This window comes from Pipra filicauda, unplaced genomic scaffold, assembly GCF_003945595.2.
Source record: "Pipra filicauda isolate LSUMZ 115617 unplaced genomic scaffold, ASM394559v2 scaffold28_size6257848_pilon, whole genome shotgun sequence".
NCBI lineage: Eukaryota > Metazoa > Chordata > Aves > Passeriformes > Pipridae > Pipra > Pipra filicauda.
This window is the reverse complement of record NW_024104409.1, coordinates 2,957,959-3,030,047: the sequence shown is the minus strand read 5'-3', so window position 1 is coordinate 3,030,047 and position 72,089 is coordinate 2,957,959. Positions and strand designations below refer to the sequence as shown.

Genomic DNA, 72,089 nt, shown 5'->3' with positions numbered 1-72,089 from the left:
TAAATGAGAGAAATGCATCATTTGAAAATGTACTACATAGGCAATTATTAGGTGAACTGGAGGAAGGGATTAGCAGAAGAAATGTTATAGAGAACTGGCTAAAGATAAGTCATAAATGGAGCTAGTATTCAAAGTCAAGACATCATAAGGGAGGCAGTCTCTCTGATGTGGCTAGTGATTTAAATATTTCTTGCCAATGCAGAGAGAAATCAGAGCATCTGAACAAAATGAGACGTGATTCAAAGTTCAAATAACAAAAGTTTCTGCTTTTGGAGAAGGAGAGAGCTTTTCTGAAAAAAATGACTGAAAGGCCAGCTGACTAGAAGCCAACTACAGTGGAGTAGCCATGAGAAAGAAAACTGTAGTCTTGAGAATATCAGTATATCCAACAAAAATAGGAAAGCAAGTATGCCATTTCAGAAGACATTTGTGAAATTTTACATGCAACATCTCAATTAGGTACAACTAGGATTTTTTTTGTTTTTGGGGTTTTTTTTTAGCTTAGTTACAGCAGGTTAGGTTCGTTTGTTCAGCTAGTGATGGTTTTGCTTACCCCAGTTTTATTCACGTGACTCAGATTCTCTCCTTTACACACACATACCAGTATATACTGTCAGCATTGCTACCTTTTTCCTTCCTCTGCTTTCTACATGATTTTTTGTGCCAGATAGCAACTGTGACTTGGTTGGGAAGTGGACAAACACATCATATTTGTAACTGCAATGAAAGTTATTTTAAAAGCTTCCCTGCCTCTCCTACTCACTGCATTACAGGGGGAGTGCAGATTACAATGCATCTGAGGCATGCTAGTGACAGTGGGCTGGGCTGGTTTCCACTCAGACTTTTGTCCTTCTACTGTTCTTTTGCTTGCCCATTGTATCCTGACACAACACTGCAGGAAAAAACATCCACCTCGGCTGGCTTTGCAGACTGTTTGACTTGATGATATGTTTATCATAGATTAAGATTAGTGTGTGAATTTCTGTTAGCTATTCCTGAATAACTTTGTAGGAAAAACCCAAAGGATGTTTTTTTGAACCTTAAATTGAGACTCTTGAGGTCAGACCAGAAATAGCTAAGGAATCACTACAGATAAAAATTAATGGCTGACACAAATTTTGGTGCCAAGGTAAATCACAGCAGATTTATCTGCAGGTTTTTCTGGTATGCCAGGCTTCTTAAAACAAAAAGCATTAGAATAGAAGACAAGAGCAAAACTCAGCAAAATTTAGTTACAAGAAACACAGAGCCCACCTGAGAAACAGAGGACAGTCTCTTGGAAGCAGCGATGAGCTCTCATTGCAAGTGTATGGGAAGGAGAGTTAAAAAAGTAGTTCTTGCTTACATAAACAGGTGAGTGATGAATAAGAAACATGGTTCACCATTGTAAAAGTATATCTGGTGCTGGTAGTCACAACTTCAGCATTGATTTCATTAGGGAAGAGACAATAAAGAAAAGCAATAAAAAATTATTCAAGGGCTGGGAAAAATGTCAGATTGAAAGTTTATCAAAGAAAGGACTGGGAAGCGACTGTACTAGAGCATGCAACTAAACAAAGTCAGTAGAAAATGCTTCTATCTAGTTGCAACATGGGATGTGAAGAAACATCTAAGAGAAATGTTCTGAGGTTCCTGACCCCAGTGCCAATGTATATGGGTGAATTGGTGTATATGGTGCACAGGTGGCCCAACTATATAATGTAATGGTTCCTCTTAATCCTAAACTCTGTGAATCTTTGAATTGCAGAGAAAAGACCTTTCTCCGTTCAGGGCTCCTATCCCTCACTGGAAGACAGAGCAAAAGTCCTCTGGAAGACTTTCCACTGGCTTCAGGGGCCACAGGCAAAGGCCACAACACTAGCGGTGATACACTTCTCTTTAGAGAAGCATCAAATAACAGTAGTGGCCTGAGAAATATCTGTGCTTCCAGGTATGTGAAATTAAGATTTTGAAAGATAGATCAGTGCTGTCTTTCCAACAACAAAGACTTGGAAAACCTCACCCCACTTTTGGCAACCCTTACATATCCTGAGTGGCATGCTGGGACTCTGCTGGCAAGACTGTGAGCATCTCTGAGAGCATTAGCTCTTCACATTAAGTTTCTAGCACGCAGCTTAGGACCAATCTCTTCTATACATTAACTTTGATTTGCAATTTTGGGGTATTTTTGCCAAGGCTTAGCTCACTGCATTGCCATATCCTCAGGTAAAACCATGTGAGTTGTGCTACTCAGCTGGGGAGATGTGCTTCTCCTCTCGGCCCTTGTACAAAGCCCGAAGGTCAAAGCAGTTAGAGCTCCTCACTGGGACTGACTAGCTAATTATCAACTTCAATTTCATGCACTGTTTTTATCCATTTAGCTTCTAACAAAAGACTTTGATGCTGTATTTAACAGAAAAATTCCAGTTCATGCTCACTCGCTTTACAAATCTCATTTGCCATGAGAGAAGAGGTGCATTTTTTTTCAGGAGGCTGAGAGACCTCTCTATGTTGAGCTGTTACATTCAGTGTAAGGTGCTATAGCAGCAAGAGTACATTGCATCTTTCACCATCAGGGCTTTAGAACAGCCGGGTTCGACTTATATATGTGACACAGAAAAAGATGAGGATGAGGAAAGACCCAGGTGCAGATTTCTCTGTCCAAGCCCTACACTGCAGTGGGACACGAGCAGTGCGTGAAGGGGCACAGTTCCTGCTGTCTTCAGTGGTGGGAGATATCAGTGGAGGTTACCTTCTGGAGGTCTCTCACTCTCCTCCGCAGCCACTGGGGTTTTAAATGACATGCCAAATTTAGTCAATTGAACTAGGTATTAAAATTGGTGAATCATGTAAGGACAAGAATAGCAGTTGGAGTCTAGTGCATCCCCGCCCCATAAATTACCCTAGAATTTCAACAGACTTGCTTCTTGGAAGAGTGTCTTCCTAGGACCATGTATAGGACAGCACAGGGTTAAAAGTGTTTAATCCTAAATGCATCGATGCCTTGTTCCCTGGGTGCACCAAGGGGAGGAAACTTATTCCCTGCGGCACTTTTGTGGATGTGGCCAAGAAATATTATGGATAACCTCTGTCTGACAGTGATCACCAACCAGGCTTGTGACCCTGATTTTCCTCAATTACGTCATCAGGATGATTATTTTTCCCCCATTCTGCCTGAAGACACACTTCGGTTCCAATCTGTCCCAGCTGAAACAGCTCAGTTTGATCTGGCAAAGAACAGCCAGATTGAATGTTTGACTCTGATACTGAGTATCTGAATGAACCCTTTCTTTATGTCTGCAAGCATAATACAGCCTCCTAAATATCATGTTCCTCTACCTTCGCAGCACTGCAGAAAAAGCCCTTGCCAACAACATCATCAGCTGATAGTGGGAAAATCTCCTTGTGATTTCATAAAATCAATATGAGGGGGCAGAGAGTCTCCTGCTGTTCTCGGGAGAAGTTCCTTGGGTGCTAGTGCATCTGGAGGCTGAGATGTCCAAATGTTGGTGTGGGGTGGACCTAGGCTTTGGAGGGGCTTGGAGCCGGGTTGATTCTGCACATATGGCAGAATATCTTCTCTCTGGTGGGTGGTTCCTTACTGGGGGTTTTTCCCAAGGAAACTTCAAATAGAAAACATTGAGGGTTTGGCCCTATTTTGTCCCTTCTTGCAATAAAAAAGGGCCAAGTAGCATAGAGAGATAACTATCAAGCCCTCTGTGCTTTCTTATTTTTTTAACTAAACCACCAGACTTTGGAGGCTTTAGCAAATCCTTCTATTTCAGCATCATTTCAAAGCAAGAGTCCTATGACTTACCTGTGAGCTAAATGCTCAGAAGTGCAATTTTGTTTCCCTTAAAATTCAGACTAAACAGTTTCAAGCCTTCAGAGAATTTACTTCAGCCTTGTCAGGTTCTGAATTAATCATTAAAAAAAAAAGGTAAATAATCTTTACTAAAATGACTGCCCATCCTGGAGAAGTGTTTACTAGGGGCAACTAAAAGCAGAGGCATAATTGCCTTTGGGTAGTACCTCCTCAACAACTCATAGAGTGCCTTTCCCCTCCTGACTGAGTAACACTATTTGAAAGTCTACTGCATTCTCATTTTTCTGTGTATACTACTGGGGAATAAAGGACAAAGGAGAGACAAAATGCAATGAACTGCTCCTGAAGATGGCTAGAAAAGTGCAGTCAAGCTGTCGCAGCCCCCCGCCCATCCAGACCAGCAGCAAGGGTTAACGAAATCAGAGTCGACCACAACACTCCTCTGGAGTGGAGTGCCTATGTGCTGCCATTCAGCAGCTGTGCCCCATGAAGGAAAGGTATGAAGCTTTAACTGCAACAAGAAAACCTTCTCTACAAAGAAAATGCAGAAGCAAAAAGGTGAGAGCCTAAACTCTGACACCAATGACTTCAAGCCATGTCTCAATAAGGCCGGCAGAATGTCTGGCCAGTATGCTGTTCAGAGGTGATATCAAGTATTGATTTATTTCCAAGAAACCTTAATTAGATTGTTCAAAGTCTTGAAAAAGAAAGGTCTTGAAGTTATCAGCAATTTGACACCAGGCAATAGATAACAAAACCCATCAGTGATTTTGAACTGTTCTAATACACTTTCTTGATATGTTTCTCAAAAAGGGAAAAAAAACCAAACCAAACAACCAAAAAACAGAAGACAATCATCACCAGACACGCTCTTTTAATCTAACTAACCAGCACAGCACGCTGGCAGCAACTTGTTCCATTACCTCCTCACATTGTTGATGAGTTATGCTTCACTTAGCTGAACAGATCAGCAGATAACCTCTACTTCCAGAGCATCCTTTGGATTTATTTTTTTTTTGTGTTTTGAATTAGTGAAGCAAATCAAATTTTCTGTAACAGGCCTAGACTCCATTACTGAAGGAGGACTTTCTGTTCAGATTAACAAGGGTGCATTGTGTCACTGCCTGCTGTAAGGTGCAGAAATGCCCAATTTATCAGAATATTAAATGCAAGAGCTTGTTGTGGTTTCTCTCTAGCTTACAGAATGTACATTCGCAGTTCTGCAGCTGAACTCCCTTCATCAAACACCTCATTACGTTGGCAAAGGGAAGGGAAATAGCAACTTAAATACTTCAGTAATATACTGGTTATACATTAACCCGTGAGTCTGTAGCTGTAGGTCTCAGGCAAGCACCACAGCATATCTGTTGTTTAATAGAAAATCAAACCAGAAAAAAATATATTCCTGTTGAGTTTGAGATGTCTCTCCTTACAGAAATGAGTGTGAGGGAGAAGGAATGATGTTGGTAAGAAATTCAATCTATTTCTATATTGGGGTACCCAAGAGCATTTCTGAGGTGTGTGCTCCCACTCTGTGCTGAAATGAGACACAGGCATATGCTACCCACCCCCTTCAGGGTTTGGTGTCCCCAGTGGGTGTGTGGGCTGGACAAAAGCTCTGACAGTTTGAAAAGTCTCTTATCTGCACTTCCAAAGGAATACGATCCCACAGTATCCCCCATGCTATTCCACTGGCCAATTTAAACAGAGTTTGAGAAATCATGATTTTCTTTCTGGATGAATAAAATCTTTCAGAGTGACCTTGTAGAGTTGCTTGTGGATGGTCTATCTTATATAAATTAGTGTGGGTAAATTTTATCTACTTAGCAAGTATGTTTGAAGTCAAAAAAACATTAGAAATTACAGACGGATACTTCAGTAAAAGGAAGCACCTATGTATATAGGAGCAATCTTTGGGATCTTGCAAACCAGCATGCCATCCCTTGTGAGATTGCCCAAGAAGAGAGAACTAAATTGCAAAATATCACTGTGCAGTGGGGATAATGCATAATCCCTTTAGCACAGGGTGACTAGGAACAGGATACAGGTCTGCTGAGGCTTCAGAACTGATATTTTATCTGTAAAGCCCCCTACCTCAAAGGAATCATTACACAGAAATTCTGCACCTCTCAAAACAGAAAATGCTCCCAAATTCATCTGGAAAGCCATTGCTGTTAACATTTTAGCTGTGACAAACAGGGAATGGTTGCCAGCAATCAGATGAGCAGCTGCCCCACCAGATGAAAAAGCTGGATAGAGTGGCAAACTCTGATTTTGTGGCTCATATGCTGTAGTGCTCTGCTGTGTTCAGGACTTGTATACCTGCCACATGCATAGGACATAATAGTGCAGTGTGCTGTTGTGTGCAAACTCAGAGCTATTATGCAAGACTTACTTTTCCAGAGAACTGTAAACTCCAGTGAACTGTATATCTTTGTCTGTTGTTGTTTATGTGCCTATTGATTTATCTATCCATCCGTCCACCCAAAAGTACTCAAATGTGGTACAAATATTTCCGTGTTCCTATTTCCATTCCCCCACGAGAATGAAATTCATTCTGGCATTTCACAAAACTCTTTGTCAGTATCTATAAAGTTAAAAACTTAATTATGCAGAACAGGTAGTTATTTGCACGTGGCACTCTATCTACTGATTATGAAGATGGCCAAAAATTGCCAGCAACTTCCTTTAGGGGTAAAAATTATAACAATTCCACTGGAAAAAAATCACTGCATTTCAAAATGTGTCTTCATTTGTATGTACTGCTAATCACCCATTTAACCAAAGGAGGAAGCTACTGCAGCAAACCATATGGGGCTTTGAACAACAGAAAGGAAAAGAGTCTTCTTGTTACAGAAATGGTGGGAATAGGTATAGTTCAAGCCCTTTGTTGCTTCTAGTCTGCCCTATAGCAGATTCTATAGGGATGCAAGGAGCAGAGGGGATCCTCAAAGATACCCAAATCTCACTTTAAGCCTCTTTGAAGTTCCTTCCCAGGGTAGAAACATTTGAGCATCCCAGCAAGTCCTGTCTTTGCCAGTGAGCTTTGAAGACCTGACTTTGAGGGTGCTTAACGCAGGTTGGTACTCATGTATAACTCTCACTGAAATGGGACTAAACAGGAGTTAGTGAGGTGATAAGTGAACCGCTGGTGTCAGTTCCTTATTTTCACTAACTCAAAAAGGTATGGGGACATAAAATTAAGGCACTATCAATTGCAAATCATGTGAGATCAGCATTGAAACTAAGGCAGGCAGACCTAATTGTGCATCATTCAAAGAGAGTGGGCAAAAAAATGTTCTTGATATTTGCAGATATTACATGCTCATACACTTGCATAAAAATTGTCTTAAAGGATATGCAATTATTTTAATAATGTCCCTAAGCTGGATCTGGGCAGGTGCAAGTGGCAAGTTGTATTTCTGCAAGTGCTTCAGATCTTTCAAAATAATACATTGTCAGAATTTGTGATTATCCTGAGAACATTAACTCAGGTGGCAACCTGGTAGATCAAGCCTGAGTAGAATAAAATCTAGTGATGTGAAGGTCAAACAAAGCGGTTAGCAATTTCTACTTGAAGAAAGCAGCCTGTGGAAAGACAGAGGTGTGGGGGTTTTGTTGTTGGTTTGGTTTGGTTTGATTTGGTTTGGTGTGGGGTTTTTTTGTGGTGGTTAAATTACATTTAATCCTTAGCTGGGCTTAATCTGTGTGTGTGGTTTTCCTCAAGAGCAGTTTGTATTATGTAGACTTGACTTCTTTCTTTCTTGTACCTCGTGTGCTTTCCATTTGTACCTATCCTGGGCAGAGTTACAAGATTATGCAAGTAGCAGCACAACTTTTCTTCACTCAACTGGTCTAACTGCAAATGACTGCATGAAATTAAAAGTCAGAAGAGTAAGACCATACATCACATTTTGTTCCCAGTCTTAAAGCTCTGAAGAATAAATAAAAATTATGTTTTCTAAAACCATGGCTCTTATCTCAATGGCCCAAGATTAATTTCTGTGTTCTCTTCCTTCCTCCCCTACAGCTTTTTGGGCTCAACTGCCTGAAATGTTTCTTATCTCTCTTCCTAAAATGGGCCATATCTCCTTCCTGCCTCCTCTTTCTCACAAACATTTGCACAGCCATTCCTCTCCATAGCAGAAAGCCCCAGAGGGGTCTCCTCTCATGATGATTGGCAGAAGAATCAAGTTGTTACATTTCTGGTTTGAATTTACTGCTGACCCTGTTTTGACAATCTCTTGAGGTTCTCTGAGAGAACGATCCACGTGCTATGAGGGGAAGCCCTGAGACAGTGACCAGCCTGTCTGTAGGGAAGTGGTCACCTCACCAATTGTCTGCAATTGTGCTTTGGCATTTAATGAAAGTGTGCATCAGATCACTGCACACAGGAAGTGCAGGCATGGCATGGCATGGCTGCCTAAAATCTTTTTGGAAAGGCAATCGTGGCAGGCCTGAGAGAAATGTTGCCTCCCACCTTGATCTTGCCAGTTCTTTACACACAGTGAGAGCTGCTTCCATTGCAGACCTGGGAGAGCCGCAAGATGGAAAGACATACAAGACTTCTCTGAAGTCAGCTACGTGTGGATTGTATTGCAATACAAAAATCTGGGAGTTGTGCTGGGTGCTGCAGCATGCATACTAAGGAAGCCCGCTTGTAAACACTCATAACACCACTGTGTCCAGAGCAGAAAGGAACATGTGCACTGAAACCCTTTATGCCGTGGAAAGGAAAGGAACATAAACAACAGGCTCAGGGCTTGCTTTTGTACAGTTTAGAAGCAGACTTCCTGAATGATAAAGAAAACTGCTGTGGAGTTTACGGTTTGGTTCTGACCTACTCATACCTCCAGGTTCCCAGGAACTTCAGCGGTAGTTTGCAGAAAGGACCAGATCCTCTGCCACCGCCCAGGTGGTCATATTGGCATTATGTTAATTAACACATTCGACATTGAGACATTTTTCAATTATCTCTTCTGCCTATGATATAAATACTAAGTCAGAAGTGGAAAGTCACAAAATTAGCTAGGTGGATCCCTTCATTTGAGTATGACCTGTGAATCCCACTCCTGTGAGAAAACACAATATTCTGTAGATGACTGAGAAATAAGGTTATATCAAGTAGTTTTTGTTAAAATCCTTTTAAACTACTGTTAAGATTTGAAACTGAGAAGTCCATTTATATTCATTTCATTTCACCCACTGCTGATTTTATTTATGCTGCAATACTTTCAAATAAAATTTAACCAGCATGCAAACAATAGATGCGCAGATGTTAGGTAGGTGGAAGGATAATCTATGACCCAGAGCAAGCCGTAAGCCAGCTCTATCAGTTATAAACAATGTTCTGTGTGTTACAAATCTTTGCCACTTTAAACTCTAGTTAACATGTATGATGATTTAGCCCATAAACCAATTCCACCCTGAGACAAATGCATTTCCTTGGTTAAAGGGTTTCTTAAGGGAATATTTAATGTGTTGTATAGCGGTAAAATTCTTTTACTTAGCAAATAATTCCAGATACCCAAAACTGTGTCAAAGCAAGGTTGTACTGGCAATCCCATATCTGCTTCATAGAAACCATATTTCTCTGTTTTTAACTAGATTTTTAGAAAGTAATAATAAAATATTGGAAATGTGCATAAAATAAAAATAGTCAAGCCCTTCTTGGAAAAAAGAAAAAGACTCTGTAGGTAGCTGGACATATTTTCAGGTATGTGGATGCGTGCCATTTTTTCACAGGAACCAGGGAATGGAACATTGGAAGGGATCTCAAGACATTTTCTGGATTAGGTATTCCTAGACTGTGTGACACTTATCACAGGGGCTATACAAAATCATTTCTAGGATGTTCATGAAGGCAGCTCACCAATTTCTTGTGATAACCTATTTATGAAGACAGTTGCAAAAAGCACAGTAGAGCTTTCTCGGTGGTGAGAAATCAGAGAGAATGGCACTGGAATCTAACTTTCAATTGGGTGATAAGAGAAGGATAAAAGGCTAGAGGCAACTATCTTCCTCATGACACTATTGTGACACTAGCAAACTCTCCCAAAAATTTCTTCGGAGAGATTTTTTTAAGAACTATTCTCTAACCAGTTCTTAGAAAAGCCAGTCAAGGTAACTGCTGCATTACTTTAACCTTTTTCTTTGCAGTACCTTTCCTGATGATGCCTTTTTCCTTAGGGCTTCATGTAGAAAAGTGTGAGGAAGGAGATTCAAACAGTTTTCTCCACCAGCTGCTCTTGGATTTCATCAATTTCTGTGAGCCACAGAGTGCGGTTGGTTTGGTCTCTGTGCAATGACAGAAATTGAGGTCTCCTGTTCAGCCCAACTCATGGTTGTCTCCTGCTCGCTCTCCTCTTTGCCCCAGGTTCCTGTGGGCTCTGCTTCCATCCTGTCAGTATAGGATTCAATGCCTATATTTCTCAGGACTGGAAAACTGGCTCGGGTCAGTGTGTTCCTCAGAGACCCCTCAATTTACATCTGTGCATAACGATATTTAAATACTTTCATGTGAAACAGCATCTCTGTTCAGTGGTTCTGCTTGCAGAGCAGGTACCAGACAGCGTGACAAGCTTTGTGAAGTCTTTGCCATCGATGTGCAACAACAGCAGCAACCTCAGGCCTTAGAGGGTGTTTTGGGAAACTTCTGGCATGTTACCTTTGGTCTCAGAAAGCTGTGAGCTGTGATATATGTCCATATGCAGAGACAGGACCAACCACCATAAAGACAGACACATCAAGAGATCAAGTTGGTCAAACCAGATAAATTTTTTCTTAACCACCGTCTCTTCCTCATTCTATTCTTCTTGCATTTACAAACTTCTGATTTCCTTTTCTGTTACGTTAGTAATCATCTATATCTATATTTACTTTAGGAACCAAGTAGTGCCTTTTTCTTCCTTTAAAGAAAACTGGATTGATATTCAAGCCTAACTGAGGGATTTTTCCTGAATTTATTTTCTTTCAGTGACTTTTAAATATAAGCCTCTGTCCTACTTCCTACTTTGTATCCCCTTTTCATTCTCCAATTCTGATGTTTCCAGTAATTTCTAATTTTTTGCCCTCTTAACATTTCGTGTTGAATTTATGCACACTGAACTGCATTCCACTGGCAATCCAGCCACATTTCTTAACTACTTTTTGCAGACTGTGTGATATTAATTTATGAGCCATAAACTGAAAACTGTAACACTACCATCTTCTCTCTGTTTTGCTAACAGCAAAATTTGACTCATTTGCACTTAGATTGTGTGTATTACAAAACAGCATGGGAGCAGAGCTTGTCAGAAAATGCTTGGGGAATCCAGTAATCATATGGAATGGTCTTATTTAAAAAAAAAAAAAAAAAAAAGCTGTTTCTCATCAGTTTTGGTGCTGTGAAGGTCCTACCCAATTTACACTGTGCACCCATTATTTTATTCAGACCCGCACATTTTCAAAAAGCCCTATTCACAGAAATCCAGAGATGGGAATGCAGAGGTTAGTGCTGGTGATCCTTGGGATGGAGAGAGGTCAGCGGCAGATCTCTCCATGAGTCAGCCTGCTGGAAATGATGGCCAAGCTATTGCCTTGTCCTTCCCATGACACAGCAATCTTGGAGGCAGAAAAGCCAGCATCACTCACAAGCCTGTGTTCACTGTGCCCATCCTCAAGTGGCTGGTGGAGATGAGATTGCTAAGCTCAGCAGCTGTCTGCTTTTTATCTGCCAAGTGGAAATGGACCCAATTGCTTTTGTGCAGGCAGGCTTTACCTTGACTGTGTCCCTTTAAATCACAGCATGTGCAATTCAGTAAGAACAAAGTATAAGTACAATGAAAGCTGGGAGCTCCTTTCAATATGGAAATGTTTCCCCAAGTGACTCAAATTAAATTTCATAAGAAGAAATCCATAGTTCCATGAAATTTATAGATGCATTATAAAAAAGAAGTATATTGCAGTCTACTTGATTTACTGTTGATTCTTTGGGCAGCACTCAGCAGAGTAAAGGAGGAATGTGATTTGGAAATGCACCGGAGGGGATTCAGCAGTATGCTGGCAGCATCAAGTTTCACCCAATTTGAGGGGACTTTCACTCTGCTTGGATACTGTAACTAACTGGGTTTACTATCGAATTACATTTTGCTGGCTCTCCTGTAAATCTGAGAACTAATGAAAATAAATGCAAATATAGTGACTTTTGCCTCATTTGTGCTCCCATTAAGCCTTCAGCTATTCTGACATAATTTGTTTCTCTTTTACTGTCTCTGTTTTTTAAGGGTTGTGCATGAAGACCAAAGCTTCTGTTCTGCAGGAGGACACACAGAGAAACAGTCCATTGGGGAGTAATCCGAAAAGCGCCATGAGTTGGATTTGAAATTAAGCCTTTTGTCTGTGACCAGTTACTGCGTCTTCGCACGCACGTAGGTGAAGCTGACCTTAGGTGTTAGGTCTAAAGAAAGGCTGTGGAAGGTTTGGGGGTATCTGAGCCCTTTGTCAACACCTTGCATTTGAAACCAGGACACCCCCACCTTGGAGTTACAATAGGTTTGCATGTCCTGTGTGCTGGGCACAGCATGGGATGCTGGCACCAGCAGGTTACATAGTAGGTGTTGCTGCCCCATATAGCATAAACTGGATAAGTGGGAGTCTGGGTGACTCTTCCTGCCTACTCTGGTGGATGCATTCAGGAAGAAAAAAAAAAACAACAACAAAAACCCCTTTTCTCCTTCCCATGAATAACTCACCTTCCATCAGGTACCAGGAGAGAGCCAAAGGAGTCTGACTCTAGTGGTCACACACAAACAGGCTTGCTTAATGTAATGTGCAAAAAACTTGCAAAAACAAACCCTGAAGCCTGTGGCAGAGGTATCGGTAAGCAGACACTTGAAAAGGCTGAGTGCTTGTTAATATTTAACAAGCAAGTCCTCATCTGACTCAGTGGCGTTGTGCTTTGTTTATCTAATCCCTAAATTCTCCAAGGGAAAAAACCCTCTCTTTATTAGCCTATGACAAATAAGTAAAGAGGAGGACCTGGAAGAATCTCACTGGATTTTCTGTTTAATAGTAAAGCAGCCTGTGTTGCACAGTCTTCCCTTTATGAGATGAAGCAATATTTTAGACTGATTTAAGCAAATCTTCTTCCCTCAAACAGGATGGTAAAAGAGGTAATATTTGCCTACCCTGAAGTTTGCAAATGGATTTCAGAACTGTCTTCAAATTACCTTTTCTGCCAGACTCATTTGTGGTGGAACTTAGGAACAAGTGAGAAGGCAATGTTTTGAGCCAGACTTAGTTTAATTTTAGACAGAGACTCATAGTTCAAATCTAAGGCCAAACTATGCCTTAAGGGAATATAGCTGTTGGAAATGTGTAGCTTTTCTAGCTACTTTTCAATAACCAGACTTCTAGTCTGTGGAAAATATAGGTTTATCCATTCTCCTGAAAATAATATTTATGGAATTTTATAGATTTGTTCTACCAATTTAAGCATCTGGGTAAAGGTACTCTCAGTGTAGGATGACACCAAATCCTAGCTGACCAAGGAAGTTCTTTCAAGCTGAGTTAGACAATGAGTCTCAACCAAGTCTACTGGAGTAGGGTTCAAAGTGTCTTATTTGGGGCCCAGGTTTTAGGATTTATTTGAAGTCTCGTTTTCATGGCCCAGCTCAGGCAGAGTGAGCATCACAGCTGATCATAGCTCTGTTTCATAAAGCCCATGTCAAAAGTGGGACCACAAATGGTCTTGCTTGGAAGCAGTCTGTACTGTGGGACACATTCCCCTTTGAAGCAGGATGGAACATGGATTCTCCCTCCTGTCAGAGGGACAATCCTCCATTCCTGATATCTGTTCTTATGAGGTTTATAAGAGCTGTTGTACTTAGTGAAGCCAGGAGTGCTATTTTTGGACTATGGTACCTGTAATTTGGCCATATTGATCATCATAACTGGTCTACTCTGGCCTCCAATCAAGAGGTCTGGAGACACACTAATGCTGCTGATGCTTTTGAGAACGCACACAGGATCACTCTCGAGGAGAAAAGACAACGCAGAAAGAATCGTGCCTTGCAGAATATACCACCTAAGGAGTCTTTCTGCTGTGCCTTTTGCAGTCGGACATGCCTATCTCGTATTGGCCTTTTCAGCCACCAGTGCACTTGTAACAAACGTGGGTAGAGCCCTTCCCAAATCTTCGTTCGTGAAGCCTAGCCATGATGATGATGATGATGATGATGATGACCTAAAATTCTGCTATGTTTCTTTAATACAGAACAGTCATTTCCTTTAAAAGTCCATGCATGGTTTTACAGTCTCACTGCCTATCCATACTTCAGCTAATGGTTTTGTTTTTTTCTTTGTATTCTGACTTTCATCTTTCTTGGTTGCCATGGTGATAGCAATACAAACATCTCCAAAGGATGAGCTGCTTCCCTTGGAAGAAGAATGGCTTACTGTACACATCAGGACTGCAGAAATGTTTAATGAAATTTTGACCACATGGTAAGCTAGTTTGGTGGATCATAAAGCAGAAATCACCATCTGGGTCTAAGGTCATGTCAGTTACATTGACATTTTATTTTATTCTCTTCCATTCTGAAGACTACATTTTGTTTCTTGTTCAGGCCAACAGGGTTATAAGTTACAAAGATTATCTGGCAATCTAAAGAGCTATTTATAGATTAAATAGAATATTTACTGCCAAAAGAAGTTTCTTCTCAGATTCAGATCTAGATCAGCTTGATTATATTCTTTAAGAAACATATTTCAGCCCTATATCCTCCTGTTCATGGTGTTTTTTATGTAAGAGATTGAACAAAACATCTCATCCCCTCCACAGAGGACAAAGAGTTGTCAGCACACACCACAAATGCAATTCTACATCTGATGAAACTGGGGGAAACTGCAAATAACTTGATCAAAGTGTATATAGGAAATGAGTGCCAGAACCCAAAATGGTCCCCTGCATGGCATCTGGTCCTGTGCTCAGACTGCATGAACACAACTCTCTTTAGCAAATGTGTCATACAGAGTGTTGGTCTCCAAAGCAGCTTTAATATGACTAACAAAGAGCTTGCAATGTTCCTGACTGGGAATAGCATCCCAGTAGCGGATGTATGGTACAAGATGGTACGTAGCAATCTTCCCACCACCGAGTGTCTGCAAGGTTAAAAAATCTCAAACTGTTCTTCAGGGTGGAAGGGAATTCTTGGAGTATAGTTGAACCTGGAAAAGAACAAAACAGTTTATTGCAAAAAAATATTCAGTTTGGAGTCAGAAGAAAAATCCTTGCCACACAAAGACAGGTGGTCTCACCCACTGTAGTCTAGAGATGAACCCAGGGTGGTATTTCTTCTCTTTTTCAACGTGCAGAGATTTAAAGCGATATGCCTTCAAATACCTCTAGCTTCAGTCTCATCTCCTCCCATTCCTGCCCTGTATTCTGGAACTGTAACTGGTGACAAAGACTCGAAAGGAAAACAGAGAGAACAATATTATGCGCATTTGGAAAATGTAGGAATAAATGTTGTTCCCTTAGGGAATCACTTGAGTGACACAATGGAAAAAAGCTCCAGGGGTGTGTTCCTGCACTATCTGCCTCCACCCTCAGTGCAAAGGCCCCTGGGCTTCCAATGGAATTAAGTCTACACTTCACGTTGCACAAGTGGTACAGGTCTTGAAGAGATCTTTCTTAACCATGAATACGTCCCATATCAGCTGTTGCTGTTTAGCAGGAGAGAATTAAGCTTGTCTTGTGCCAAATTTGGCAGCAAATATTCTTCATCTATCTTTGCCGTTATGATTTATAATTTTATAATTTTATAGTAAATTTAATATTATTGAAGATCATATCAAAGATAGAAAACATTTTTGGACATATGTGCATGCAACCATAAACTGTATAGCATTAATATATTTACTGTCTGTATTACTTTGAGGCAAATATATAGGGTAAAAATGAACATGCTATTCAAAGGTTTAAGATGTTTTTAAAATAACTCAGTTTTGCATTGAAGTACTTTCAAATTTCCTTATGTATTTGTGAAAATGACAGTTAGAAGGTGGCTTTTTTAATTTACTTGGCAAAAAATTTTAATAGCAGCAGCTGTCCAAACATGCTGCAAGACACCCTTACACAAATATACAACACCTACTGAGGCAACTAAACTTTTGAATTGGTATTTTATTTACAAGCAAACGCAGTTACTCTTGTGCTCCCATCACATACTGCCTTTTGCAGATGGTTGTGAATTTTTCTGTTTGAAAGAGTTTGGGGAGTTTCTAAGGGGGAAAATGTCAAGACTGAAGTAGAAAAGGGAAAAACTGATGTTCCAGTGCTCGACACAGCCATTTTGAATTACTGTGACTTCACTGCTTTTCAAAGATCCACTAATACAGAGTGCATGGCAGTTCAGGACGGAGAAGTTACTCTGATTTTGTATGCATGTACGTGTTTGAGAGCTGTATTACAGCAGTATAGCTGGTCACTGTTCCCAGTTTAACCACACCCAAGGCCACCTTCACCATCAATCTCTGCCCATTGCTCCTCATCAGTTCTCAAACCCAGAAAGGAGTACTCCATCTCCCTGGGCATCACAGTGGCGAAGTAGTGAGAGAGCCCTGCATGGGAGGTCCTGCTGCATGCTTATTCCTCATACAGACCACATTTTTTCTTTTTCTGGCCAGGTCTCCTTTGCATAACCACTAATTTCAGGGAGGTAAGCAGGTGCCAAGCCGTTGTCACCCTGTCTTTGATGGGTTCCTCTTTGATGGACTCCTTACCCTTAGCTTTCCCAATGGAGAACACAAGGTACTGGCAGGTTGAGGATAACTAACTCCAATGTTATCTAGATCTGTTTATGAGTTTTGCATCTTTATGAGCCTTTCAGGACAAAAAGGATCTTTATTTAATCAGTGCTTGAAAAAATCTTGTGAGGTACTGGATGTAAATGAGTTGTCAGGTATATTCTGCTCTTCACACTGCTGCTGGGACATATTGAAGCAAGTCAGACCATCATCATCTCAGGACTACTGGAGTACCCAGGCGGTCTAGAAAGGGCTCCAGACTGTTCTGAGAAATTGGCTCTGAGAATAAGCTAGTTTTAACAGATACAGCTGATTAAAATATTCACGTATTCACATTTCTGTCTCTTACACAAATGCTGGATTCAGTAGAATCTCTTTCAGGTCTTAAAACTTCATCTCAGTAAGATGCACAAACCTCATAGGGACACTTTGTACCTGGTGGGGTAAGCAGGTGCATGAGTAACACCAGCCATACTGCAAATAAGCACCATGCAAAAGTCCCTGCTGCTACTCTGGTGCTGTTATTGGATCCTTTAATTCTTATGATGTCTTTACTATCCAGTCATACCATGCATCTTCTTTACTTTTTATCTGTACCACACAAACTCTTTGCTATCCAGCCATATCATGTAATATCTCTGCTGATCTAGTCCAGGCTCTTGATAACTGCTGTACTCAGGAATCTTACAAAGCTGAGAAGAGCTGCAGACAAGTCTGAGAGCCAAGTAGCTCCCCTTAGAGTTTTATGGATCTACTGGATGGAAAGGGACAGAGTGATTCTCTCCTTTCACAGATAAAACCCCTGGGCTTCCATGGTGTGACCCTTTGGCAGCAGTGCTCTGGTGCTCCCCCTCTCATACAACAGCACTTGTGTCTCCCAGCTGGAAATACTCTGTCTCTCACAGCCCCTTGTACAATGGTGTGGGGAATCACTCAAAGTCTCTTTCTATGAGGACTGCTGTTGGAGAGCTACTCCTGTGCAGGCAAAAAGAGGGCCCATGGTCAGGCATCTCCCAGGAAAAACATGGAGTGACATGAGGCTGTAAAGAGACTCTGGTTCTTGTAAAATTATAATAAGGAAATAATAATTTCTGGAGGTGCTTCATCAAATCAGCAAAACCACATCCAACTATTCCAATAACCACTAGGAATATAACTCCTTTAGGAATGACGGGAAAAAAATAACTTAAACAGGGAAAGGGGGGAGCAGAAATGCTTCAAGAAAAAACAGGGAGAACAAAGCAGTAAACTCTGGAAAGAGAAGATGCAACAAGTAAGCCAGAGTCATACAAACACCAGTTTTAATCCATTGCTGAGAAACTGAGAATGCATCTGGTCTAACTCTCCGTAGACATGAGTGGTGGGTTTCCCAGAAGGAACGAAAGTTCAGTATGAAGCAGTAATAGGTTTAAGAGTAAATTTTCAGATGGAATTAAAATCAAGGCACTGAATTGTCTCCCAAAAAGTCATTTTGACCTCACCCTACTATATTTCTCACACTGTCACCTTATGTTTTTCTTATGTGAAAGTAAGAGCTGGCTGAAGACCATCAAGTAGTCAAATTGGTGGCATCTGAGCATAGACTAAATGTAAGTATTCACCTACTTTTCTTATCCATGGAGCTGAAACTCAACACTTTCAAGGAAATAAAAAGATTTATAGATTAGACATCCATGTATATTCCCACTCAGGTAGCCCAGTGTTCCCTCTCAGCCATGTATCAGCTCAGACACCTCAGAGAATGGCATAGAGGTAACCACAGAGGTAAGTGCATTAAAATGATTATAGTCATGATAAACTTAACAATTTAAACAGTTGTGTAAGTCTGGCCTAATCCTAATAAAATTCTCCCAAGTCTGGTAACCTAAAAATCGAAAGATTTAAAAAAATGACAACCCCCCCCCAAACCAAAACCAAACCAAACCAAAACCAACCAACAAACAAACAAACAAACAAAAAAACCCACAAAAAATAAACAAAAAACCAAACAAAAACCCCCAAACAAACAAAAAATAAAAACAAAACAAAAAACCACCTACTCAAAATTAGTTCTGCCTTAAAGACAGGAGAATTTGTGCTTTGCAGCTAGATCTAAATTCTGCCTCTCCAGGAGACAGAGCTTTTGTGTCACAAGTTCATTGTTATATTTTTAGACCCAGACACTGAAAGGTGGGGCCTGAATATAAACCTCATTGTACTTTGGTAGCAAACAGGAAACAAATGATACCTCATGGAGTTCAAGTTCAACTCAAGTTCCCGGGAAGGCTGGGGTCTGTTGGTTCATTTGTTTGTTTTGGTTTTCCCAGACACTACAGTTTTCTCATTACCTTCTTTCACAGGAAGTTTTTAGTAGCTCTTCATGTGGCTATTGTGGTGGTCATAATGTAGAGAGTTTTAAAGGCTTCAGGTAACTTTCTGGAAGAGCATCAAGGGTGGGTTAAATAACCACTCTGCTAATTTAGCTTGAGTCTTCTGCCACTGCAAGACCAAAGTTGTCCTTTGTGGGTCAAGATGTCGATATCCACAGCTGCACTTTGCTTTTGAGAAAGGTATTTGCACACTTGTCCTCACTTGCTGTTATAATAAGGCAGAGTTGTATGGTACAGAGACAAAAAAAAGAGATATTATGCAAGGTCTGGATCTGGAGCCTGTGTGCTGGACTGGCTCCTCCCAATCACATACTGGCGGTACAAGCTTCTGGCTATCTAAGGAGCTCTGTTTATGAAGGAATAGTGTGTTTTCCTGTGCTCTTATGAACCCACCAGGATCTGTCCTCTTTCCACCTCCCAGCTCCATTTATATACTTCTTATGTCTGAGCATCCAAGAGGACCATCAGCTTCCCATGTGTGAAAAACTGTGTTATAATGAGGTGTTGATATGTTTGGAGTGCTACCTGCTATGATAATAGAAATTATTAACAGTGATAGATCATTTTCCACACCCACCAGATAATAGCCTCTCTCCTGGGACAGCTGACAATCTAATTGTGGCAGAAAGAAGGGAGGCCTGAAGCACATTTCATTAGTAGTTATTGACTGAGCTAGTCTGTCTTGTCCTTCAGGAAAAAAAATAAATTACAAGAAACACCTGACAGGAAAAAGGAAAAGCCTGTGCAGTACTTTTTAAAAATCAGCACAGACATAATTAAGGATAACAATGTAGCAGCGAGTCAGTGCAACTGAACGGCATTCTCTTGTTCCACTGTGCACGACAACATATTTTCCCCAAGAGACATTTTTTAAGGTGCAAAAGTTCACCTGCTGTCTGGTAATTCACTTTGAGCTGGGACTGTGATCACTTAATGGATTCTTCTGGTGCTGGCTGCTATGGTAACTGCTGCATCACACTCTCCATAGGCTTGTTTTCGGAGGAGAGTGTAAACTGTGAGAGCAAATCTCAGATGGGTTTGTTACTGAAATCAAAATCCCAGGGCAGATTTGCAAGTCTACACACAGTCTTGGCCCACTGTGCTCTCCTTTTATGGGCATGTTTGCTCATTTGGCTTAATTTTAAATCCAGTCCTTCAGCATTGTGTGCTCAAAAACACTTCTCAGAATTGAAGCCTTTTGGGTTTGGTCTGGGTTGGAAGCACGTGTGAGATGTGTTTAAAAAAAAAAAAAAAGGCACAGAGAAAATCCTAAAAGATGAGATAAATAGAGCAGAGATTGGGTTAAAACATACAGTCCATCTGGCCTGGTTAGAAGCAAAGCCCTCTCCAAAAACAAGCAAAGACATATCCTCAGGAGCTGGGAAAGAGAGCTACCAAATCTTAACCAAATGTAATCAAAGCAGGGGTGAATAGACAAACAGTCTGGAGGAATGATTCAGAGACCTGGGAGTAGTGATTTCTGATCCATCTCCTTCATACAAGCCATACCATGAAAGGTGGCATTTGCCAGCCCCTGTGGGATCTGTTTGTAGAGAGAGGCAAGGCTGAGTGTCAGGCCTGGGATAGGATGGAGGTTTGCAGTGAGTGGGAAGAAGTAAAGTGCAAGGGGAAAGAAAGGGGAAAAGACAAGGAGGAAAGTGACAAGAGAAAGACGAGACAGAAAATTGAAGGTGGATTCCAGTGATCTGCTAGAAGCTGGCAAACATGTTCCTGCAAAAGGGTAAGCAAGTGTGGGCTGAGGTCAGATTGTGGGAGACATACAGGATAGAGGTAATAGCAGAAGATGCAGGTTCATGTCTGGGCAGGAAACAGACCAAGACCAGGAGGGGGCCTCAAGAAATCCAGAAGGTTATTCATCTGCCCATAGCAGGACCCTCCTTGTCAGGATCATTTCTCGTAGATGCATGCCTGGCCCCTTCTTAAAGCTCTCCAGCAGCAGCTATTGCACGATTTTCCCAGACCTTCCAGAGATTTTCCCTCCTCTTCATTAACATGTTTATCTCAGTACAGTCCTCTCCAAAACTGCTATCAGCTGATTTTATGCCACTGAATAATCATATAGTTGAGTATTCTAGACAGAGTACAGTACCTTTTGTACCTGCTGAATACCATAAGGATTTTTCTTTTCAGACCATTTCTTCAATTTGTTAAGGTAATTTTGAATGTTAACTCTTTCCTTCAAAGTATTTCCCGTCAGTTTGATCTCCAAATTGAATGTATGGTTTTTCTCATCTGATTTGTTAATGTAAGTACTGAACAGACATAATTCAAGACAGACTCTTCCAAAGCTCTATTGAATTCTATCGCTTTAATGTGTATCTTCTCCCAGCAAAAATGCAGAAAAAAAGATAGGAGAATGAAAAAGAAAGTGGGAGTAGGTCACTTAAGGTAAAAAATCTTTTTTGGTGGAATAAAGTAAAGTACATAGGGAAGTGGTCTGTTGAGATATTACTCCTTAAAGTCATGAGGTAAGATACAGAAGTGAGTGAAAGGACTAAACCAAACAGCCATAACTGAACTGGTGGGTTCCCAAAGCATTCAATAAAATCTCTGAAATAAATAATTTTTTGAAAAATCAATATTACCATCCAAAAAAATCCAGAAATTATACATGGTCGTTGTTCAATCAGTCAAAAGGAAAACAGTGTTTAAGAATAGGCGGACAGGTGATTGTGGGCTAGTCCTACAACCACATCAGCCAATCTGGCAAGGGTAGTAGAGCTGGAGCAGCAGTTTGTGCAGGACTGGGTTGTAGTGTTCTCTGGTACCTGCACCTGCAAACTGCTCCAGTCACCTCCATGGTACAAACCCAAGGAGAAAGGAATATGGTATGAGTAAATATCCAGTAAAACCCAGAGTAGGAGAGTGAATGTCTGAAAGTCATCTGATATTAGCCATCAGCAGAAAATGATAGAGAGCTGTTTTTCTCCTGGCTGCTGCAGTTCTGCAACCTGTCATGTGTAACAAAAAGGTTGTCAAAACAGGATCAATCTGCTTAGCCCCTAGGAAGAGAGGCAATGGGAAGAGAGGGTGGCATAATTCACATGCTGTCCTCCCTTGCTGGCCCTTTCCAGCTCAGGCTATCAGCCACTGGGTCTGCTCTAGGTTAGCCAAGCTGCAATAGCTGGGATGCTCTGACTGTCCTTGTCACGTGGCGGGAGTATTTAGGCTGTGTGATGACTTCTGAGGTGGCAAGAGCAGCCCAGTGTGAGTGGCAGGGCTGGAGGGCTGGCAGCAGCAGATCACCATGATGAGGTCTTCCTGGAGTGTGTCACCACATCCGTCACTGTGAGAGTGTAATGGCAGGTCATCAGGCAGGCATTAAGGTCATGGGTGTGGAAATGACCATCCCAGTGTTCCCAGAAACATACATCTGCTCCTGACCATCCCAAAATGTGTGATACCTCAGCAAGGACAGACTTCAACCACTTGGAGCTGGCCCCAAGCCATGGTCACTGATGATGATTCACATGCTGAGCTCCTCTTGCTCACTGTGCACGTGCGTCTTGATCCGATGCATGCTACCCAAAATAGGAAGTCCTTTTTAGCAAGATGGTTTTCTCTGGAGTCATGTTTGGGCCTCACTACTCAGCTCCTGAGACAGTAGGCTCACATTCCTTGGAGACACAGAGCTCCTCTTCCTCAGCCTACAGACACTGCAAACATCCTAGGAAGCTCTCAGCCATACAGAGCAGACAAGCTGTGATAACACTCCCTTCCCATCTATTTTGCCAATTGGCAACTCTTCTCGGGTATGCCACCAGCAATGGTTTTTCTGCCATGTTCTCTCTCTGTGGAAGTTCTCCTGATGGGACACAGCATGAGATGTACTTGAGCCTGGTCTGCAGCTAAAGGAGAGTCTGTGGTTGCAAGAAGTGGTACACAGGGGTGAGGAAAATGAAAACAGTGCTGAGGAGACACCTTCTGTGGTAGTGAAAGATATCGCCATGGCATTGCAGTCCTTCAGGTACTCTGCTGCTTTACATCCTTCCAAATGAATATATGGAAAAGGACCCCTTTGCTCTGGATTATGCTGGCAGCTGCTCATCACCAAAAAGAAATCCCATACCTGTTCTTTCAGAAAACTTGAACTTTCTGTCATCCACTGTCCTCCAAAACAGGAACATATACAATTATGCAAACAAACAAGGCCTAGGCTTCTTCAGCCTCTCCTTTATGCTTTTATGCATGAACTATACCTCAGTGTACCCAAAGGAAACACGAATTAGCCTGAAGCATCTATTTTTCAAAGTACCTGGGCACAGTCTTCTGCAAGAGAAAAATGAGTCTGAAGCTGCCTGTTATTTCCTGTGAAATATCTCTCTTGTCCGATGGGGCTGACTGCTGCACTTCTTATTTCCTTTACATATGAAGATGAAGAAAAAAAAAAAAGGCAGCTCACGGCCACCCGCATTTTCAGCTCTGTTTACTGATCTCCACAGTTTCCTCATGAGCCTCTGCCAGAAAGGCAGTTCAGCTGACTACAGGCAGTTCTCATTAATCCCCCTTATCTAAACAAGATGCAGAATGAAAAATCGCAAAGCAGGAAAGCCAGCAATTGCATCAAACCAACATTTTAGGAAACCTAAGCAAGATGCTTTTTGCAGCACATCCCCACTGATGAACAGTTGTTTCTGAGGAATTGCTTTTTACCAGTCCAAAGCACACAAATTTGTATGCCTGTAAGGACATTTGGAACATCTCTGGAAGGGCACTTCCTTCCTTCTGTGTACCCGTAGCTTTTTGCTAGAATTTCCACTGCATTCAAGACATTAATTAGCTGACTGAGGACACTGACCCTTCTTATTTCTGCCTTTTTTTAATTGTTTGCATTTCAGAGGAGCTGATAAGAAGTAACAGTGGCAATGCTGTAAGCAGGAGAGAAGCTATGACATTGCTATTGTACTTAATGCCTTCTTTGGCTGCTCTTGTGTTCAAAACAGAGCAAAAGAGATGGGGAGGGGCTGTTTTCCTTTCCGTTCCCCTTAGCCAGCACTGCTATGGAGAAAACCTCCATCTCAGCCGGTTGAGTGGTTGGTTCATTTCCCTGTTTGCATAGCTTATGGGTGAGATGACATAGGAAGAAGCACTCAGTGGCTGCTACATTCCACAGGCAGCCTGGAGAGCAGGCTGGTCTTCTGACCTGTAGGAGGTGGAGTATGACGGTCTTTCTCATGCTGGCATGCTACTGTGGAGGAGCAGGCAGACCTCTTGGCAGGTACCTCTGGCATGGCCATGCTCTGTTGGCTCCCACAGAGAGAGGAACTCTATGGAGAGCAAAGCCATTTCATGGGATCTCAGGATAATAGCTGATGTGGACAGGACAGCACATTTCTCAGGGGTGTGTCAAGTCAGATTTTGAATGTCTCCAAAGCTAGAAAGACCTCAACCTCTCTGGGCAACCACCTTCATAGTAAGTAAGTTTATTATCCACAAGACTTTCCTGTATTTTGATTTGTCCCCATTGCCTCTTGTCCTGTAACCGGGCACCATTGAGAACAGCCTGGTCCTGTCTTTACTCAACTCTCAGGTGGAGTAAATTTATGCATATGAGTAAGACCCCCCCCTTGGCCTTCTCTCCTTCAGGCTGAGCAGTCTGGGCCCTCTCAGCCTCTCCTTCAATGAAAGATGTTCCAGTCCCTTCATCATCTCCGTAGCCCTTCATGAGACACTGCAAATGAGGCTGCCAGTGACTGGGAGTTCAGAGTTGTGTATTTTGCCTTCTGATCAGCACCTCTTATGCTGTAACCACTCTGTCAGGCTGGAGGAGCCCAGCTGAAAATCACTCATATGCTGATGTCTGCATGAAAGATCTCCCAGCACATGCACATGATGCTTCCCTGACAGCATGCCAGAGTCAGATCACTCAATTTGCTTTTTATTTTACTTTCTGTGCCAAACTTGCAGACTCAGCAGCCACAGAAATATAGCCTCCAAGGCATGAAGTCAGGTTTTTGGTAAAGACACAGAAATCAGTGTTCATTTATTTTTTCTTGTTTTGGCAAGTGACATTGCCCATTGCTCATATCCCCTACTACCCATCTTCACTGGCAATATAACAAGCAGGGAGCTGACTCGCTGCGTGCTTAGAAACTCATTCCTTTTTTCAGTTTAAGCGTTGCAATCGCTGAGGCATCTAAGACAGACAGTTCTTCTAGATGTCTTGGAAACAAGTGGGTAACCTTTCTATGCTTTATTTCAATAGTGGTAACAATGATAACAATGATTCCTTCTCCTTTTTTTTTTTTTCTTTTTTTAGGTTGCTATTTCTACAGAGCATTTGTTCTCTACTCAGTGTTAGCCTAATATAATTAAAAAAAAAATCTATGGGGATATGATATTGCGGGATACAGAGAATATATTAGAATGTTAGATAGACAGTTACATACATGCTTGCATACATACATACATACACACTATGAAGTCTAGCAACCAAAATACACATTCTTTTTCCCTTGACTTATTCCTATTAGAGGCACCAAGAGTGCACTTCTTCCTGCTTTTTCTTAAATGAAATTACCAAAACAGGCTTCTGAATTTCTTGCCTTTACAGAATAATGGTCATGCACTAGGGACAGCTTCAGGGACTTCCAGGCTTCCTGTAAGACATATCTGCGCTGGTTGCAACAGTATCCATAAATGCAGGTGTGCTGGGAAAGGGTTGGGATGAAATTGCGCATTGCTGAACATCCAAACAAAGCCAAGTCAGACTGATCTTCTAAGTGGATGTAACTTCATGGTATTCACATTTCGAAGTTTTCAGGTAAAAAAGTGTTGGTAATTTGGTAAATAGTGTTATAGCCCTGTAAAACTCTGGCCAATTTCCCCAAGCTTAGGAGAAAGAGGGAAACCAAAGCAGTTAGTTCAAACAGAAAGTAAATCCCCTACTAGTCAATCCTTCTGATGGGAAAGAAAGTTATATAGACCTGGCCAGGCACAAACATATTCCATCAGGATAATTTCTGTGGGCAGAGACCCACAAACCTACAGCATGAAGGGACAGATGAAGAGACCACCACGCCCGCTGGAAGGATTACAGCCCACTGCTTTATAGCTATGTGCTGCTTTGCCAACCTGACTGAAGTTACAGCATTTCCATAATCCATGTAATGCACTGAAGAGTTATTAAGTTTGAGTAGACCAAACAGCAGTGGGTGTGACAGCAATGTGGTAAGTGCTTGACTCAGATGTCTACCACAGAACTTTAGTTTCTCATATATTTCTGTCTTCTGCGAAGACAACAAGCAAGGCTGGAACTTATTGGTCAAGGGCTCAGCATGAGGATGTGTCAGGATGACTAAACACTTGTCCTGGCTGTGGCATCAATCCCTGACTAATCTCTCCATGTCTGAGGTTTTAGTCTTTCCAATTGCTTTGTTCTCAGGAATCGCTCACAGTAGGAGAAGAGTAATATTGTTTCTGGAATAATTCCCCTAGACTTCAATTGATCTAAGATTCAGTTAAATGTGTTGTAAGTGATATACAAAATCATGAAGTTGGTCAAATCTTCTACAAACAACTACTGTTTGCAGCCTGCATGCACTGGTAGGATACAGCAGTTTCTGGCAGGACAGATTGGATGTGTCTTCTCATTCTGCAGATCCAGCTCAATGAGCCTTATAGCATAAGGTAGCACCCACACTTAGTTGTTTCCAGGAGCTAGATCTTAGCTGTGGTACTGGAAATGCTCAGATGACTGTACTATTATGTGGAGCCATATAAAAAATGAATGTCAAGAAGAAGTCCAAAGATCTTGAAGACAGTGTAAGCATAGCACAAAACCACTCTTGGATGTCCTGCTACTTATAGGCTGTGTCCATTCAAGCATAGCAAACCCTCTCTTTCTGGGGCAATTGTTATTCTTTAAGCTCTCTGGTGTTACTTGGCTTCAATAATTAACTCTGTTTATTGATATAGCTGTTTTGGTTTGACTACTTTAAAATCTGGGGATTTTTCAGACTCTTTTTGGTAAAGCAGCTCTCTGCTCAGTCAAATGTAGGGTGGTGGGAAATGTCCAGCTAAAAAGGCTCTGGGCTTTGACCGTCTTTTAAGGAACATTTTTGCCATACAAACAGCAGCAGAATTTGGTCTCCATTTTACAGTATGAAGGTGTGTTGGCCATTACTTCCAAAGCTGTGGCAGTAGAAGAAAATGCATAAACACAACCTGTATTTTCTTGTGTGTAGAGGATGGGTTCAATAAAATATGACCCAAATTCAGCTGTTACAATACACAAGCTAAGTACCTTAAAAGTAGCTAAAGCTTATTCTTTACCAGGCCAAAAGAAAGGGTTTTGAGCCAAAAAAAGTCTTTCCCAATGGAAATGGTCTTGAGAAAAGGTGTGAACACTTTCTACAAATATTGCTTGCCTGTGGTTTTGGATCAATGCAGCTATAATAACTCTACTAAGAAAATTTATTTTGTGTTGTAAACTCTGGTGTCAATTTAAATCTTGAGCTGGGTTGCAGATCATGGAGGGAGTTGAATGTTTGCTAACACAGATAATGTCTCATAATGAACTAGTGCCTATTGGTAACAGCAGTTACTGATTTAGCCATATGATTAGCTGCCATCTGTGAGAAACTACCTTTCAATAAGTAACTCAAAAGAGGATTAAAGCCTTTGTCTGTGGTTTGTTTTGCTGTTATGCTCTAAAGATTTTGATTCTCCCCCCCCCCCCCTTACAAATACCAGCTAAAAACAAGTCTTACTCTGATGTTTATTTCTTTGGAATTCCTTTCAGCACCTATCTGCAAGTGATGGAGCTAAAAACCAGCAGTTGTATGGAGGGAACTATTATGCTGACTTTCTTCTTAAGAATTCTTTGATATTCTTAATGAGATATGAAGAAGTCCTAAAATAAGAAGTAAAAGTCTTCTGAATACGTTGCCATCTGCAGGTCCCCCTAAAATCCTCCTACAATACACACATGCAAAAAGACACTGTGTCTGGGACATCAGACACCATTATCCTTCTCTGTTATGCAAGAAAATGATTGCAAATCATGTTTGTAAGGAGATCATTATACACTTAGTGAACCTAAGCTGGTGTTTGGGAAAATTTTAGCTGCCATTAGAAACTGAATCTCAAGCTAATATCATGTTTCAGAAATGGTCTGACACAAGCCCCGAAGGAAACTGCCTTAAGTGAGTTTTTTCTGGATCTATATGCTGCGATATACAATATAGCTGAGTCCTGACATTGCAAAGATGCAATACCAATAACATATGCAGGAAGAGAGTATCCCTGTAACAGAGATAGATACTTTGATTTGAGTCTCCAGGCTTTTTCTACCTACCTTCCCAGTAACTTCTAGCCTGAGCTGTATGAGGCAAGAGAAGGAGAACTTCCCACATTCATTCTTGCTTGAAACAAAAATCATTTCTGTCCAAAAGCCAATCCAGTCTTGATTTGGAAATTGGCAGTGATGGAAGAATCAACCACAAGCCTGGATAAATGTTTCCAATGGTTAATTACCTCTGTAGTTAAAAAACATTCCTTACTTCTAGTCTGAATTTGCCCAGCTACCATTTTCATCCACTGGATCTCCTTATATCATCAGTTATGTTAAAGAATTAATTTTTTTTTTCTCTTGTCCATGTAGGCATTCACAGGTGGGATTTAACTTACTCAGCTTTAGCTGTTAAGTCCTCACTCTATAATCTAAATTAATTCAGTAGGTCCCTTTGCACTCAATGCAGAGAGCCAGCCAGTCCTCAACCATGCTCCTTGCTGCTACCAGACATCTACTTTATGTGACGTAGCTGGGCATTGATTCACCTTCTCTCTGCTTCTGTTTAACATTGTATGTGGCCCCAGTGCACAGATGACTCTTAGTGTGACTCTGCCATGTTTGGCCATACACAGAACAGAGCTTTTGTAGAGGTGATGTCCCTGATGGGGCATTTACACCTCCAGGTTCTTGTCTAGCCTCCTTGAAATCCCAGATATATTTGCTGGAGACCTGATTCCTGTCGCCTGTCCACTCAACATTTCATAGAATCACAATTAGCTTTCTGGGCTGCAAGTGCACATTGCCAGCCCATGTCCATCCTCTCATCCACCAGCACCCCAGGTCAGGGATGCTCTCGATCATCCCCCAGCCTGTATTGATATCATGAGTTACCCCGACCCAGGTGCAACACCTTGTACTTGGCCTTGTTGAACCTCATGATGTTCCCATGAGGCCACTTCTCGAGCTTGTCCAGGTCCCTCTGGATGGCATCCCATCCTTCAGGTGTGTCAACTGCACCACTCAGCTTGGTGTCATCTGCAAATTTGCTGAGGGCACACTTAGTGCCTTCATCTGTGTCATTAATGAAGATACTAAATATCATTGGTACTAATACAGACCCTTGAGGGAGACCATTTGTCACTGATATCCATTGAGACTCAGAGCCATTGACCACTACCCTATGGATGTGACCGTCCAACCACTTTCTTACTCGTTCTGACAGTCCATTCATCAAGTCTCTCTCTCTCCAATTTAGAGAGAAGGATGTTGTGGGGGACCAAGTAAAAGGCTTTACAGAGATCCACATAAATGGCATCTGTAACCCTTCCTTGTCCCTGATATAGTCACTCCATCATAGAAAGCAATTAGGTTGGTCAAGCAGGACTTACCTTTGGTGAAACCATGCTGGCTGTCCTGAATCACCTCCCTGTCCTCCATGTACCTTAGTACAGCTTCTAGGACAATCTGTTCCATGATCTTCCCAGGCACAGAGGTGAGGCTGAGAGGTCATTAGTCCCCAGCATCCTCCTTTCTACCCTTTTTAAAGATGGGTATGTTTCCCCTTTACCAGTCACCTGGTACTTCACCTGATTGCCATGACTATTCAAATATCATGGAAAGTGGCTTGACAATTATATCAGCAAATTCCCTGAGGACTCTCAGATGCATCGCACCAGGTCCCATAGACTTATGTACCTTCAGGTTCTGCAGGTGGTCATGAACCTGATCTTTACTAATAGAGTGACTTTGCTCCCCCCAATCCCCATCCTGCTGTCCATCCACTTGAGGGGTGTGGGAAGAGAAGTTGCATTGAAGACTGAGGCAAAAGAATTGCTGACTACCTCAGCCTTCTCCTCATCCATTGTTATCAGTTTTCAAGTATTGTTTATCATGGAGAGTACACCTTCTTCGACCTTCCTTTTCTGGTTAACATACCTGTAGAAGCCCTTTCTGTTATTCTTTGCTGGGTTCAGTTCCAGCTTTGCCTTGCCCTTCCTCACCCCATCGCTATACAACCATACTTCATCTCTAAACTCTTCCCATCCCACTCTGGCCAGCTTAGCATCCAAACCATCTCCACAGCCTGCCTCTCTCCTTACAGAGAAAGTAGGATGTTTTCTACACTTGTCCACTTCCATCTTACGATTTCTTTCTGAGCTGAGGGGGAAAGAGTGGTGTCATTCCTTGATTCCATTAACAGGAATCACACTAGTTTAATATCACCCTTTCAGATTCAGAGCAATTGCACTGAATCTGGTCACTAAGACAGGGAATATCTACAATAAGAATCTGAATGATTCTGGAACTTATAAGTGTGTTGAGCTCAGAGTAGCATATTTAAGAGCTGAAAACAATGAATGGAATAGTGATACTACAGTGAGAAGAAATAACTCAGTAATGAAAACTTGAAAGTTTCTACCACCTACATTCTTTGATCGATGTGAACCATTTGTGCTTTTAGCGTCCGAGATACAGCAGACACTGGAGCAAAAAAATTCTTTATGTAGGGAAGAATCTCCAGCCGAGGAACATTGAAAAATGTTAGCTGAGGTTTGAGTCCCTGTGAGTAAACAGACTGGGATCTCAAAAACAGTGGAGCGGTAACATCACGCTTCATCCAGTGGTTAATGGCGAGAAATTCCACTGTAGTGGCAATGTAGCCCTTGAGACCACACTGGAAACATGCTATTGTTTACAGAGAAATTCACCCTGAATCAGTGAGTGTGCCTGTGTTTACGTGTGTGTGATCACAGGCATAACCCATCATAGATATCACACCAGCAGTACTTTCACCACTGCTCATAGAAGCATAGATGTGCCAAAAGCTGTGATCCAGAGGGAACACGTCAAAGGCTGAGTGAGAACAGTTAATCCTTCATGTTTATCCCATCTTTTCCACTGTAATTGCCTGCAATAATGCTGCCTGTCACCAGCTGTGGTAGGGTATGTAGGCAAGAATGGAATCGGGGGATCTTAGATCACCACAACTCCCTCCATGAAAGCTATTGCACTGTGATGGTAACATCCTGTGGTGAACACCAGCACAGCCTGGATTTGGATTGCAGTCAGATGCCATGTTCAGATGGCATAATTTCTAGCAAATCTCCATTCCTGTCCCTCAAAGCAGTGTCTTAGTCTCTTCTCCAATGCCCACAGTGCAGCATCTTTCTGAATGTCATCATAGTTTGGTGGCAGTTCCCTGATGGGGTTAAAATAGATCTCCCAGACTACTCTGATGTATAAGACCACAAAGTCTAACAAAACTGGGATTTAGAAAGATTTTTGGGGAAAAGCTGAATATGACCTAAACTTGTACTAGGTCTTCACAGTTTGATACTGAAAGGTATCAAAGTACTGAAAGGTACTGAGAGGATTTCCTTCTTTACCACAGAGATCTGAATTATGGACCTATGCCCACCTCACAAGAGTATTTATGCTTCATATTTATCCATAACAGCTTCATAGCTTACAAATATTTGCATATGAGGGAGCTAGAATAGAATTATTTACAAAGATTTGTAAATAATTTAGGAAGATAACTCCCATTCATTTAATGTAATTCTCTAGGAAGCATTCAAAAAAATCCCAGTCACAGTTTTAAGAAGAAATTTCTTTCTGTGCCAAAAAACCTTTACATAGCTACTGCCAATACTACTGTGTAAATAACAACACTGTAAGATTTCAAAATCACGTTTATAAGCAGGAACCACTATCCAGTGATTTACCAGCACTGTTGTAATGGTTAATTTTCCTGGAAAAGTACATTATTGCAACAATTTCTCTCCCTTTTTTTTTTTTTTTTTTTTTTTTTTTTTTTTGTGACCACAGTGTTTGTTTCATTATCTGTTTGTTTTTAGTGCTGGATCTTAGTTTGGCACAGAGATCTTGGTATCTAAATAGGGTTTTGAAAACCATCAGCATTTTGAAATATACACAAATTGCCAAGTACAATTGTACTTTTTAGCATCAAGGAGCAATCCTCCCTCTCAAACAGCAGTGTTTTTAAGTGATGTTTCAACTTCTGCGGCTGCAGTCCACTCTTTTATAACGTGGGAAATGCCCTGCCTCTGAACTGTGTAAGTGATACGTCACATTGTCCACAAGTCTGTTTTTTAACAGAAAGGAGTAAACACCTCCGGAGGCCTGAGGATGTGTTTTTAAACTGTGTCTGGTACTTGCAAAGATTGAGATAATGATAGCTGATAAGTCAGGAGAGAGAAAACACCAGGTCACGAAAGAGTTGCTGAGGACAGGGCAAGAGGAGCAACTTGAAGCAATAGCATAAAATGAAGCAAAGGAAAATTACAGCTTAATTGCCCAGAAGCTCCTAGACTGCCAGCTAAGCCTTCTGGGGGAGACAGTGTGAGTCCCAGAGGATAAGCAGTAAACACAGGCCTGGACAAAGCACTGAAAAATGTGCTGCCTGCCAGCAACCCTCCTGGTAGATGATGGAAATAGGAAGGGTGGCCTAAAATGTCTCAAAAGTAATTTGTGAAACATCTCTTGAGGCGGATAGGGAGCTGGAAGTGGTGACCAGTCCCTTCACCTCTTCTTGTTTCTATAGCCTTCTCACAATTTCCTGTCCCTCCTCCTGCTCACTTCCCCGCTTCCTTCCTACTCTCCCCTCTAAGGGCCCTCTTAAGCAGCTCTCTAAATTGTTGTAACTCTCTCCAAGAAATTTGATAGCATGGTGACAGTATGGGTTATCACAGTACACAGGAGGTATCAAGGTCACTCATATCATCATCACTGAATGATACTTGCTGTCACAGCCCTTCATCACCTGCAGCTTGTAAGGTGGCCACAGCTCATCTTAAGGTCTTCCTGATAGAAAATGGGTATGAATGTTTGAAACAGGGCCTTGCCATCATGGGATGGATGAGACATATGGGTGCAGCAGGCTCATATCCTCCTCACTGCATGCCTGTGGATCTATGCTCATGGACAAGTGGGCTGAAGTTTTCAGTGTTGTGATGGATGTTTTCAGACATCCATCAGAAGGTTGGTCTCACATGACGTGGACACCTGGGGAGCTTGGAATGAGGAAAGATGCAGGACAAACATCCTCCTTTTCCATAAAGGACAAGGAAGGCACAGAGAGAAGCATTTTGAGTAATGTCAAAATTTTCTCACCCAAAAGCGATCTCTTTGGGTCAAATTCCTCTGAACCAATTAAAACATCTACATCTAGGCATCCTGAGTACCTCTACATCATCAGGAACAATAAGCACACCTGAAGGTGGACTTCTCATCTGTAGGCAGACATTTCAAATGCACTGTATATTCCTTTGCATTGACTCAACGGAGATCCAAGAGTGGATTAGCTCAGATGTAAATAGTTGTGTTGTAGACATACAGTGGCAGGTGATATGGATTCTGTCTTTATGCCTTGACATGCCCTGCTTTCCCCCTTCAGCAGGACTGTAGGCAGCAAAGCTTCACACTGCTCCTGCTTCTGAGGTTTAAATTCCCTTTGTCTTTCAATCCATTTTTTATTTATGCTGGACTTTTTGTCTTCTTCCTTGCCACTCCCTATAGGCAGAGCATTCCTTCAGTTGAGGTTTGACAAATATCCTTATTCTTAAAACAGTGCAGAGCACACTTGCTCTGTGGAATACTGCAACTGCAGCAGACCCATCCTGAACATGGTTTGCTCAGCCCTGCAGTGCACTGCTGGCACTGCCAAGGGGGAATCTCCTCTCACTCCTACTTCACCAGTTTCTGATTTCAAGGATATGCTGGATTCCACAGACAATATAACAAGTTTGCCTCTCTAAAATTTGGAAGGTCAAGTCATTTCCCTGTACAGACTGTAAGATAGGAGAAAAGCGAAAGGAGACATGAGAACTGTTTTGCGACTGTCATTGGATAAATGACTTTGCTAGAATGGGGAAATGAACTGCTCTCTGTGGACATTGAAGATTGGATGAGAAGCAATGTACTAAAATTACAGCAAAGGTTAGTTGTTAGGAAAAGAATGGTTCCCTGGGGACACAGTTGGAAGATAGGGTCTCACAATCTGTTTCCAACTCCCAGTCCAGGAACCACTGCAAGCCACAGCTCTTCTCATCTTTTTCCTGTTTCCTCAGCCTCATGCAAATTCATAGGTAGATTCAAATGCTCTGCCAGGCCCTGATATGCCTCCTGACCAAAGCTGAGCCTCCAAAGCAAATGATATTTTCGCTGTCTCTAATGTCTTCTTGCAGTCTACCCCAAACTCCACATGGTAGTAACTAAGTGGTAGCAGTAACAAAGCCAGGTGGACTATGTCATTTTTATCTCCATGGACTTCCAATACAGCCATATGGGTATATATAGTCTAACCTTGGCACCACACAACACTGTTGTCAGGTCTCAGATATCCTCTGTGTCCCTGTCCTTTCCCAATGAAGATTTAATGAGTATTTTTTCTGTGACAATAAGAATTTGATAACAAGAAGAAAAGAAATCTTTTCCATTCCCATTTTCCTCAGAGACCTCCAAGACTTGTTACATGTCTATCCTGTCTGAGGGGCAGACACATGAGAGACATCTCACACTTCTGGTTTCTCCCAGTCACCAAGACCAGGAGAACATTTTGAACATGTCCTACCTCATGGAAACAGCTTTGCTGAGTCACATCCTTGTGATGAGCAGGGATTTGCCTAGGGGAGACACCTGGAAATATGAGCTCAGAAATACACAAAGACACTGACCCAGCAAGCATGCTTTAGCAGAGTCTACACTTGCTCTGACACCCTGTTACTCTGTCAGATGGTCATTATAAAGCATCTTACTCTTGAGGTAGGTACCCAGCTGCTCACCTTCATCCTGCTGTGAGGTCCAGTCTGGCCTGTCCATTTCTACAACCTAAGGGATAAGATCCTGGCACTCTTCCAGAGGGCTATCCCTTTTGGAGGCAAACTGTGCTGCTCGTGTGTGTGTAATGATGTGTGTTGTCCCTCACATGATGTCAGTGAGTGGCTGGACAGGGAGTCAGATTGCCATATGCCATATCTGTCTCTGTGGTGCTGTGATGGTTTGTGTAGCCCAACCTGCACAGACTGCACCAAGCCATGCCACTGCTTCCTGAGGCTCGCAAGGTGATATGGAAGTACAACTGTATGTGTTGCCCTGCTGCAGTAACCACACTACAAAGAGGAAACCACTGTCCTGAGGGGAAAAAAAAAGTCTCAGGATTGGCTGGAACAAAGGGGAGAGAGGCATTCCCTAGGCTAGACCGATAACTTGTCCTTGTGCATTTGGGCATAGACATCATGAGCCAAGCTCATCCACATAAAACAATTCACACAACCTGTTTAGTGACTGTAAAGATCCCAGGAACTCACTCCTTCACATCACATCTTCTTAGGTATCATGTCCTGCCCAGAGGTCTCAAGTTAGGCAAGTAGAAATGGGATTTGTTTCTATCATGAGCAGAGTCAAGCCCAGCTTAGCCCAAACTCATGGACCTGGGCAGGTTCAAGAACTGCTGCAACCCTCCCATCAGTCCTGCCAGGACTGGCAGCAGAAAGCCCTCTGAGAAGGGGGTGTGAAGCAGCCTCAGGAGAGACAGAAGGAGAGGGGGACTATCAAGGGGGTTGGGCAAGCCAGGCAAGTCGGGTGAGGTGCTGAATGAATGCATGCGTCATTCCCTGAGCAACTACAAGACAACTCCCCATGTGGCTGCCTTTTCTAGGCAGCAGCGTGTGCCTGCACACGCTGTATGTGAGTTGCTGCTGGGAATGAATCCCTTCTCAGGAACTAGCAGATGAGTCAGGGTTGACTCAGGTCTTCACAGTCTTCCTTACTCAAGTGGTACTGGGTAGAGGAGCAAAATATGAAGCCTGTTTGTATTTTTTCTTTGTGATTGCTAATTTTGCTAAACACTGTAAAATACACACAAGGGCATTTTTTCTGGACAGACTTTCCTGCTGCATGCACACATTGAGCTGTAAATCCTGTCTTTCATACAAAAAACCATCTTTGTTTATAAGTGTCCCATTAGGCCAGAGCATGCTTCACTATTTGTGGGGAGACCATTCTGTCCACATGTTGAGGTATCTTGGAAGCAGCATGTAGCTCTTTGAGGACCTATTATTAATTTGAATTTATTGAGTGCTGACAGACAAGCATGGTGCTTTATGGTCACATAAGGGAACCCTTGTGGCTGCAACATTTCAAGAGAAAACTCCCATGAAAAGGTGGAAGCCCCCTTGGCTTAAGGAGGCTGAAAGACACAGTTTTTGTTTTTGAAATTATGGCCTCAGGGGCACTCTGCAACAAAGTATGATAAACAACAATGGGAGTAAGCAGGGACTTTGTCCTCTGCAATCAGCTACATAACATTTGCTACACTGATTCTGGTCTGCCTGAGCTATATCCAAGGAATGCAAAGATGCTGGGTACATAGAAGTAAAATATGGACTGTTTTCATCTGTGTAACCATGAGAAGACTTTATCTTCTCATTCTAAAGCCCGTCTGTGGGTTTCAGGTTTTCTCTGGTCTTCTGCATTGTGCTCTCCCATCACCCTGTCCTGCAAAAGGGAATGACTCCTCTTGGGAGTCTGTGGTTGCTAAAGAAGGTATAGTAATAGAGGAAAAACATATTCCCAAACTATTTTATTTTAAATGATATTTCTGTCACTATGTTTCAGCAATGATGAATCACAATTCAATTGATACTGATAATTGATCATAAAATTCTGGGTCTGGGCTTGACAGTAGTAAACCAGAGTAGTAAACCATGCAAACTCATATGTAGAGAGTTTTTCCTCTGTAAAATAAAACTGACTGCTCTACGTGAGCAGATATGTTTGGGTTTCCTGGCTGTCTGTTTGTGAGACATTTTTGGTAGCTTCACAAAGTAAAATCTCACCGAACTCTTTACCTCATGAAAACAGCCTCAAGATACTTGCAATACTTAAACTGTCATAAAGGCAAAGAGCAAACAGGTTCCCTTCTTGCTGTAGATGGAAGGAGAGGTGAGTCCCAAAAGGGCCCCCACACATATTCTTTTTAAAACTAGTGACGCAGTGACACACGCAATGGAATCCGGGAAACTATCCTGCTCCTGAAACCTGGTGTGTGATGGTGACAGTGATACTGATTAAAAGAAGAATCTGTTATGTTTGGGGAGGTGATAAGGAAAACTACTGTTTTTTAATTTCCCCTCCCACAGGTTAGATTACACTATAAAGAAAGAATTTACCCAAAGGCAGATAATGCTTAAACCATTTAGAAATAATTAATAGACATTAGAGTCATTGCATACTACAGAAAAATGTGTCCTGAAAGGTTACACAATAACTTTCTTTGTTAGAATAAAGGATGTTTGTTTAGGCTTAGTTGGTGCTTCCGACTACTTAATTACCCAGAAATAAGGTAGCTGTGCTCTTAAGCAAGTCAGAAATGCACACTGGGCAACACAGGCCACATAGTTTTCAGAAAAACATTCAGATATGTTGGCAGATTAGTTTTACAGGTGGAACCAGTGAGTCTGTCTGCTTCTTTAGATGTCTTTCTTTTGTATTTTCTAAAAAATCAATATTGCATTGTATTTCATCTGTAGAATCCATTCCTTCCTTTTGTAACATCATGTACTAAAGTAGCACCTTAGAGACAGCTGTTGCCTCTGCTTGGAATCCACCAGGAGCATCCTTCTGGCCATGGCCAGCCACAGGACCTCCCTTATTACTCATGGGTAAGCACCATTCCTCTTTGGGACAGTGGGAGGAGGAGGAAGGAATGGATTATCTCCAAACACCAAGTGCCCAAGGCAGTCCCATAAAACACAAAAAAACATAGAATCATGAAATCATTAAGGTTGAAAAATACCTCCAGTATCATTGACTTCAAGCATTAACTCAACACCATCATGTTCACCACTAAACCTTATCATCAAGTTCCACATCCATACACTTTCTGAACACTTGCAGGGAAGGCGATTCCACCACTTCTCTGCACAGCTTATTCCAATGCCTGACCACCTTTTCAGTGAAGAACTTTTTCCTACTATCCAATCTAAACCTCCTCTGATGCAACTTGAGGTCATTTCCTCTCCTCCTGTCACTTGTTACTTGGGAGAAGAGACCAACTCCCACCTTGCTGCAACCTCCTTGCTGGTACTTGTAGAGAGTGATACCGTCCCCTCTGAACTTCCTTTTCTTCAGGCTAAACGCCCTCAGCTCCCTCAGCTAATCCTCATAAGACTTGTACTGTAGAAGCTTCATCAGCTGTGCTGCCCTCCTCTGGACTCACTCCAGCACCTCAATGTCTTCCTTTTAGTGAGGGGCCCAAAACTGAACACAGGATTTGAGGTGCAGCCTCACCAATGCCAGGTACAGGGGGAGAGTCCCATCTCCTCAAGCTCATTTTGACTGTCCATTCTCCCAGGGCATGGGAAGTGCTGCTGCCTGGCTGCTGGAAACCCTTGCACCCCAGGGACAGTGCAGCTGGCAGAAAGAGAAGCTAAACAAGTCCCAGCTCCTTTGCTTGTTAAACAGTACTGTGGAGGAGGAAGGGGATACATCCACTCCTGAGGTTTTGCAGGGGAGGTTGGGAAACATCCTTTTTTCCCCTTAGATTCCTTGCAGATGCAATCGTAAGGCCCAGCCATGTCCCACACTGGCAGCACAGCACAGCACAACTCTTTCTGTCAGTGCTGCTTCCTACCTCATGCTGCTTACAGCTGTGGCACACAAGTCTTGGTTTGGCTTGAAATGGGAAAGGTCTGTCCCACTGAGCTGGGATGTAAACAGGAGCTTAGCTTTACAGCAGCTGGAAACCAATTTTCTGGATTTGCTCCTGTTGTTTGCCAAATACTTTCTATTCACGGGAAGACGATGAAAAACATTTAGATGAGATTGTGGCTGTCTAGTTCCTAGCAAGCTGTTATTATTAGGGAGGGGAGGAAAACCCAAACCCCAAAAACCTGGACAAGTTACAAACCTTCTCTATAGCTTAAATAGAGGCTTGGTCTAGTTCCTCCAATTGACTGGAGCTGCTTTTGCCATTTCCCAGGCAGTGACTTAAATGCATGTAACTTCTTTAACTGCTATGCCTGTTATTGTGCTGCATTCCTTTGGCCAAACTACCCGAGTTTGACATTACAAACCAGGACATTGAAGATAGAGAATGAAAAAGGCAATAAATACCCTGCTAATCTCTCCAGCAACACAGAAGCAATAGCAGCAACGTTTTGCTTCAGGAATCTGTCCCCAACCTCTTTCTCTAACACAAAGGTACTGAATGTATGGCAGCAACTGCTGGGTTTCTCAGAGAGAGAGAGGCCCTTGTCAGCAAAATGTAAGAGGAATGACAGGACAACTGTCCTGTTAAAAAACAAGCAGACAACAGATTGACTAGGGGATACTGTAAATGCACAGAAATGGACCAGGAGAAGTTCATTCAAAGCATTTCCTTCTCCTTTCTCTAATAAGACTTCCATTTGCATGAAGTAGTATCTCGAGCCATTGGGGTCAACGTATATTTGCAGGAGATTCTTGAGCCCAAATGACCCAATCCCCATGTTTGGGATGGAAAAAAACTTAACACCTCTCCACCACCTCAAAAAAAAACCCAAACCAAAGCAAACCAAAGAAAAAAAGAACAAACAAACAAACAAAAAACCCAAACCCCAAAACCAAACCAAACCAACCAACCAACCAACCAAAAAAAAACCCAGAAAAAATAGTGATGTCCCCTGTGGCAGCAATAGGGATATGAGAAACACCATTACAGTTTTTGGATGCAGGTTGAGTGTATAAAGCTTTAGCTGTTTCTACTCAACCATCCTGGCACTGAGGGCTCTGTGGCAGGAGAGTAGATGTGCTTCAGCTGGGACACTCCAGAGTCAGGGCAGGTGGATGTCCCATGATTCACTCATTGGGTGGGTAGACAGCGAGACAAAGGCAGAGACAACAGGGGATCCTGCAGGGATTAGTTGATCATATAAAGAAATCACATGCTTTGGTCTCTTTTCCAGGATGTGTTCAGTGCTGTTATTGAAGAAGAACATGGAAGCCAAGTATAATGGAAATTTACAGTTATTGCAGTGACACTCATAGATCTACTTTGACTCAAAGCTGAACATATACACAAGCGGTTAATCAGACACATTTCCTGTCCTGAAGAAGTTTTGGCCCAATGCACATATCAGGACAAGGATGGGAAGAAAACTGAAGGCCAGGCAAGCCTTGTGGACACCCAGCCCATGGAGGCAGTACAGTCAGGGGAGAAAGGAGCCCTGCTGCTCTCCTCGCACTGGTGTACAGCTACAGCCAACACTGCTTCCTTGGGAAAATTCCATGGTTGAAGTAATATCTGATCTCTGAACTCCTCTGAAGCAGATGGTCAGTCTGGAGTCACAATTTCACGGACTTCTGTCCAGGTAGTTTTAGTTACCTCTTTACTAGGAAAAATGGGTGGAGGTAAACACCTTAATTGAGGCACTTCTATCAAGTCAAAATTACGCATCTATAGACCACCAAGTCACCTATTGCTGCTGCATGCAAGCAATACAAGTGCCTTGAGCCTTACAGGGCCTCTTCAATGTAGTGATTGTTTAGCAGCCCCAAATTACACTGTGGGAAGTGAAGGACCAGATAGGAAAGTGAAACATTTTAAAAGCCATTTTAAGCAAAGCAGATTCTCTATAAATCCATTCTGCACTCTGGGTTAGTTCCCCAGGCCTTTGGTGTGATACTACTGTCTCTTCCTACATGCCTTTTTCAGCGCAGGGCAAAAGCAAGCTTTTCCCTCTTGATCTCTGCTGTTAAGCTCAGTAGAGATTAGGGACCACAACTCTTGCTTATGCAGGTGCAAGCCAGTGCAGTCACAGGGAAGTGACTTGGGTCTTGGCAGTGCTATGATTTGCTCCACTGTGCAAATGGGATCCCAGTGCACAGCAGGCTTCCCACTCCTTATTCAGTTAGTGGTTTGTCCTGAACTGACCTGGATATAGCAAGTGAGAAAAATACCGGAAGAAACCTCATTTAATCCTTGATTCTCTTTTAACTACTAACCAAACCACCTCTGTACAAGCATGATACATTGAGAGGATGTGGACAAATATATCTGTGCTGAGGAGTGGCAGAGGCTGCAGTCCGCATTTAGAAATGCTGAGCGGTGTGTTTTTCTAAGCTGGCTAATTAGTATGGGCTTGAAACTAACGGCTGCGTTTAACTGACAAGGCAATATGCCCTTCACTCATCCCTTGAGATGTCAGGAGAATTATTTCTTTTGAAAACATGCCTATTAACTCGTTCGTCTCTATCCGCTTTGATCTTTTCAATATAATACTTTCCCTCTGCATTTCGTTTCTCCCTATGGAGGAAACCATGAAAGCAAATCATACTGATTTGCAAACAGCTCCTCCTCCCTTGCCTACTGGGTTGCTTGGCTGGGTCTTCTGTGCCAGTGGCCCTGGTCTCACACGAGGAGCTGGGGAAAAGACAACACTATGATCACAAAGTGTTAGCACTTGTGCAACCTCAAAAAGATGCTGTTAAAAGATCTGAACTGCTGTTAACAGATGTCTGAACTGCTGCAGATGCCTCTGTCCTTCTCCAGGGCAGCGAGGAGATCAGGAAGAGACAATGATTCAGCAAGTCACAATTTCCCTCCCAGGTTGTTCCACTGAGATCTGGATTAAAACAAAAATTGATGACCTGGCTTTTAAATGGAAAGGAGGATAGGGTTTTCTGACAAATTTCATTATGATCCAAGTACCATGCAACCCTACTGCAGTATAGACCCATACACCAAGATACTTGTTAATACCTGGTGAAAACAGGGCAGAATCTAAAAGTAAATAGTAGGAATAAGAAAAATGGAATACAGCAATAAATATGTACTGACATTTAGGGCCAAATCTTGCCCTCAATTTGAAGGGTTCTGTATAACAGTAGGAAATGCATGCGGATATCTGCAATTGGATACACTGTTCATTATATTCAAGAATTGAGAAGTTAATTGCCAAATTGGCAAATGCTGCACTTCTCAGTCTCAGTCCCAGTGGTGAATCTGGCTTTGCATAGGAGTCATGGGAGATTTTCAGTGCTTGGGTTGCCCTTGAGATACGAGGCATCATCTTGCTAGGTAAATGTTTATCTTTTGCATTTCCAGAAATATGCTTGGAGAGACTTTCTTCCCTCCCACAAGGGTCTATTTGGCACTTCAAGAGACTTACTAGCTTTGCATTTCCAAATAGGGATGCCTCTATTTTGGCTACCACATAGGGGGAATGGGCTAACAGTAGCTGTATTCCAGGAGCGCTGAGCACTTCTCCACATTATTTACAGTAACTACAAGATGCAGATATTTAGGACTTCATAAGGTCAAGCCACAAGGTCTTAAAACACTGCAGCATGGAATTATAGTCCTATTTTGAGCCACCAACATTTTTGTTAATTTTTTTTCAAGCTAGCCATTGCCTGCAGTATCATACCAAATTAAAAAAAAAAAAAAGAAGCAGAAAATGCGTAATGGAGTAAAAGAGGTTTGGCTGTGAATAACATTGCTATACATTGTGCACCAAAAGGAGATGACTTCAGGGACAAATGACCCTTGTGACAGACTTCCCCAAATCACAGGATGTCAATTTGTTTTTTGAAGGCATCTACTATGTATTGCAAAGGACTGATGTGAAAAAGTGCATGCTGTCCCTAGACTAAATAAGTGTTGCTTTGTTTTCAACCTAGAAAAGACAGAAAGAAAGATGGAAAGAAAGGGAGGGAGAGAGAAAGCATGTCACAGATGAAAGCATATTCTCAAAGGTCATGCCAGAGTGTCCTTACCTCAGCAAATGCTCTGGATGAACTTCATAATGAAATAATCCTGCTGTCTGATACTGCCTGAGAAATAAACGGTGTTCTTTTAAAGTTCTTGCCCATTTCACAGCACTTCCCTCTGACACTGTAATAAAGTAGGTTGCAGCAAGTATCCTGCATGCCATGCCTCCAAATGTACCAGTTAATTACTGAGTCCTTTAAACCTACTAACAAGACAAGCCTTGTTCTTTCAACCTATTGCTTTTTGCCAAAAAAAAAAAAAGAAAAAAAAAGAAAAAAAGTCTGTTGGGCAAATAGATCTTTCCAGAGAAAACAGATTTGTTTCCAAATCAGTCAACTGTGCTGAACTGGAAAGGAAGAAATGTTATTTTTTCCAGGATGAAAGCAAAACAAGATCTCTCCCTGTTTACCCTGTCTCACCCATTTCTAAAGAAGGTCAGTTGAATTCCTTCATTCCTTTTCCTGCTGTCTTATTTATCCTGAAGTCCTCTAGTCTTTTTCAATTTCACTGGCAAAGCCCAGCCCAGTTGGTCCAACATAGGAGTGCACTATGCTATGCTCTTCCCTGCCATGTGAAGATGCTGAATAGAGCTGGGTGAACTGTAAACATCCAGACATTCTCCTTTCTTACTTGCTTTCCCATGCTTCTGAATAAAAACATAAATCTCAAGCACTTATTGTTGATTTAGTTTCCTTTTAGCATCTTATTCATTACAGATGCTCTGAAGACTGTAAAAACAATCACAAATTCAGACTGCACCACCCCTATCTGTTGTGCCATGCTGAAATACAAACCCCTGTACCACAAGCATCTTTTAATACTGATACCTGGGACTGAGTTTGAAAGGAAGGAATGGCAGTAGAAATAAAAGGCAATATAGTAAGCAGGAGAAAAGAGCTTTTCTACCCTCACAACAGGTAACTTTTGATCTTTAACTCAGAAGGAGCCTAGGGCAACTCCTGAAGGGTGACTACACTTGAACTACAGTCAGTAGAGGCCATCATGTTTGCTTATATCAGCCCAGCTAGCACGCAAGGTGTGTTTTGCATGCCATAGAGTCAAATGCATAAGTAGATGTACATTTCTTTAATAGCCGTGGACTGTAAGAGAGGATCATTAGATCAGTTAGTTTGATCTACTAGATGGCACCTTAACAAAAGAAAAGTGCATACTACTGAATTCTCCTGTAAGTGTTCTTAGTGTGCTGGGTTAGTTACGCCAGCTTAACCTCTTCTGTGGTCACGTACACTCCATTGACTTTGGAGCATCAGCATCAACAAAACAGCCTAAAGGGAGGTGTGTGCTACCTGCCAATATGCACGTTTTAGAGTAAAAGGCTCCAACACATGATCGAGTGCCCATGCCTTATCTACAGCCTCTTCCACCCTTGTATTACTCATTCCTGCCTCGGGTGCTGAGCATGCAGACTCTACAGCAGCTTCACTGGATGAAGGGAGCTGTGAAGTCATGACTCAGGCACCTTAACCTGACCAGGTGCCTGTGCCCTGAATGCGTCTGGGCAAGTCTAGAGGCAAAATAGGTTCACATAGTGCACACACCAAAGAAGCCGGGAGAGCCACCATGGCCAAAGGCTCTTTGTGAAATTCTCCAGTGGTATGTTGAACCCATAGTTGAACTCAGTTCTCAACTTGGCTTCTACACAGCCCTGTTGTACTATGAAATATGATACTTTTAAAACCAGAAAACTATAGGATATGATATATGGCAGTCTCTACAGGATTCCACAGCTTTGCTAACAAAAGGAGCAGTAATTTCACATCTGTCATTGCAATTTCACTTCAAGCGCCCACGTTAAGTGCAGAAGTCCTTGCCAAACAAACCAGCTCTCCTCCATGCCTCCCTTTGGTGACTAGTCAGACTTCATCCACTGTCCTGGAGCTGCCAGTGGATTCATTTCACCATGTTCTTCACTTGCCCAGACGCTAGAAGATTAGTTATGCATTTTGCTCTTTTCTGATTTTAGTGGCACAAGATGCAGACCTTTCAAGACCCACCATTCCATCAGAAGTACTTTCTGTGTTTCAATGTTTGTTCCTTTCAGAGGTGGTGCAGGGCTTTCTAAAGTTGCCTCCTGCTGAAGGGAGAACCCTACAAGATGAGATCATCTGCTTATTTCCAGGGAAAAAGTCAGCTCAGGAAGCAACGTACTCTTTCCCAGAATTCTGCATTTCCCAAGGGGCAACACCTCTCTCAGGAAGAGGCACATCTGTTTCTACACCTCTCTGGCACATCGGTTTCTATTAGAAGTAATTGTCTTGGTGGCACTTTCTCCAAACTGCATTCTGTAATGAGAACAACTGATCCCATAGTACCAAAGCCATTTAGAAAATGCTACCTACCTCACCTTAGCTCAGGCATCCGCTGCTGGGATATACAGATATACTGTACACACATACGTGAAAGTTGTCACACTCCCATTGAAGTCAACAAGAGTTATCTGAGGGAGAAGATGGCATCTTGTTTTTATTTGTAACCAGTGTTTATTCACTCAGTCTAGATGCCCCTAAAATCTTTACACTGCCAACTCTTCTCTGCATAGATATAGTCCAGCCTGCATGAAAGCCGCATTTGCCAGCTGGTCAAGAAATTACACTTTGCAAATACTTACCCTAGAGGAGAATGGCCTTGGCAGCAACTCCCTGAGTACTGGAGAAATGCAAGTAGTCAAAGGGCAAGGCTTTGGAGAGCACTACAGTAAACTACCTGGTGGAACATATTAGAGAAGACATTCAGCAAATGTGACTGAGACCTCTGATTCTCTGCCAGCTGTCAGGTTTGGAATTACAGCCATAACAATTAGCCATGATTACTTCCCAATGTTGCTAAGTACGGTGCAAAGATCACCAGTTGGAATAGTTTCTTTTTGTGATATTTAAGTGCATTGACAAAGAGGTGTATCAGATCTCAGGACTGAAGAGTAGAGATGCATTGGCAGGTATGTTAAGGGAAGAGGAAGGAGGATCAATATTTACTGTTTATGCTAAGCAGATCTCCCGCCAGACATGCACTGGCAGTATCTGTTAAAACACTATTATATAGATAAATAAAGATAATTACCCTAAGTAGTGCTGTAGAGGTTACAAAGTCATATCATGACCATAGTAGTCCAGCCAGTTACCCTGTAGCTTGACTAACCAACCATAAACTGTCCCCTTATCAAAAACATGAAGGAAAGATAATTTTTGTTGCATAACCAAAAGGATTAAATGTCAATAAATTATTGGGCTTTACCTAGAACTCATGTCTACCATTAAAAGGCCACTGGTTTAGAGTCCTAAGATCTCATAGACAAAACTGATGAGCAAATGTCAGAATTGAAGACCTTCTGTATGAGCACCCTTGATGCCAGGTAATTAAAAAAAATATTTCCAGCCGAGCTCCTTTGCAGATCATATCCAAGACTGGGAGAGGGCACCTCTCTAGGCAGTTGAGATACTGGTTACTTTGCTACATCAGTAGTATCTGATAGCATGCCCTGTGCAAAAGTATTGTGATTTGAAGCAGGATTAAACAAAATATTCTGAGTTCACTACACTTGAATTTTGTATTTCAGGTTTACACTTTCAGTGAGTGTAGGATGAGGGCTATTTACTCTGAAGAGGCTGGATAATGCCACCACAACCGGTCTTTTCCCTCTTCATTTATGTACTCCCATACTCCTACCTATATCCTCGAAGCTTTCCTGAAGACTTTAGAGAGTGGAATGAAGATAGGGTTTGTGTGAAGAGATTAATCAGTTCAGCAGACCATGTTGGAAGATTTGCTTATCCTCATTGACATCAAAACCTGGTGTAAGGTCAGAGCATTCCCCTAAATATGTCATGACTCCAGTCATGCCTAGTTTGCAGAGTCTGAAGTTGAGATGTTTGAGCCTAGGCAATTGCAGTCTGCAAAAACAGTTGATGCACACGGAATTAATGTTTTTAAGACCGAGCCAAATAACATACCATCAGTAAATAATTAAAAGCCTTCTTGAGTAACTTGGCTGCTGGACACCTGCTATCCAAGAGGTGTGATATGGAGCTGTTCAGTTACAAATGATCATGGGAGGCAAAATCATTGTTTGCCTCCCCTGACAGAACAGATGTTACTCTTACAGTCAGACTTTGGTTAAATGCTTAGGGAAAGAGCGTTTCTGCCAGATCAAATGAATGCCCATGGAAACCAACCGTGGCAGGAATTAGTTTAGTTAAACATTTGAACTAATCCTCTCTGAAATTCTTTTGGCACTGTTTATTCAGCTGTAATTGTTTCATGAACACACAACAGTTTAAACAGGGCCTTAGAACCTGGGTCAAGCCTATACAGTTCGTTTGATACAATTTAATTTGACCACTTGAGAGGCATAAACATTCTTAACACGTAAATTAAAGGTGTCTCAAGAAAGCATTCAGCTTTTCACTAAATTTTGTTAAAAAGTAGACAGAAGCCAAACAGAGGACTGTTATACAGAGTTGGTAACCTGATATTCTGCTATCATTACCACGAAGCTCTTTTCACAGTAAAAACATCTTAGACTTGAGATTCCAGAAAGAGGTGATTTTTTTTTTATATGACAGACTAGATGCTTTATTCTTCCATAATTAATGGAAGAAACATCTTGCTAAAGTTTGTGTAAGTTACACAAGATTTGGAGTTATACTACTCCCTTACAGAATACAACCATGTAAGTTACTGTTCCCAGTGTTGCTAAGAATTGTGTCGTAGTGTAAGGTTAGCAAGTGTACAGCAAACTGTTTGATTTTCTGTCTTCTCTGGAGACAGAAGAAATCAGTGGATAAAAAAAAATTAACCTTAAATATTCCCTTAGCTCCAGCAGGAACGTTTTAACTCTACATCAAGGCAAAGACCCATGTTTTCATTAAGTTGTATTGAAGAAAAAGACTACAAAGACTTCTCTAATGCTTTATTGTCCAGGAAGAAGTAAACAGTGTTCTGTGACTGCCCAGCAGAGTTTGTCATAATGGAGGTGTGGGCATGCACAGCTTAGGGTAAAAACTTTGTGCAGAAACTAGGAGGTACAGAACTACCTTCACAAGGATAACAGTGCCTTCAGTTTCCTGATTTCCTCTTTGTTTGTCTCTGCTAACCAATGGAGCTGGAGAAATACATCTGCTCCTGAAAATCCCAAGCACCTGCAAAGTGGGGGTGCCAAAAAGTACTGACATTTATAGGGTATAATGCCACTGGTGGGCCAGCCTCACAGAGAGTTCTGCATCTGCTGAAGAGAAACATCTTGGAGGGCAGGAAAGCTCAATGCAGCAAAATGCACCTAGTAGGTTAGGCAAGTTTGGGTCTGGGAAAACTGTGACATAAACACATGTGAAGGGTGTTTCAACCTAAGGTAAAGTGCTTCCAGAATTCCCAAAAGTACCTGATTAGTGGGGATATCTAAGGGTAATTAAACTACTGGCTTAAATGCCTCAGCACAGGCTGAAAGACAGGGTGAATCTTGGTTCCAGAGTCCACAAAAATGCCTAGGTAAGCCAGTGGTTACCACTTTGATTTATTATGCAAAGAAGAAGAAAAAAGCGAAAAACAGGAAAGAAGAATAATCTGCCTTCTGAGCTACTTAAAATAAAAGTGAAGGGACATTTGTCAGTCAGACATTTGAAGAGTAAACGCAGAATAATGCTGAGAACTAAGAGAAAAAAAAAAGTTAGAAAAAAATTGCATGTGTTCATCCATTTAGCTGCTGTCCTCTTCTTAAGAACCTTTTCTTACCTGCTCTAGAATGACTTGGGATTTACAATTTGCTACCAATAAATACTAGACAAGTGACAGCAGTGCAGTTTTTCCACAGAAAGATGACTGTGGACATGCTCCAACAGAGTCCAGACTTCCTAGAAACTCATCTAATCAAACACACAATGACAACTAAATCTTGATATAGCACTTCTCATCTTCATATTCTCTTTTCCTCTAGATCTGGCCAGGTGGATTTCTATCCCTTGGGAAGCCAGGCAAAGCGGAAATGTGCACATCTCTACTTTGGCCAAGGGAAGAGCAGCACTGAAATCCTTCAAGATACAGGGTGGGCACAGAGATGGACCTCTGGGAGCTGCAGAATACATGAAGGTTGACTCTGAGGGTTTGGGAGAGCCAAGGTTAGACAGGGTAAGGTAGAAAGAGTAGGAAGTGAATGGAAGAACAAAGTTACAGAGGTTTGGGAGGCGGTGGTGCAGCAAAGGTAAGACTGAGCAAAAAGTCTGAGGTAAATGCTGAAGACATTGTTGGGAAGGGTAGATGGGGATGAGAATGGTAGGTCAGGAAGGCAGACCAGGTAGGTCAGAAGTTGCAGGCTGTGGCTGGGACTAGAGGAGAAGGAAGAAAAAAAACCAAAGTACTCCAGGCTTTCAGAGGAAGAGGGCTGAGGACAAAGAAATCAAAGGGTAGCTTTCTCCTCCCTTGGCTTTGACAGGAATTATTCTTATGAGCAGAACAACGTAAATGCATAGGGTCTCTCTATTCTCTCCATTCTCTCCAAACCCATGACAAAAGATGCCCACCTACAACCTCTTTTTACCAGTATGTTAATAATACTTTAAGTCTCAAAGGACTTCTAGGAAAGCAATACTACTCTTGGCCTATGGGAACAACAAGACTATATAGAGGTATTTATCACTTCTTCAGGGTAGACCTGCTCTACAGACATCTGCAGGGCATATGTGCAGACTCCAGGGGATATGTGCTTGCTGCTGTGTTAACTGCAAACTCAGCAGCAAAAGCACAGAGCTCTGTTCAGGCTGTAAAAACTCAAACAAGAGCTTGAGCAACTGGAACACCTTGCAGCACAGAGACAGAGGGGGTTTCATTCTTTAAACATGGACTTGTAATGCCATTTCAGATCCCTAACGCTACCCGAGAGGTCTGGGTAGCTGTCATGGTTTGACATAGTACCAAAATCCAATTGCCTAGCTCCATTCCCCCCTCCCACATCTCAACCTAATGTGAGATGGGTTTTTCCAGACAAAACACACCAGACTCCAAAGTGGGGGAAAGGGAAATATATTACAATGACTGTACAAATAAATACCATATCACATTATACACATGATCACAAACTATCTCTACCATGACATATGTATTTACAATGGATCAGATCTCTTCTCCCCTCCAAATAAAAGTGACAGATCCCTTCCACTTAAGCAGCAGGATCTTCTAATGCAGCAGGTTTCTCCTCATCTCACGCATGCAGCAGCTGATAGCTGGCTTTCTGCCAGCACTCCACGAGGGAGGTATAACTCGGCAACCGAGGGGTCTTCCGTGGGCTTCGTAACCCCAGACAAGGTCGTTTCACCACGTCATATCACGAAGACACAGGGGGGTCTTCGTGACGGTCTGGTATCTCTTGCAGGGCCTCTGTGCCCTGTCTCTCAGGCTGCCAGCAGCAGTGCGAGGGGGGGGGAAGCCAAGGTCAACTCCCCCTGCATTCCTCTCGGAGCTCTCTAGCTCCTTTCTACAGTGCATGTCGCACTTCAAGGCTCTTTCAAGTAAGAGTCCATCATCTTCCTCCTTCCAGGAGGTCTCAATCTGGTATCAGTCTTACCCCCAAGAACTCTGTAGCTCTCAGCTGCTGGCTCTCCTTTCCTCACTCTCCTTCCAGGAGTCTCCTCTGCAGTGCTGCATGTTGCTTCTGCTGAGGGGCTCTCTGCCACTGTTTCTCTGGTCATGCCCATGGAGAAAACATCTCCCGGCATACTACAGGCACCTAGCCCAGCTTTATGCTGTTCCAGGTCCCTGCTGGGAGGGGGCCAGAGGCCCCAAGGGGCTCAGAGCCCCATGGCTCTACAACATGGACTCTTCTTTTCCGGTCTGGTTGTGGTATGTTTACATTTCTGCAGGAGCGCCCATTGGGCAGAACTTCAAAACTTCCAGGGGTTTCCACCCCTTGGGGTCTACCACTTCTGTTAGCTTCTGGGGAAAACAAGGTTCAAACCACTACAGTAGCCTAACAGATACTACAAAAGTCTTACATGCAACATTTCCCTTTGGAAGAAATTGGTGGAATCCATACAGGATGAGTTTTGATGCCTCAGCTAGCACTAGAGGCCTCTGCATGAGTAAGTTGACCTCTTTCTATAAGGTTACATCTCTACTGCTAAAAAAAAGAAAGCAAGGACTGCTGCCAAGGCCAAGCACCACATACTGACTCCTTCCCCTACTGCTTAGGTCTTCCACTCTCCAGTCTAGGCTTCTGGGTCTCAGATCTCATCTGAAGACCATGTCGTCTTCCTGTGACCCCGAGAGAGAAGTGCTTCTTTCTGCTTGTTGTCTTTTTCACTCAGAAGTGTGTGAGATACCCTGGTGGTTTTGCGTCAGCTCACCTAAGGGATGTTTTTACAGAATGCCCACAAACACACATTGCATGGCTGGAGGTATGCTGTTAGAGCATGAGAATGAGGACAAAAATCCTGGGCATGGTGGAGGGCTGATTTGGGTACAGGGAGCCAAACCTGGAGCATTCTCATCTATCCTGCATTTGGGAGGGTTCCACAGGATTTTTTTCAGATCAATATGTATCTGGGACCACTATGTGCATGACCATTGGTCAGCTGATTCAGACCACCACTGGCATCAGATGACATTTCAGGTTTGAAATTAATCACTGCCATTGCTGCCCAGTTTTCTTACTGCAGTCAGCCTCACTAAATAAACACTCAGTTGTTTGGCTAGTTGGGTGGCAAAAAAATAAAAAAGGAAAGAAAAGGTAGTTGCTTAAGAGCTACTGCTTTTTGAGGGCTTGGGTTTTCCACTGCTTTTGCTGATCAGCAAAACCTGCTAAGCAGAACCAGACGGCTGTGACCTCTGTGCACTGCTGATGGTTTGAGTTGGAACGTGTTACCTCAGCGCGCATAACCCAGCCGTGAGAACAAGCCTCGCTGCCCTGCAAACCCTGCCGAGCCTGTGTTTTAGTGCTTAATGTAGTTCTTGGCCTGCTGTCATTTTGGCAGCACTTCAACTGCAGACCTCAATTTAATGCAATTATTAAATATAAGACGAATACCATGTAGGATACTGTCATGAAATCCTAGGCTGCAGGTCTAGGTCTCAAGACCTGATGTTGCCCGTCCCCATGCTTAGAGAGTCACTCGCACCCCCGTGATGTTTGTCCAACTTATTCTTAAAACATCCAGCCACAGAAGGAGCGCTGGTAGCTCTGTAGGTCCCAAGCAGCAGTCACAAGTATTGAGGCCATGTTGCTGAGAACACAGCTGTGATGGGCAGGGCACGTCTCAAGGATGAAGGACCACCGCCTCCCTAAGATCGTGCTTTATGGTGAACTTGCCACCGGTTGCTGTAAGAGAGGAGCCCTGAAGAGAAGATATAAGGACTCCCTGAAACAACATCTCAGCCTTGGCCATATTGATCATCATAACTGGTCTACTCCAGCCTCTAATCGGGAGGTCTGGAGACACACCATCTATAACGCTGCTGATGCCTTTGAGAATGCACACAGGATCACTCTTGAGGAGAAAAGACAATGCAGAAAGAATCGTGCCTTGCAGAATTTACCAATTAAGGAGTCTTTCTGCTGTGCCTTTTGCAACTGGACATGCCTGTCTCGTATTGGCCTTTTTAGCCACCAGTAAACGTGGGTAGAGACCTTTCCCAAATCTTCGTTCGCAAAGCCTGGCCCTGATGATGATGACGGAGGTCCCAGGCCCACAGCCATGACACAGTGAGCTGCATTGCCCCTTGCGCTCATGAAGTGCTGCTCTGGGAATCAGGAGGACTAGGTATTGCTTCCCAATTCTCTTGATGGAAAAATGATGATATTGACTTTACCTGACAAATCACTTGTATGAAAATCATTTTTGATAAAGATTTACAAACTAAAAGGTTCCTAAGAATATTAGCATCTAATAGTGTTAATAATTTAAAATAATCACTTTTATTAAAATCAGATAACCCATTTTATTATCCTTGGAACACAAAGCCTCATGTAGTTAATTAATTAGGGTTTTTTTTTTTGAGGAGGGAAAAATTTAGGGAACTGGTCCCCTTTGCTTGACTTTTATAAGAAAAGGAAGAATAACTTTCAGCTGCAAGTGCTGGATGGTGAGGGAAGCAAATTTAAGCTGTTTAGTGTATCATTTTTATCCCATCTGTATAGGACTTCGGCAGAAAAGCAAATGGCTCCTTCTCATAATCAGTTTATTTAATTCCCTCACTGATGGACGGACTGTAGTAAACCGTCTCCAGGTAAGAACCAATGAGCATGATGGGAGCACAGGATCATCATACACACAGTCCTTTGCCTTTCAGACCTGGAAGGTTTTTGTGGCCCTGGGGATCTTAGAAGTGTTTTTAGAAGGAAGGCTTCAAATGCATTCCTGACTCCTTTTTTTGAGAACAAACCACAATTACATGGGGAAAGTATAGTGAAGGTATTTGACTGCCAGGCACTGCAGAGAAGATCGGCAGGAACACTTGTGTTTGTGTGGTTTTGGTTATTTAATCTGGAATGTCCTTTGACTCAACTACCCTGTCATCCTCTTTCCCAGCATACACAGAAGAATGAGGCTCTTGGGGGACTTCCATTTCCCCCACGCAAGAATTTTGCATCTGACATATATGAGGAATAGGAACAGGACTGCAGCAATAAAGAAATACCAACATGATTAAAAACAAATGTATGAAGCATTATTAATGATACTCTGGAGAAAATGGAAGCGTAGTATGCCAGAAACACCATCAGGAACTGAATGGATATCAAAGGCTACGTAGCCTGATATTAAGGTAGCAGAAGGGGACAAGCAGTAATTTACTGTGCAAACAGCAACATCTGAACCTGCAGCTGGATAGTTTGGGTTTGATTAGTGGAGTCATTTTTGAACTGGCAGGTCAGATCAGACTCAGGTCTATGCAGGTAACCTACCTCTGTCAACTGGAACTGCCATGTTTTGCCTTTTTTTCAATATTCAGCACACCCTCTGCCCTCCTTCCACCATGTTTCCTATACTCACAACTCTTGGAGAACTTTGACAACTTGCAGCCCATATGTCCTTGCTTTGAAGGTGTTTCTGGGAAGACAGCTGGATTGTCTGGATGCCCAGCAATGCAGTCTATTATGCAAGTAGGAGACAGAGAGTTTGGTGATACAGGGGGCTCTCTTTCCAGCATTTTATCCCATTTTTTCCACTCATATATTTGAAATGCAACCACCACATATGCAGTACTTTACTCCTGTGAGCTATTATCTGACAGCTCCTGTTCTGAGCACTTATGCAACTGTGTGTAGATGGAGAAGGAAACAAGTCGTTTGCATACAGAGCAAATATTTTGTCATCACCTGCTATTCATCCTAACGAGATTTTGCCAGACTCATTAGAATGATTCCACGCTTCTTAATACCCACTGGGATTGCTTTATTATTTAATGGAGTCAACAGTTCGCATATGCTAGTGTCTTTGTATTCAGGTCTCTTGAAACCTCTGAAGGCAGCTAAACAAAGGCAGTGAATAACCAGTTTTGTTTCCCTCTTTCTCCCAGGATGTCTTAGCGCTGACACCAGTGACTTGTAAGCATAATGGTTAAAGAGATCTCTTTATCATCCTACTCCCACCAGAGTCTGAAGGCAGTAGGAATCTCTTCGCTAGGGACTGGCTTGTCTCTTCATGGCTGAAAGCAAGGACCCTGAGGGTACCTGCTCTCTACTACTTTCCCTGCTGGATCTTGGTTCTAAACAGTGGTGGTGGCTGCTGGTTACTCTATCAAAAAGGCATTTCCTAAGAAACTGCTTTGGGCATGGCCTGAATCCGCATGGCCTAAATCCACATGACCCTTTTTCTGTGTAAGCTTTCCACACAAGTTGGTGGTCATAGTTGAGCTCACTTGGTTAGAACATAGTGCTAACAATGGGTGGGTTCAATCCCTGTGAGGCCATTCACTTAAGAGCTGGACTCAAAGATCCTTGTGGGTCCCTTCCAAGTCAGAATATGAAATTAGTGCCAGGAATTGCAGTAAAACGACCCAGAAATACAGAGAAGTGATTTTTCTTTAGTCTGTCAACTGTAATCTGAGGTGTTCCAATGGGATTAGCTGGATATAGTTGGTTTGGGTGTTACTTATAACAACAGGGAGAAAAGAAAAATCCTGAAGTGTGATATTGAAGTTGACAGTGTCACTTTAAACAAATTCACTCTAGGTGATTTTTGCTTTGGTCTCCCTTTACAAACAGACCTTGCCAGAAGCCAGACTAAACACTATGTTAATCTTAGATCAGCCTTTAATTTTCCTGCTTCATTTCCCTTCCCCTTTCCTTTCTATTTCCTTCTAAGACAGCAGTATTATGGACAATTTAAATCAGATATGTCCGCAGCTGAACAACAAAATCACCAACTGAGGACAACGAGACTAGCAATAAACTCAACATAGTAATTATTTTCCTGTCACACAAGCAATTACAAAAGCAAAGAAAGAACAACTGAGTGGTCTTATCCCGATATCGATCATTTAATTTTCTCAAGCCGTGTAATATTAAGCATGCTAATGCTACTACAGGGAACCCTGGCAACAATTAAGCATAGCTATGAAAAAGTCGCACTCGTTGCAGGCTTGAGCAAGGGGGATAACTCACTATTCATGCCAATGGTAATAATTATGTAGAATGGAAATAGTGAAATTAAGGACAAATTAATATTTTGGCACAAATTCACCATTTCGGTGGTTTGTGTCTGGCCTGGTTCCTGCCAGGTTTGTGTGAATGTGATACACTTCACTTGGTGTTCCTGCAAGACAACCTGTTGGTCAATGGTTGCCATAGGCTAACTGGGCATTGTAGCTTCCGCCTACAAGGTGAAGAATTAACTCAGCAAAAGGTTAACTCATAAGCATTATGACTCACATGCTTTTCATTCACTCTGTGCGCTGAAACACCGTCATAGCTAACACAGGAAGAGCCAAGTTGGTTCTTTCAACTAAGCTGGATGTTTTTGCCATTGGGCTGGTTTTAAACTTGAATCATCTGTTGTTCACTTCACAGACCGTGCGCCTCTCTTTAGACCTTGAGATCTGGTTGCCAAAACATAGGTGCTGGTTGGTTTGAATAGCTGCTTCTCCTAGATACTATTAAAAACTCTTTAGCTTCAAATCATATTTGCCAGTCCTGTGTGAATACCCAAAATACAGGACATCTCAAAAGAAAATTGATACCTATGTTTATGCAACAGAGTTGCACCTCAGCATTTGGCTCTTTGGGTGCTGCTGTCTGCACTGACTAGATTTCAAGGGATTTCATTGGGAGCTTAAGCTGTCTCATCTCTAGACACCAAGTGTATGCTACAATTTCTGAAACACTGCCCACTGGCGTTGTTCTGCAATAGTACGGTTGGCCTCCAGTTGCCTTCCAGGCAGACATGTGCCTCATGGAGATACTGGATCACATCTGCCAGCGCAGCCTGAATATCTCAGCTATGTCATGGCATCTCAGGTGGCTCTTGGTACTATGTGTGAACAACTTAACTGAACTCATGGAATATATACCAACTGTTTTGAAACAAGGTGACCTTCCAGTGCTGGTATTAAGGTTTGTATCATGAATGATGGACAAGTCTGCTTATGAGAGTGAACTCAGACCTGTGTTTAATTGTGAACACAAACAAAACGCACAAAGATTCACCAAGAGAGGAGAAGGAAGATCAAACAGACACTGTGGGATGAGGTTTTCTTCTCCATGCTTTCATGATAGGTGCAGTAGCAGTTCCTCAGAAGAATTCTTGCTGTAAGAATCCTGTTGGATTCAGAGGAAGCACCAAATTTGAACCATATGTGGGGGCCCTGCACAATGTAATCCCATTTCAACTCCATTAATTTTAGTTTCAGTTTTTCCATGTTGTATCACTTAGATGTCTCTAGGTGAATTATCATCAAAGTCCTACACAAATTACCAAAAGGTTGAATTTTTCCTTTCCTGATTTATATCAAGGAAGAGAGTCCTGATTTAGACAGGTTAAGAAACTCCACCTCAAACCTTCTGCTACTTCCACAAGACTTTAAAGAGAGTTCAAAATGTTCGAATGGTGTGCTTTTATTTCCATTTCCTGAGGAAAGCTGGAGCAATTGATGTTGCAGTTCGAATGGTGTGCTTTTATTTCCATTTCCTGAGGAAAGCTGGAGCAATTGATGTTGCAGTATTTCTGACGATCCCCAAACCTTCTAGCCACTGAAGGGAAAGAGGGAGAAGAAGGATACATCATGGAAGTCAAATAATCAGACATTCCCTTCAGGAAAGCATCATTAGTGAAAGAGAAATGGATTCTAATGGTCACTTGGTGTTATAGGAAGCAAGCACAGAAAATTCTGACACCTTAATTTTTTATTACTCTTTTCATTTTTATTTTCCTTTTATTTTTCCTAGTTTCCATTTAGATCTCCTCTTATGGAATACCATGCTTTTCATGATAAGCTAAAATCAAAGAAGCCAGAAAAATAAAAATTGCCAGTGGCACAAAACATGGGGGAAAAAACAACAGAGCAAATGGAAATATTTTTTCTTTTAAATTGGAATTTCTCTTATTTTTAAAATGAGCCTATCTAAAGTTTTGATGAGCACATGTTAAAGGCTGAATTTACTCATTTAATCAAACAATTTGAGTTATAATGAAAGAATATTTGTCATACTAAGCACTCTAAATTCACTTAGCAATTTTGAGGAAAGGTTAAAAAATCTGAATTTGTTAAAATCATGGACTAAGCAGAATCTATGGGTCTACTCAACTAGCTTTTGAAACAAAACTGTTTGCTTTGTTTTTTCAGCTCAAGCATCCTCCATATTATCTGTGTTATTGCAATAAGGATGTTTTGGTTCATCATCATCATCATAATGATGATAACAGTAAAAGCTGCTAGCCAGAGTGTGTTCTCCAGAAGAAAGCATACCATGGAACATATGGCATCCCAGACACTTGGGGCAGCTGTGCAGGGAACCAGGCTGGGCCCCACAGAGGTTATTAGCTTAAGCTCACTACTCTGCAAACACAACTCTACATCTCCTGAACTCTCTCTGACCTCGAAATCCTAATGCCACCTTCACATGACACTGCACCTGAACTGATAAACCACGTTGCACTGAGCCAGCTCAGGTCTCTGGACCCACGAGACAGTTAATCTGCAGTCCCACTAAACTGACCATGGATATTTGACAGACAGATGAAGTTCAGCCTGCCATTTTATTCACTTTATGCTGAGAATATATCTAAGAGTTGAAGAATCAGGACAACTTTTTTCCCACTTTTGGACTCTGGGGTGAGAGGATCAGCTATATTCATTTAAAATCTTGAAAACCTATGTGACTAGATAGGTTCAATTGCATCATTTCCACAAATGCATCCTTTTAAAATAAATGTATTTTAGGAATTCTGTCCTTTTTGTTTTTCATTTAGTTCCACTTACTGTGGGAGCAGAATCCAGCACAAATGGAATAATAACAAAAAAAACCATGAGTGGATTATTCACCATTTCCCGCTTTAATAAAAATGATAAAAGTTACGTTTCCAAATAAATATATGACTTTAAATCAGGGGCCTCCCATGCTGTGTATCCTTCAAGGCCTCTTATGCTTCTGACTAACTTAACAAAAAGAACTGAATGTAGTTTATAGCAGCCATACCTTATTTAAGAAATGCAATTTAGTATTTACCAAACAGTAAAAATATATTCTCCTTAAAGAAAAAAAAAATAAGAATGCAAAACAATTAAAAAAGCTACTATAGACCAAGATTCCTTGCTTGATGGTTTAAAACATGCTCATGTTTATATGCTTTATTCTAAACCTATTCATTCTGAAAACAATCTGCATAGGATCAGTCACAGGATTCCTTCATTACACTTTTTGCCTTATTCTGAGCCATGGATAGTCTTGTCGGTCTTGAATATCTCTATTACTCATCATTGTCAACCTTATTCTTGCAGAAATCTATCTCCATCCAATGTGACATTTCAGGAATGAAGGTTCCATACAGGCTCCTTAATGACCAGCAAGTCAATACTCTACCTCCCGATTCAACTCCTTCTACACAACAGTAATAAAGGAGAGTCTCAAATGAGACTTTCCATTGCTATTCTTTCTGTTTTGTCTGGGGGAAAAAAAAAGTCAAAGCAACTTCACATGAGATCATTCACACTTTCTTCCAGAAGAGTCATTTAGCCTCCAACTAAAGCTTATTCTTATTATTTAATCGTTGCTTTATGCAAGCAGATTCTCTCAATATAACCCAGTATCTGATCTTGCTCTACCCTGAACATGATAAAAGCTCTTGAGAAGGGCTGGTCCTGTCTCCATCTCAATCCTGCAAAGATCCTGGACATCTTCCAGTTCAGCATCTAGCTGGCATGCAAAATAAAAACAGTGCCTAGTGACAGTGATGAATGGTCTGCTCTTGGCTGTTGCCTGCATTCACTCTGATGGATATCCCTACAGTATTTGATTGCAAAAATGGTGAAATCCTTTTGTCTACATTAAGGATGTTTGGTCAGCATTACAAGATCTAAATAATAATCTCTACAGAGGAAACTGGTAAACCTGTGCCCAGTGTAAGCAGACAGTATTCAAAGAAAGTCCACCTACCTGTTGAATGAACTCACCACTCTCTCAGGACTGTGGAAATCATATAATTATGGAATTATTTGAAGTCAATTAATGATTACAAAATAAATAAAATTAATAGATACTTTTGGCAGCTACTGTACAGCCTACTTGTTATATAATTGAAATTATAAAAGTAATTAAAGGGCAATTATAATCAGCAAGTAAGAGAGTTGTGGAAAAATCAGATGTGAGCTGTGAATAATTCATTCTGTCTTAAATAGTCACATGTCTAGGTGGGTTCCTTCAACCAGAGATAAGCTGAACTGCAACGCAGCTCTCAACAAGAAGAGAAACCACCAGCTCTCCAATCCTTCAACCAGAGATAAGCTGAACTGCAACGCAGCTCTCAACAAGAAGAGAAACCACCAGCTCTCCAATCCAGGTGAGTTTCAAGGATGAGGACACCTGGGAGACCCCCAGATGCAGCAGACAATAGAGTCCAGAGCTGCACTACGAGGACCATGTCTTCCCAGCAGTGGCCACAGCGTCCACAAAACCCATTTTCTCCTAGGCTAAACCCAGTTGTTCCCAACATACTCTTCCCCCATTTCTGTACCAGGTTGTCCCTTTCCAACCCCCTCCTACCATGCCATGGGGCAGGGAGGGCTCTTGAACCAGAACTCTCCCTCAAAGGCTGTGCTGTATTTGCAAACCCATTTGATGTCTATTGTAATGCAAGTCCATGCTCTAACAACTGTCTGAAGACTAGGGAGATCTTTTTTTGGAAAGGTGAACAAAGAAAGAAACAGTAACAAACTCTTCCCCTTTCTGCACGCAATACTTTTTCATCTGTTTATCATCAATATATTTTGTAGCCTCGAAAAGCAGCATGAAATAGATGCATCATTTCTGCATGTCAGGCCTGCCTCTGCAGCACAAGTTGCATGTTTGTCCTCACAGACAGCAGCATGGCAGTCCTCCTGACAGAGGGAGGGGGCTGTGCCTAAACGAGGTCTGATGCAGGGACATCACCTTCCCTGAAGTGTCTGAAAAAAGCATCATGACCTACGCATATGCCCTTGAAAATGAGGGTAGGGGTAGAAAATTATGGTGAAAATGAGAGCAGAAGAAAGAATCTGAGCTTCAATTGAAGTTGGAGGGTTTTTTTCACACCCCGCACATCTCCTGTTATTTTGTCAATAGCTTGAGGCAGCCATTTTAATAAAAAACTAGGCAAAGTTTAGGGAAGACATAGAGAAAGATGTGCATGTGTGTGCATGCTTTTACTGGTGCTGTTACTGACAAACTGAGGTTTGATAAAGTACATTTCTTGCTTGGGGGGACCTAACTGTACACCTTTCACCGCTGCAGAAAGAAGATGAAAATAAGTCTACAAAGCCACAATAAAAACATGCTAATGTGTCAGGGGGCCTTTTTCGGCACTTCAGACTCTGAGAATCTGCCTTCAAACCCCTTCAGAAACCTCTACATTGAAGGTTCCCAGATGAGTTACCCCAGTTAACATCAGAATGGGTTAAGGATGAAAAAGTCCCAGCTGCAACCCCAGTTTAAATCTGCCTGTGTAATTTGGTTCTGGATGCCTATGCAGGTGTGTCAGGTATTTTTTTGTGCTTCTGGGCTTGGACCAGCCAAACACCTCTACTCTAAAAGGCATGCACCTTGCCTTTCTCACCTCCTCCTTCACCTCACTGTTTTCTTTTCTGATCATTTCTCCAGCCCATCTCTTCAGGGTGTTCTTGTAGAGAGAAGGAACATCTAATACCTGGTTGCTGGGCCTTTTTTCCAGTAGAAAATCAGGAAGACTATGTGGAGCAAACAATGATTAGAAAGCAGGCAACAAAACAAGAAGTTAGAGGCTTTCTGGGCAAAGTTTCTCCGGGGAGTTGCTAATAGACCCCCTATGAAGTTGCTTTTCATTTAGAATCATAGAATCATTTAGGTTGGAAAGGACCTTTAAGGTCATCGAGTCTAACTTGATGCTCCAAATCCACCACCAAACCATATCCTCAAGCACCACATCTACAGTTTCTCCAAGCACCAGTGTGTGTGCCTCTGCTCTTGATAGAGTAAACAGTAATCATGGTGTATTTTACTCCAGCCACAACCTAATTTTAGGGCTTTACTTGCCATTAACCCCTAGCAGAAGTTCAAGGAGTGTGCACCCATCTCAGCACACATACAGGAATGGTGCATCCAGCACTCCAGTCCTGGAGCTACCTGCAGGCAGGAAATAATTAGGACCAGAAATTCTAAATTTTCTTTCCCACAGTAGAAACAGAAACATTGCCCTACTGACACACAGTTCTCTTCTGCCTGTGCAGGCAACATAAGGCTGGGGCTGGTAAGTGCAGCCTGCATGGGACAAAGTGTCTTGATGGATGATACAGCTGGCATGACTTGGATACAGTCCTTCTTTTCAAAATCTGAAAAAAAAAAAAAAAAAGACTTTGTTTTCCTTTGGCTCTTTACTTCTTTTTTGGCATTTGATAAAACACATGACATTATAGTCAGGAGAGCCTGCCTCTCCCACTGAGACTCTGACCAAGGAGTAGACAATAACAAGTACCATTGATTTATTGCTGCAGAGGAGGTAGAGAAAGAGGAATGTAATAAATGCTGAGGAGATGAGAAATGCACCCATTCCCTCACCCCCTACACACTCACAGGCGCTCCGGAGAGAGAGGGGAGGTTATCTGCCATGAACCAGCGCATTGCTGACATTCTAATGAAACAAGAGTCAAAGCAGGTAGGAGGTGGTGGAAATGCTGAGTTTGATGCCCATTTATCATCTTCAAATGCTGAACCCAAGTTGGTGAGGAATGTCAAGAGAAGGGCACTCTACCATTTATAAAAATATTTTGTAAGAAAGATAGAACCAGCTATTTCCTATGCATAATAGAATAAATAAGCTTTATTCCAAAATAAATCAAACCCCTCCTTTGAAGGAATACTAATACCCTTGGCAGAACAAGCATATAAATGTTAGAAAATGCTAATTTAAAATTACCTTTGATACTTTAATTCAGTTCCCATACATACATGTATTATGCAGACACAGTTTGGATTGTCTGATCAGACAGTATTTTCCCACACAGCTCCTTCCTTCAGCGCACAAATTAGACCCACTTTGTGGCTATGGCAGCATCTCTACTTCATGTTATTCCAAAAGCTAGAAGTGAACAAGGAACAGGACTGTGGGGCAGAGGAAGGACAAAATTACATCCTCGGATGTAATCCTTTGTCCCAAAGAGCTGGGAAATATTGTTTAGTCAAGCTTTTCTTAGAAGGGTTCTAATTGTGTCCTTTTACTTTCTAGATGCCTGAGTTCCAAACCCAGTGGTTTGGTTTGCAGAAATGCTGAGCTCCCAGTCTCAGCTAAGACAGGCAGAGCAATGCTTCAGTGACTCACAGCATCATGTCATATAGTAAGTGCTCTGAAAAATCAAGTCCCGATGAGTTCAAATTTGGCAGCTGCAGTGCTGATTTAGATGCTCATTTACCAAATGACAATATCATGATATCTCATCACAGAGAGATTCTGCTAAAATGAACAGGGAAGCTTTTGTTCTGCAAGGGCAAGCACTACAGAAAATCCCATGAAGGAAATATTTCAGGATTCAAAAAATGTGGTATAAATCAGGAATATACTGGAAAATAACAGACTGAATAAGTGCTTTTCAGCTGAGACATGTTCTTCTAGTGCACAATATGAGACTGAAGGACTTCGAATACATGAAGAAACCCCAAATGCGTGTGTGCAGTTAAAGACAAAATTAAAGGGAGTTAAGTACTGTTGCATGACATCCGCATGACTTATCAGCAGGGTAAACACCACGATGTTGAGATTTGCCAAGGCAGCAAAAGACCACACCTGTGGGGTGAGAGCCGGCTCTAACAATATGTGGCAGACAAAGTGTACTGTCATTCCTCTGCTCACAGTAGCCATCAATTCAAGTTGTTCCCATAGAGCCCAATTCAGTGTGTGCTTTGTTTTCCATTCCCTCATACAACTACCTGTTCATTCAGAGAGCACTGGAGAGTTTTAAAGGGTAAGTTATATCACTTTTTTACATATAAGTCTTTTCCCACAGCCTAAATCTTGGCCTTGAGGAACAGCTCTACATGAAGCTTTCCTCCCCACTCTAGCCGAAGTAATTCAGCTGGAGGCAAACACCTGGATTGGAAAACTTAATAGCAAATGGTCAAATTTTGGCAACAACGTAAGTAACTGGTAAATGAGAAATCTTAATAAAATGCAAAACTGTCAGAGCCACCTGTAAAAACCCTGAACTCTAGACGGTGTTGAACTGCCCTGGTGTCCTCAGCCTCAGACGTATGTCCTGGACATGTGTTGCATATTTTCAGCCCAGAGCTGGGTACACACCAATCACCTATATAGCACTGTCACCCTCATTTCCACAAAAGGAAAACTGTCTGCAAGCTGCAGTGTGAGCCAGATGACTGTGGGACCAGGATCTCCCCAGCTCTGTTCCCTAAGTTGGATTGACATGGCCCCGAAGAGATACTCCTGGACCCTTGAGAGACCTACTGATGTTTCCCAGCAAGGATAGTGGTGAAGCCACAGACTTCTCATCCCCACAGGCAGGCAGGAGATGGTCCCTCACCCTGCCAGGGACATGCTGCTCTGACAGGTCCTCAGGGATACATGGTGGTGACCAACATGCTCAGCATGGTCTTGCTGCACTGTAGGCATGTTGTGCACTAGGTTCTGAAACCAGTGCCTTCAGCACACTGTGTTAAATGTTAATGTTAAATGGCAATAAGTGAAGATCACCACCACAATTCTTTCTCCTTGCTGTAGGCCTTCTCTCTGGTCTTGAGCAAAACGCTAAATCTTCCTGGGAACCAGTTTCCTCAGTTAATAAACTCTGTGGTGGGGTGCAGCAAAGATCGATTTATTAATGTTTGTGTAGCATGGGAAAGTCCTTGAGGGGAACGACCACGGGAGAACAGCATTGTTACTCTTATCTGCTCCAAGTTAGTATCTAACACATCTGCTTAGGGGGACTCAGTCCCATGTCTAGCCTTACTAGAAAGTATAGCAGAGTTTCTATGGCACAATAAAGCATTGGAAATAAACTGAGACAGGGATTTATAGCTGCACTTTCTTGCAATGTATTATAATAGCCAGCATTATTTAATCATAGAAACATGATCTGACCAGAGCTAACTAGCTTTGCTCAGGTGTGCTTGTAAATTTAATTTTTCTTCTACCTTGTGCAGAAGTTGAATGCAGGCTAATGTGTGTGCTGGAAAAATAACAAATCATATTATGGTATAGAACAGGAAGCCTTTCAGTTGCACTATAAAACAGTACAATTCGGTGCTTGCAGTATTTATATGGTACCATTCAGAAATATATTTTAAAGCTTTATACAAACAACTTGCATGTTACATTACAGCCAACATGTCAAATCCTATTAAAGAGAAGAAAGCCATTGTAAAAACAAGTTTTCAATATACATTTAAACAAAGCATTCATTGGAAGCCCACTAACAATTGGACCTATATAGGTATTATTAATACAGGTTCTGATAGAAAACTGAATCCATGGCATAAAACATTTACCCATGATGCTCTCCATATAAACTCTGGTATAGTAGATGTTATTTAAAAAATAGTGCTCTGTAAGCCAGAATGGATGGGTCTGGATATTCTTTTCTGCTTGCATTATCCCAGTAACTGAAAAATGAAGAAAAGGAGTGAAAAGAAGGCGGAACAGAGGTGAAATATGTGACAAACTCAAATCCTTTGCCTTAGTCCACTCCCTGTATTTTCTCCCATGGTATCCAGAGTCTACAAAGCTTGCTGCTTACTCCATTATGTTCTCTTACCCACCTACTGACACATTTCCATTGATTGTGTATGTAGCTTTAAGCATTTCTGCTCCCTGGGCACTGAGAGCTTTTACGAGGCAGCCGAGACATCAACTACTGTAACAGATCATGTGGTGGGAAGAAGCATGTTTTAAGCCATGCATCAGCTCTGGGGTCTGAAAGACCCTTCACGGTCACCTAATGGCACAGAGATCCCTGCTCAAGGGGACAGAAGGGTAGCTGCTGTTGTGGGGCTTTGACTGAGAGAGGCACAGGCTGTTTGGCTGCTGCATGTTGTAGGCTCTACATTTCTACCTAGGCAGTTCATTTGTGGTAGGAAACATGGGAAAAAGGTCAGAGAAAAAACACTATATTGTACTATCTGGTAGTACTATCAGCTACGAGGACAAGAAAGGACAAAAACTGCCCTTGAAATCTCACCCTGACTTGGTTGTAGGAAGCCTCGCTGCTGCCTTCAGAAATATTTTTATAGTCCAAAATGACTAGAGCATATCTGTGTTGGATTTACCATAAAAACACAACAGCGTATGACAGAATAGTATGTCTAGTCCTAGTAATAGAAATGATCTAGCTTTTCATCAGCTATGAAATTGGGGAATAGTACACAAATATTAAGTATTACTGACTTTTTTCAGATGCACCTTATGAATAAAACTCTGGATGCTGGTTCATTTGGGTTCCTGATAAACCTGCTTATCTCTGAATTGTAATGTCAAGTTAATACAGTAAAGAAATGTACAACTTGTGTTTCTCAGTGGTTGTTTAGCAGTTTGATAGTTTGCCAGCAATACTTTGCCATTCACTACCCACTGGCATTATCTTAAAACTAATACCAACAGATAGTTGTTCCAGAGAGCTTAACTGAAATGTGCAATACTGGGAGCCACAGCCAACACACCAGTTCCTGCTTCATGTGCATTTATATTTACGCAAGAAGCGATGCTTACTGTGCAGAAGACCACACAGAACTCTGGTGCTCTCCAAGATTACTCACCTACTCTCATTCTGCTACACAACGCTAACATTTACATATATCCTTTGTCTACATGTATATCCAGACTCATCCTCTCTAACTTTGAGCTTTTGGGCTGTGATTCCTAAATTACAGGCTGTCTTTGCTTTAAGCTCTTCCTATAGTCAGAGCAGGGGAACATGCACCTCATGAAAACACCTCTGCTCTTTGGTGGGCTGAGTCATTGCCAGTAGGCTGCACCCCCTTCCCATCCCTCCACTGACTGGAGAAGGAGCCCCAGGCAGGCCTGGCAAGCCTGCTGTGTTCATGTCCCAACCAGCCCTCCCTGCTGCTGCCAGTGGGCTGAGAGGAGACACTGCAAGGTGTGAAAGCCTTACCGACACTTGTCGGGGGTGACTCAACTCCTGGCTTGGACAATTCAGTTAAATAAATAAATTTACACAGCCAAGCCCATGAGGACTTAGGTGGCAGCCCTGCTCTGAGTTGGAGAGGTGCCCCACCACACCCCAGAGGCTGCAATCAGGCTTTCTCAGCCTGCAATGGTTGCTGTGGCTGCAGTGTCTGAACCACCCTTACAGTGCAAGTCAGAGAGACCCCATCCCCATGCAGGGCTGTCAGCCCTCATTTTCCTTTTCCATAACTGTGCTTTGCCTTTGCTTGTTTCCAGGGTTCGTTCCCAAGTGCTTACCACCTCCCTGCTGCCTGTTTCCGCAGCTGCTGCCTCACACATGCTTCCTCTGCTGTAGTCTGGGTACACCCTCTCCCTCGAGCATTTCTCTCCCACATTGCTGCTGCTCTTTCCCACCAAGCACAGTTTCACCCCTGAGTTTCAGACAGCACTGCAGACATTCACCAGACTCCAATTCTTTGGGGTCATGTCCTGCAGAAAGCATTCACTGCCCCTGGGGATCTCAAGTCCCTTACCCAGTCATGGGGAAGATGAGAATTAATTATAGAGCTGCAACACTGGCTTTTGGCTACAGCCACAAACTAGACTTTGGCAGAGGAAAGAGACCGGAGCAGCCCAAGGGTGTTACAGATATTTTCAGGGAGTAATGGCTCCCCAGTGCATTGATATGTGGAGTTACCTTCCCTAAGCCTATTAAACATCTAATCGTCCCTGTTCCCTCATACTGTGTCTCTTGGGTGTGAGGTAGAAATCATCTTCTTTAAATGTCTCTAAAATCAGTAACTTGTAGGCTGAAATTGTCTGCTTGTCACCCTAGAGTTACAGCCTGGGACTAAGGGGATGGTTTCTCATGTAGGTGTTCTTGGCAGGAGCCATATGATCCCAAAATGATAGTCAGTTTTTGGGGTGACATGGCAAGTGTGCTGGTCCACAGGCTGTAGGATGCTACAGACATGTCACAGCCTGGTCCCCTGGCCCTGGGATGTAAAAGGTCCTTTTCCACATCAACAGTAAACCAAGCCATGCACTTTCCACCACAATCTTTGCCCTTCATATCTACCATCAAGTCTAGAGCAAATCAGATGCTCTATGGGCACTCTTCTGTCCACATTAGGGCTAAGCTTATGGTCTTAGCATTATTTCACTCTTCTAGCCTGGCCAAAAAATGAAGAGCAGGATTTCTGACTTCTAGTCTGAAGAGACTAGAGGCAGACTTTTCATCTTTTCTGAAGAGTTGGCTACTGTAACTAAACATCCCAATGGAGTTACTGAAGTCACAGAGAAGGAACTCTAGGCTCAAAAGTTTGAAGAACATTGCTCTTGGGACTAAAAAGAGCTCTGCATGGCCTATTAATAGATTTGGTCACGGCCCAGTGCAGCTGTACGCCCACTGTTCAGGACACTATGTCCTAATGGCATTTAGTTGGCTGATTACATCCTCAACTCTTATTTTTTCCCCGCTATGTTACTACTTCAGTTCCATCTTACTGTTTCAAGTTGCTGATTGATCCAAAGCTGTGGATAGAGGAAAGAAATGTATTTATATTACAGCATAACTAGTCTATATTGCCAAGTTAAAAGTATGTAATTGAGTAGGGCTGCAGATGAAGGGCAGGTGTATTTCACAGCTGCTTCATCTCCATTGCTCTGCTCCCATGAGGAGCAAAGCAGTGTATGTGGATGGGTTGGGGAGTGGGAAGAAGCAGGTCAAAGGAACTGTTTGTGTGGCATGCCAATGAAGGACAGCCAGCTTTGGCACCTTCATGCCAACCTCAATCTGTCAGAGGCTGAATAAAAAAACCCAAAACAGAACAATTGCTGCTGTAGTAGTGCTAATGTCTATGCATAATAACACCTCCACAGAGAAAAAGTTTCTCTCTGATTACTGATGAAACCAGATCAGTGTGGTTACTAGTCCAAAATATGGCACGACATGGAAGACCCTCATTATCCCGATTTTCAGAAATAGATGTTGTCCTCCCTTGCCTCCAAACTAGCTTTCTAAGCTTGGAAGGTCTCTCTATGCCCTCAAAGGCCAGGCTCATCTAGCCCATACGGAGTGCATTGATAATCCCAGTGTGACCCCCCCCAGAGCTGTGTAGCTCAGGCTGGAGTGGCTTGGTCATTAGCGGTAAACAGAGGGTAAATCCAGCCTTACAAGCAGGCTTGGGTACACAATTCATGGACAAGGTAGGCCAATGGTTTGTGCTTTTTGGGGTCCACTCTTTGCACAGTAATGAGAATGTGTTCCAGTTCAGAGGAGCAGCCAGGATGACACAGAGTGATGTTCTGTGAGCTGTGTCTGGGTCATGTTTAGTGCTGCAGGTTCTGTAATTTTCCTTGGTGCATCAGAACCTCTTTGCAAGAATCTCTGACTCAGGTATGACCCTTACTGTCAAAGCCCTTGTACTGCATGCTATCCTTAGGAAAACAGAGGTTTGCTTTGATCCCAAAATGGAGATACTTGAATCGACACACCTAGAGTCTTCTCTGTGCCCATGGTGTGAAAAGCTTCAGAGCTGCAGCATCCAGCAGTTACCTTCTTAACCACTTCTTCGATGTGTTGAGTAGGATCATAGCATCAGATTAAGGTGAAATTTTGAAAAGCAGCTCCAAACTCCTCTTGCATCTTCTGAGCTGAAGGAAGAGGTAGAGCAAGAGAGTCATGGAAGCTGCAGCGGCAGCAGAAATTCATGGTGCTGCTGAGGTCTTGCAGTAACAGAAGCACCAAGGTGCACAGCAAGGATCTGGCTCTGGCACACTACTATTAACAAAGCAAGGAGGCACAGAATAGAGCTCTGTGACAAGTTACTGGCAGAGGAGCCAGGATGTGAGAACATGGTGAGTTAGCCCCACTGTGATAACTCCATAGATGCATGCTCCTGCCCTAAGATAAACGTAAGTTTGTCAGCGAGCGCACATGGGATAAGCTGCCTCACATTTTCCATGGAGTAAGAGTTAGGAGACCAGCAGTCGTGCTGGGAGCTGTTGCTGTTTTATAAGGTCACACCCAAGTTTGCCACAAGGTCACTTTTTCACATTACAAGCCCACATAGGGGAGAAGAGCCAACTCAAATTGACTGAAGAATGCAAATAGAGTGTCTCAGCCTGGGCGTCCTCATAGTCACCTCAGCATAACCCCATGGGTGAAGAGTGGATGAGAGATGAAAAGGGAAAGGCAGAGAGAGAGAAAGTCTCCTGTGAAGTAGGAAGGGGAAAACATTTAGGCTTTTTTCAGTTGTTGCATGGGGACTTTTTTTTAAGACAACTATTTTTAAAATACAGCTCTGCAGCATGAGATAAATATGCTGTTGTTCCTGTGGGTTATTTACAAGTGACTCATTAAATATTTCAATAACAATGTATTGTTCTGGAGATGGAAGGCTTGACAGTGAAAGAGAGACATTGCTAAAAATTAGGAGCGGGCGGCAGCGTGTCTGAAAATTCTGCTCTGCAACTCGGCATCTGCAAATTTAGCTGTATGTTCTTGAAAGTTTGGCTTTATTTACTGGTGTAATTTGGCGGTGGACTCTTGATTTCCACTGAAGTAGACCAGCTTATACCGGAAGAAATAATGAAATTCATTACATGTGTTTAAAAAAAAAAGAAAAAAAGAAAGAAATTGTAGGTTTGATGTGGAAAATGTCTTTTTATGACCTTTAAGAAATACTGTAACACTGTACCTCCTTGTAATTCCTGTACCTACACCACATTTTGTATTTCAGGTATAGTATGAGGTTTGGAAAGACAAAGTTTCAAGTGGTGAATTCATCATATCCCCTTAGGGCTAATTTCAGTGCTTAATGGATTGCTGTTAAGATGTGCACCTTATTGCTAGGTGACACACAGCTAGCTGCAGCCTACAGCCGTGGGGTCTTACATGTTACCTAGTAGATTAAGGAGTCTCTACAATAAAAATCTGTGCAAAAAATTCGCTTGTTACAGAATAAATATTGGGTGAGGCATATCAAATTGCAGGTTTATAGGTCACCAAAAGGTTTTTGGATAATTTTGTGCTCGTTGCTTGTAACAAATGCTGACACCACATTTAGAAAAGAATGATAGTTCTTCTTCTCAGTAATTAGGGAAGCCTGAAGGGCCTGAATATGATTACAGTTTCAGACAGACTGTATGCCTTAAATTTGGAGGGTAGTTTCCAGCACTATATTTTTGTTGAGTGGTTCTTCTGGGTTTCTTATCTTCTTTGCCAGGTGACTCACTTCCAGTGAAAAGTACAATTGTCACAAAGAGCTCAAGAAGAATAAACAAAAAGCACAGGCTTGTTCTCCTCTCCCTGAAGTGAGCTAAAATCGCCGCCTTCGCCTAGTCAGCGTTCGGACACATTTGGAACATATTCACTCCTCACGCTCTTCATTCTTCTTGCAAATAATACATAATTATGGAGACATAGCTCCAAGTGGAAAAGGCTGCATACACAACCTATCTACATACAGACAACAATACGTTTTACATGCCTGCTTTAGAGATATTTAACAAGTTAATTTCTTTTTATTTGACTTGAGGTTTGTCCCAGCATGCTGGGCTCTAAATTGCTGCCTTACAGATGTTTCCAAGAGCATTGTGCTTTTTATTATTGTTGTTTTCTGAATCTTCTCCAGTTTACAGATGTCTCTTTTGTACCAAGGCACCCCTTTGTCAAACTGCCACATAAGGAAAACCAGTAACGAGGTAGTTGCTGTGCAGCATGACTGCTTACGATTCCTGATGCAGGGAAGGGGAAAGCCAAAGAATAAGATATGGGACACTGAGCATGTGAAGCCTCCAACAGCTAGAAAGAATTATAGAATGGTTTGGGTTGGAAGGGACCTTAAAGACCATCTTGTTCCAACCCCACTGCCTTGGGCAGGGACACCTTCTGCTAGACCAGCCTCCCCAGGGCCCCATCCAACCTGGCCTTGAACATTTCCAGGGGTGGGACAACCACAACTTCTCTGGGCAACCTGTACCAGTGCCTCATCACCCAGAGTGAAGAATTTCTTCCTGATATCTAATCTAAACCTACTCTTTCAATTTAAAGCCATTATACCTTGTTCTGTCACTACATGCCCTTGTAAAAAGTCCCTCTTCGGTTCTCTTGTAGCCTCCTTTAGGTACTGGAAGGCTGCTAGATCTCCCTGGAGCTTCTCTTCTTCAGGCTGTTTCACCTTGTCTTCATAGATAGGTGCTCCAGCCCACCGATTATATTCATGGCCCTCTACTGGACTCATGCCAGTAGATCCACACCCTTCTTATGTTGGGGCCTGGATACAGCACTCCAGGTGGG

The 72,089-nt window shown here is 42.3% G+C and overlaps 1 long non-coding RNA gene across 4 annotated transcripts; it reads right to left on the bottom strand.

Annotated features, from left to right (window-relative positions):
* Positions 1–14,254: 14,254 nt before the first annotated feature.
* LOC113987520 lies at positions 14,255–43,135 on the bottom strand. 4 transcript variants are annotated; one of them, XR_005564187.1, is made up of 4 exons: positions 42,998–43,135; positions 18,822–19,168; positions 15,104–15,255; positions 14,255–15,013 (listed from the first exon to the last, which is right to left on the bottom strand). It is a non-coding gene; the product is annotated as an uncharacterized LOC113987520 (long non-coding RNA). The 4 variants fall into 4 exon arrangements; XR_003540573.2 differs by lacking the exon at positions 18,822–19,168; XR_005564186.1 differs by lacking the exon at positions 42,998–43,135 and having other exon boundaries at positions 18,822–23,379.
* Between the last annotated feature and the right edge of the window lie 28,954 nt (positions 43,136–72,089).